This window comes from Rhamphochromis longiceps, linkage group LG8 (genome assembly GCF_057381845.1).
Source record: "Rhamphochromis longiceps isolate RC_006_pf linkage group LG8, R_longiceps_female_GT1.1, whole genome shotgun sequence".
Taxonomy (NCBI): Eukaryota; Metazoa; Chordata; class Actinopteri; order Cichliformes; family Cichlidae; genus Rhamphochromis; species Rhamphochromis longiceps.
This window is the reverse complement of record NC_140564.1, coordinates 2,181,448-2,253,536: the sequence shown is the minus strand read 5'-3', so window position 1 is coordinate 2,253,536 and position 72,089 is coordinate 2,181,448. Positions and strand designations below refer to the sequence as shown.

The following is a 72,089-nucleotide window of genomic DNA, read 5'->3' as shown; positions in this document are numbered from 1 at the left end:
CTCTGATTGCACACACATGTGATTATGCGCAGAGGTCCACCCTACCAGCCAACCTCAGATCTCCACGCAGGCACACATGAATGCACATACATTTGCACACATCCAGAGATAAACTCACCCCAAACAATCCACATTCCAAGAAATCCAGACGTGCCTCTGATTGCACACACATGTGATTATGCGCAGAGGTCCACCCTACCAGCCAACCTCAGATCTCCACGCAGGCACACATGAATGCACATACATTTGCACACATCCAGAGATAAACTCACCCCAAACAATCCACATTCCAAGAAATCCAGACGTGGCTCTGATTGCACACACATGTGATTATGCGCAGAGGTCCACCCTACCAGCCAACCTCAGATCTCCACGCAGGCACACATGAATGCACATACATTTGCACACATCCAGAGATAAACTCACCCCAAACAATCCACATTCCAAGAAATCCAGACGTGGCTCTGATTGCACACACATGTGATTATGCGCAGAGGTCCACCCTACCAGCCAACCTCAGATCTCCACGCAGGCACACATGAATGCACATACATTTGCACACATCCAGAGATAAACTCACCCCAAACAATCCACATTCCAAGAAATCCAGACGTGCCTCTGATTGCACACACATGTGATTATGCGCAGAGGTCCACCCTACCAGCCAACCTCAGATCTCCACGCAGGCACACATGAATGCACATACATTTGCACACATCCAGAGATAAACTCACCCCAAACAATCAACATTCCAAGAAATCCAGACGTGGCTCTGATTGCACACACATGTGATTATGCGCAGAGGTCCACCCTACCAGCCAACCTCAGATCTCCACGCAGGCACACATGAATGCACATACATTTGCACACATCCAGAGATAAACTCACCCCAAACAATCCACATTCCAAGAAATCCAGACGTGGCTCTGATTGCACACACATGTGATTATGCGCAGAGGTCCACCCTACCACCCAACCCCGGATCTCCACGCAGGCACACATGAATGCACATACATTTGCACACATCCAGAGATAAACTCACCCCAAACAATCCACATTCCAAGAAATCCAGACGTGCCTCTGATTGCACACACATGTGATTATGCGCAGAGGTCCACCCTACCAGCCAACCTCAGATCTCCACGCAGGCACACATGAATGCACATACATTTGCACACATCCAGAGATAAACTCACCCCAAACAATCCACATTCCAAGAAATCCAGACGTGCCTCTGATTGCACACACATGTGATTATGCGCAGAGGTCCACCCTACCAGCCAACCTCAGATCTCCACGCAGGCACACATGAATGCACATACATTTGCACACATCCAGAGATAAACTCACCCCAAACAATCCACATTCCAAGAAATCCAGACGTGGCTCTGATTGCACACACATGTGATTATGCGCAGAGGTCCACCCTACCAGCCAACCTCAGATCTCCACGCAGGCACACATGAATGCACATACATTTGCACACATCCAGAGATAAACTCACCCCAAACAATCCACATTCCAAGAAATCCAGACGTGCCTCTGATTGCACACACATGTGATTATGCGCAGAGGTCCACCCTACCAGCCAACCTCAGATCTCCACGCAGGCACACATGAATGCACATACATTTGCACACATCCAGAGATAAACTCACCCCAAACAATCCACATTCCAAGAAATCCAGACGTGGCTCTGATTGCACACACATGTGATTATGCGCAGAGGTCCACCCTACCACCCAACCCCGGATCTCCACGCAGGCACACATGAATGCACATACATTTGCACACATCCAGAGATAAACTCACCCCAAACAATCCACATTCCAAGAAATCCAGACGTGGCTCTGATTGCACACACATGTGATTATGCGCAGAGGTCCACCCTACCAGCCAACCTCAGATCTCCACGCAGGCACACATGAATGCACATACATTTGCACACATCCAGAGATAAACTCACCCCAAACAATCCACATTCCAAGAAATCCAGACGTGGCTCTGATTGCACACACATGTGATTATGCGCAGAGGTCCACCCTACCAGCCAACCTCAGATCTCCACGCAGGCACACATGAATGCACATACATTTGCACACATCCAGAGATAAACTCACCCCAAACAATCCACATTCCAAGAAATCCAGACGTGGCTCTGATTGCACACACATGTGATTATGCGCAGAGGTCCACCCTACCACCCAACCCCGGATCTCCACGCAGGCACACATGAATGCACATACATTTGCACACATCCAGAGATAAACTCACCCCAAACAATCCACATTCCAAGAAATCCAGACGTGGCTCTGATTGCACACACATGTGATTATGCGCAGAGGTCCACCCTACCAGCCAACCTCAGATCTCCACGCAGGCACACATGAATGCACATACATTTGCACACATCCAGAGATAAACTCACCCCAAACAATCCACATTCCAAGAAATCCAGACGTGGCTCTGATTGCACACACATGTGATTATGCGCAGAGGTCCACCCTACCAGCCAACCTCAGATCTCCACGCAGGCACACATGAATGCACATACATTTGCACACATCCAGAGATAAACTCACCCCAAACAATCCACATTCCAAGAAATCCAGACGTGCCTCTGATTGCACACACATGTGATTATGCGCAGAGGTCCACCCTACCAGCCAACCTCAGATCTCCACGCAGGCACACATGAATGCACATACATTTGCACACATCCAGAGATAAACTCACCACAAACAATCCACATTCCAAGAAATCCAGACGTGGCTCTGATTGCACACACATGTGATTATGCGCAGAGGTCCACCCTACCACCCAACCCCGGATCTCCACGCAGGCACACATGAATGCACATACATTTGCACACATCCAGAGATAAACTCACCCCAAACAATCCACATTCCAAGAAATCCAGACGTGGCTCTGATTGCACACACATGTGATTATGCGCAGAGGTCCACCCTACCAGCCAACCTCAGATCTCCACGCAGGCACACATGAATGCACATACATTTGCACACATCCAGAGATAAACTCACCCCAAACAATCCACATTCCAAGAAATCCAGACGTGGCTCTGATTGCACACACATGTGATTATGCGCAGAGGTCCACCCTACCAGCCAACCTCAGATCTCCACGCAGGCACACATGAATGCACATACATTTGCACACATCCAGAGATAAACTCACCCCAAACAATCCACATTCCAAGAAATCCAGACGTGGCTCTGATTGCACACACATGTGATTATGCGCAGAGGTCCACCCTACCACCCAACCCCGGATCTCCACGCAGGCACACATGAATGCACATACATTTGCACACATCCAGAGATAAACTCACCCCAAACAATCCACATTCCAAGAAATCCAGACGTGGCTCTGATTGCACACACATGTGATTATGCGCAGAGGTCCACCCTACCAGCCAACCTCAGATCTCCACGCAGGCACACATGAATGCACATACATTTGCACACATCCAGAGATAAACTCACCCCAAACAATCAACATTCCAAGAAATCCAGACGTGGCTCTGATTGCACACACATGTGATTATGCGCAGAGGTCCACCCTACCAGCCAACCTCAGATCTCCACGCAGGCACACATGAATGCACATACATTTGCACACATCCAGAGATAAACTCACCCCAAACAATCCACATTCCAAGAAATCCAGACGTGGCTCTGATTGCACACACATGTGATTATGCGCAGAGGTCCACCCTACCAGCCAACCTCAGATCTCCACGCAGGCACACATGAATGCACATACATTTGCACACATCCAGAGATAAACTCACCCCAAACAATCAACATTCCAAGAAATCCAGACGTGGCTCTGATTGCACACACATGTGATTATGCGCAGAGGTCCACCCTACCAGCCAACCTCAGATCTCCACGCAGGCACACATGAATGCACATACATTTGCACACATCCAGAGATAAACTCACCCCAAACAATCCACATTCCAAGAAATCCAGACGTGGCTCTGATTGCACACACATGTGATTATGCGCAGAGGTCCACCCTACCAGCCAACCTCAGATCTCCACGCAGGCACACATGAATGCACATACATTTGCACACATCCAGAGATAAACTCACCCCAAACAATCCACATTCCAAGAAATCCAGACGTGCCTCTGATTGCACACACATGTGATTATGCGCAGAGGTCCACCCTACCAGCCAACCTCAGATCTCCACGCAGGCACACATGAATGCACATACATTTGCACACATCCAGAGATAAACTCACCCCAAACAATCCACATTCCAAGAAATCCAGACGTGGCTCTGATTGCACACACATGTGATTATGCGCAGAGGTCCACCCTACCAGCCAACCTCAGATCTCCACGCAGGCACACATGAATGCACATACATTTGCACACATCCAGAGATAAACTCACCCCAAACAATCCACATTCCAAGAAATCCAGACGTGCCTCTGATTGCACACACATGTGATTATGCGCAGAGGTCCACCCTACCAGCCAACCTCAGATCTCCACGCAGGCACACATGAATGCACATACATTTGCACACATCCAGAGATAAACTCACCCCAAACAATCCACATTCCAAGAAATCCAGACGTGGCTCTGATTGCACACACATGTGATTATGCGCAGAGGTCCACCCTACCAGCCAACCTCAGATCTCCACGCAGGCACACATGAATGCACATACATTTGCACACATCCAGAGATAAACTCACCCCAAACAATCAACATTCCAAGAAATCCAGACGTGGCTCTGATTGCACACACATGTGATTATGCGCAGAGGTCCACCCTACCAGCCAACCTCAGATCTCCACGCAGGCACACATGAATGCACATACATTTGCACACATCCAGAGATAAACTCACCCCAAACAATCAACATTCCAAGAAATCCAGACGTGGCTCTGATTGCACACACATGTGATTATGCGCAGAGGTCCACCCTACCAGCCAACCTCAGATCTCCACGCAGGCACACATGAATGCACATACATTTGCACACATCCAGAGATAAACTCACCCCAAACAATCCACATTCCAAGAAATCCAGACGTGGCTCTGATTGCACACACATGTGATTATGCGCAGAGGTCCACCCTACCAGCCAACCTCAGATCTCCACGCAGGCACACATGAATGCACATACATTTGCACACATCCAGAGATAAACTCACCCCAAACAATCCACATTCCAAGAAATCCAGACGTGCCTCTGATTGCACACACATGTGATTATGCGCAGAGGTCCACCCTACCAGCCAACCTCAGATCTCCACGCAGGCACACATGAATGCACATACATTTGCACACATCCAGAGATAAACTCACCCCAAACAATCCACATTCCAAGAAATCCAGACGTGGCTCTGATTGCACACACATGTGATTATGCGCAGAGGTCCACCCTACCAGCCAACCTCAGATCTCCACGCAGGCACACATGAATGCACATACATTTGCACACATCCAGAGATAAACTCACCCCAAACAATCCACATTCCAAGAAATCCAGACGTGCCTCTGATTGCACACACATGTGATTATGCGCAGAGGTCCACCCTACCAGCCAACCTCAGATCTCCACGCAGGCACACATGAATGCACATACATTTGCACACATCCAGAGATAAACTCACCCCAAACAATCCACATTCCAAGAAATCCAGACGTGGCTCTGATTGCACACACATGTGATTATGCGCAGAGGTCCACCCTACCAGCCAACCTCAGATCTCCACGCAGGCACACATGAATGCACATACATTTGCACACATCCAGAGATAAACTCACCCCAAACAATCAACATTCCAAGAAATCCAGACGTGGCTCTGATTGCACACACATGTGATTATGCGCAGAGGTCCACCCTACCAGCCAACCTCAGATCTCCACGCAGGCACACATGAATGCACATACATTTGCACACATCCAGAGATAAACTCACCCCAAACAATCCACATTCCAAGAAATCCAGACGTGGCTCTGATTGCACACACATGTGATTATGCGCAGAGGTCCACCCTACCACCCAACCCCGGATCTCCACGCAGGCACACATGAATGCACATACATTTGCACACATCCAGAGATAAACTCACCCCAAACAATCCACATTCCAAGAAATCCAGACGTGCCTCTGATTGCACACACATGTGATTATGCGCAGAGGTCCACCCTACCAGCCAACCTCAGATCTCCACGCAGGCACACATGAATGCACATACATTTGCACACATCCAGAGATAAACTCACCCCAAACAATCCACATTCCAAGAAATCCAGACGTGGCTCTGATTGCACACACATGTGATTATGCGCAGAGGTCCACCCTACCAGCCAACCTCAGATCTCCACGCAGGCACACATGAATGCACATACATTTGCACACATCCAGAGATAAACTCACCCCAAACAATCCACATTCCAAGAAATCCAGACGTGGCTCTGATTGCACACACATGTGATTATGCGCAGAGGTCCACCCTACCAGCCAACCTCAGATCTCCACGCAGGCACACATGAATGCACATACATTTGCACACATCCAGAGATAAACTCACCCCAAACAATCCACATTCCAAGAAATCCAGACGTGCCTCTGATTGCACACACATGTGATTATGCGCAGAGGTCCACCCTACCAGCCAACCTCAGATCTCCACGCAGGCACACATGAATGCACATACATTTGCACACATCCAGAGATAAACTCACCCCAAACAATCCACATTCCAAGAAATCCAGACGTGGCTCTGATTGCACACACATGTGATTATGCGCAGAGGTCCACCCTACCACCCAACCCCGGATCTCCACGCAGGCACACATGAATGCACATACATTTGCACACATCCAGAGATAAACTCACCCCAAACAATCCACATTCCAAGAAATCCAGACGTGGCTCTGATTGCACACACATGTGATTATGCGCAGAGGTCCACCCTACCAGCCAACCTCAGATCTCCACGCAGGCACACATGAATGCACATACATTTGCACACATCCAGAGATAAACTCACCCCAAACAATCCACATTCCAAGAAATCCAGACGTGGCTCTGATTGCACACACATGTGATTATGCGCAGAGGTCCACCCTACCAGCCAACCTCAGATCTCCACGCAGGCACACATGAATGCACATACATTTGCACACATCCAGAGATAAACTGACCCCAAACAATCCACATTCCAAGAAATCCAGACGTGGCTCTGATTGCACACACATGTGATTATGCGCAGAGGTCCACCCTACCAGCCAACCTCAGATCTCCACGCAGGCACACATGAATGCACATACATTTGCACACATCCAGAGATAAACTCACCCCAAACAATCCACATTCCAAGAAATCCAGACGTGGCTCTGATTGCACACACATGTGATTATGCGCAGAGGTCCACCCTACCAGCCAACCTCAGATCTCCACGCAGGCACACATGAATGCACATACATTTGCACACATCCAGAGATAAACTCACCCCAAACAATCAACATTCCAAGAAATCCAGACGTGGCTCTGATTGCACACACATGTGATTATGCGCAGAGGTCCACCCTACCAGCCAACCTCAGATCTCCACGCAGGCACACATGAATGCACATACATTTGCACACATCCAGAGATAAACTCACCCCAAACAATCCACATTCCAAGAAATCCAGACGTGGCTCTGATTGCACACACATGTGATTATGCGCAGAGGTCCACCCTACCAGCCAACCTCAGATCTCCACGCAGGCACACATGAATGCACATACATTTGCACACATCCAGAGATAAACTCACCCCAAACAATCCACATTCCAAGAAATCCAGACGTGCCTCTGATTGCACACACATGTGATTATGCGCAGAGGTCCACCCTACCAGCCAACCTCAGATCTCCACGCAGGCACACATGAATGCACATACATTTGCACACATCCAGAGATAAACTCACCCCAAACAATCCACATTCCAAGAAATCCAGACGTGGCTCTGATTGCACACACATGTGATTATGCGCAGAGGTCCACCCTACCAGCCAACCTCAGATCTCCACGCAGGCACACATGAATGCACATACATTTGCACACATCCAGAGATAAACTCACCCCAAACAATCCACATTCCAAGAAATCCAGACGTGGCTCTGATTGCACACACATGTGATTATGCGCAGAGGTCCACCCTACCAGCCAACCTCAGATCTCCACGCAGGCACACATGAATGCACATACATTTGCACACATCCAGAGATAAACTCACCCCAAACAATCCACATTCCAAGAAATCCAGACGTGGCTCTGATTGCACACACATGTGATTATGCGCAGAGGTCCACCCTACCACCCAACCCCGGATCTCCACGCAGGCACACATGAATGCACATACATTTGCACACATCCAGAGATAAACTCACCCCAAACAATCCACATTCCAAGAAATCCAGACGTGCCTCTGATTGCACACACATGTGATTATGCGCAGAGGTCCACCCTACCAGCCAACCTCAGATCTCCACGCAGGCACACATGAATGCACATACATTTGCACACATCCAGAGATAAACTCACCCCAAACAATCCACATTCCAAGAAATCCAGACGTGCCTCTGATTGCACACACATGTGATTATGCGCAGAGGTCCACCCTACCAGCCAACCTCAGATCTCCACGCAGGCACACATGAATGCACATACATTTGCACACATCCAGAGATAAACTCACCCCAAACAATCCACATTCCAAGAAATCCAGACGTGGCTCTGATTGCACACACATGTGATTATGCGCAGAGGTCCACCCTACCACCCAACCCCGGATCTCCACGCAGGCACACATGAATGCACATACATTTGCACACATCCAGAGATAAACTCACCCCAAACAATCCACATTCCAAGAAATCCAGACGTGGCTCTGATTGCACACACATGTGATTATGCGCAGAGGTCCACCCTACCAGCCAACCTCAGATCTCCACGCAGGCACACATGAATGCACATACATTTGCACACATCCAGAGATAAACTCACCCCAAACAATCCACATTCCAAGAAATCCAGACGTGGCTCTGATTGCACACACATGTGATTATGCGCAGAGGTCCACCCTACCACCCAACCCCGGATCTCCACGCAGGCACACATGAATGCACATACATTTGCACACATCCAGAGATAAACTCACCCCAAACAATCCACATTCCAAGAAATCCAGACGTGCCTCTGATTGCACACACATGTGATTATGCGCAGAGGTCCACCCTACCAGCCAACCTCAGATCTCCACGCAGGCACACATGAATGCACATACATTTGCACACATCCAGAGATAAACTCACCCCAAACAATCCACATTCCAAGAAATCCAGACGTGCCTCTGATTGCACACACATGTGATTATGCGCAGAGGTCCACCCTACCAGCCAACCTCAGATCTCCACGCAGGCACACATGAATGCACATACATTTGCACACATCCAGAGATAAACTCACCCCAAACAATCCACATTCCAAGAAATCCAGACGTGGCTCTGATTGCACACACATGTGATTATGCGCAGAGGTCCACCCTACCACCCAACCCCGGATCTCCACGCAGGCACACATGAATGCACATACATTTGCACACATCCAGAGATAAACTCACCCCAAACAATCCACATTCCAAGAAATCCAGACGTGGCTCTGATTGCACACACATGTGATTATGCGCAGAGGTCCACCCTACCAGCCAACCTCAGATCTCCACGCAGGCACACATGAATGCACATACATTTGCACACATCCAGAGATAAACTCACCCCAAACAATCCACATTCCAAGAAATCCAGACGTGGCTCTGATTGCACACACATGTGATTATGCGCAGAGGTCCACCCTACCAGCCAACCTCAGATCTCCACGCAGGCACACATGAATGCACATACATTTGCACACATCCAGAGATAAACTCACCCCAAACAATCCACATTCCAAGAAATCCAGACGTGCCTCTGATTGCACACACATGTGATTATGCGCAGAGGTCCACCCTACCAGCCAACCTCAGATCTCCACGCAGGCACACATGAATGCACATACATTTGCACACATCCAGAGATAAACTCACCCCAAACAATCCACATTCCAAGAAATCCAGACGTGGCTCTGATTGCACACACATGTGATTATGCGCAGAGGTCCACCCTACCAGCCAACCCCGGATCTCCACGCAGGCACACATGAATGCACATACATTTGCACACATCCAGAGATAAACTCACCCCAAACAATCCACATTCCAAGAAATCCAGACGTGCCTCTGATTGCACACACATGTGATTATGCGCAGAGGTCCACCCTACCAGCCAACCTCAGATCTCCACGCAGGCACACATGAATGCACATACATTTGCACACATCCAGAGATAAACTCACCCCAAACAATCCACATTCCAAGAAATCCAGACGTGGCTCTGATTGCACACACATGTGATTATGCGCAGAGGTCCACCCTACCACCCAACCCCGGATCTCCACGCAGGCACACATGAATGCACATACATTTGCACACATCCAGAGATAAACTCACCCCAAACAATCCACATTCCAAGAAATCCAGACGTGGCTCTGATTGCACACACATGTGATTATGCGCAGAGGTCCACCCTACCAGCCAACCTCAGATCTCCACGCAGGCACACATGAATGCACATACATTTGCACACATCCAGAGATAAACTCACCCCAAACAATCCACATTCCAAGAAATCCAGACGTGGCTCTGATTGCACACACATGTGATTATGCGCAGAGGTCCACCCTACCAGCCAACCTCAGATCTCCACGCAGGCACACATGAATGCACATACATTTGCACACATCCAGAGATAAACTCACCCCAAACAATCCACATTCCAAGAAATCCAGACGTGGCTCTGATTGCACACACATGTGATTATGCGCAGAGGTCCACCCTACCAGCCAACCTCAGATCTCCACGCAGGCACACATGAATGCACATACATTTGCACACATCCAGAGATAAACTCACCCCAAACAATCAACATTCCAAGAAATCCAGACGTGGCTCTGATTGCACACACATGTGATTATGCGCAGAGGTCCACCCTACCAGCCAACCTCAGATCTCCACGCAGGCACACATGAATGCACATACATTTGCACACATCCAGAGATAAACTCACCCCAAACAATCAACATTCCAAGAAATCCAGACGTGGCTCTGATTGCACACACATGTGATTATGCGCAGAGGTCCACCCTACCAGCCAACCTCAGATCTCCACGCAGGCACACATGAATGCACATACATTTGCACACATCCAGAGATAAACTCACCCCAAACAATCCACATTTCAAGAAATCCAGACGTGCCTCTGATTGCACACACATGTGATTATGCGCAGAGGTCCACCCTACCAGCCAACCTCAGATCTCCACGCAGGCACACATGAATGCACATACATTTGCACACATCCAGAGATAAACTCACCCCAAACAATCCACATTCCAAGAAATCCAGACGTGGCTCTGATTGCACACACATGTGATTATGCGCAGAGGTCCACCCTACCAGCCAACCTCAGATCTCCACGCAGGCACACATGAATGCACATACATTTGCACACATCCAGAGATAAACTCACCCCAAACAATCCACATTCCAAGAAATCCAGACGTGGCTCTGATTGCACACACATGTGATTATGCGCAGAGGTCCACCCTACCAGCCAACCTCAGATCTCCACGCAGGCACACATGAATGCACATACATTTGCACACATCCAGAGATAAACTCACCCCAAACAATCAACATTCCAAGAAATCCAGACGTGGCTCTGATTGCACACACATGTGATTATGCGCAGAGGTCCACCCTACCAGCCAACCTCAGATCTCCACGCAGGCACACATGAATGCACATACATTTGCACACATCCAGAGATAAACTCACCCCAAACAATCAACATTCCAAGAAATCCAGACGTGGCTCTGATTGCACACACATGTGATTATGCGCAGAGGTCCACCCTACCAGCCAACCTCAGATCTCCACGCAGGCACACATGAATGCACATACATTTGCACACATCCAGAGATAAACTCACCCCAAACAATCCACATTCCAAGAAATCCAGACGTGCCTCTGATTGCACACACATGTGATTATGCGCAGAGGTCCACCCTACCAGCCAACCTCAGATCTCCACGCAGGCACACATGAATGCACATACATTTGCACACATCCAGAGATAAACTCACCCCAAACAATCCACATTCCAAGAAATCCAGACGTGGCTCTGATTGCACACACATGTGATTATGCGCAGAGGTCCACCCTACCAGCCAACCTCAGATCTCCACGCAGGCACACATGAATGCACATACATTTGCACACATCCAGAGATAAACTCACCCCAAACAATCCACATTCCAAGAAATCCAGACGTGCCTCTGATTGCACACACATGTGATTATGCGCAGAGGTCCACCCTACCAGCCAACCTCAGATCTCCACGCAGGCACACATGAATGCACATACATTTGCACACATCCAGAGATAAACTCACCCCAAACAATCCACATTCCAAGAAATCCAGACGTGGCTCTGATTGCACACACATGTGATTATGCGCAGAGGTCCACCCTACCAGCCAACCTCAGATCTCCACGCAGGCACACATGAATGCACATACATTTGCACACATCCAGAGATAAACTCACCCCAAACAATCCACATTCCAAGAAATCCAGACGTGCCTCTGATTGCACACACATGTGATTATGCGCAGAGGTCCACCCTACCAGCCAACCTCAGATCTCCACGCAGGCACACATGAATGCACATACATTTGCACACATCCAGAGATAAACTCACCCCAAACAATCCACATTCCAAGAAATCCAGACGTGGCTCTGATTGCACACACATGTGATTATGCGCAGAGGTCCACCCTACCACCCAACCCCGGATCTCCACGCAGGCACACATGAATGCACATACATTTGCACACATCCAGAGATAAACTCACCCCAAACAATCCACATTCCAAGAAATCCAGACGTGGCTCTGATTGCACACACATGTGATTATGCGCAGAGGTCCACCCTACCAGCCAACCTCAGATCTCCACGCAGGCACACATGAATGCACATACATTTGCACACATCCAGAGATAAACTCACCCCAAACAATCCACATTCCAAGAAATCCAGACGTGGCTCTGATTGCACACACATGTGATTATGCGCAGAGGTCCACCCTACCACCCAACCCCGGATCTCCACGCAGGCACACATGAATGCACATACATTTGCACACATCCAGAGATAAACTCACCCCAAACAATCCACATTCCAAGAAATCCAGACGTGCCTCTGATTGCACACACATGTGATTATGCGCAGAGGTCCACCCTACCAGCCAACCTCAGATCTCCACGCAGGCACACATGAATGCACATACATTTGCACACATCCAGAGATAAACTCACCCCAAACAATCCACATTCCAAGAAATCCAGACGTGCCTCTGATTGCACACACATGTGATTATGCGCAGAGGTCCACCCTACCAGCCAACCTCAGATCTCCACGCAGGCACACATGAATGCACATACATTTGCACACATCCAGAGATAAACTCACCCCAAACAATCCACATTCCAAGAAATCCAGACGTGGCTCTGATTGCACACACATGTGATTATGCGCAGAGGTCCACCCTACCACCCAACCCCGGATCTCCACGCAGGCACACATGAATGCACATACATTTGCACACATCCAGAGATAAACTCACCCCAAACAATCCACATTCCAAGAAATCCAGACGTGGCTCTGATTGCACACACATGTGATTATGCGCAGAGGTCCACCCTACCAGCCAACCTCAGATCTCCACGCAGGCACACATGAATGCACATACATTTGCACACATCCAGAGATAAACTCACCCCAAACAATCCACATTCCAAGAAATCCAGACGTGGCTCTGATTGCACACACATGTGATTATGCGCAGAGGTCCACCCTACCAGCCAACCTCAGATCTCCACGCAGGCACACATGAATGCACATACATTTGCACACATCCAGAGATAAACTCACCCCAAACAATCCACATTCCAAGAAATCCAGACGTGCCTCTGATTGCACACACATGTGATTATGCGCAGAGGTCCACCCTACCAGCCAACCTCAGATCTCCACGCAGGCACACATGAATGCACATACATTTGCACACATCCAGAGATAAACTCACCCCAAACAATCCACATTCCAAGAAATCCAGACGTGGCTCTGATTGCACACACATGTGATTATGCGCAGAGGTCCACCCTACCAGCCAACCCCGGATCTCCACGCAGGCACACATGAATGCACATACATTTGCACACATCCAGAGATAAACTCACCCCAAACAATCCACATTCCAAGAAATCCAGACGTGCCTCTGATTGCACACACATGTGATTATGCGCAGAGGTCCACCCTACCAGCCAACCTCAGATCTCCACGCAGGCACACATGAATGCACATACATTTGCACACATCCAGAGATAAACTCACCCCAAACAATCCACATTCCAAGAAATCCAGACGTGGCTCTGATTGCACACACATGTGATTATGCGCAGAGGTCCACCCTACCACCCAACCCCGGATCTCCACGCAGGCACACATGAATGCACATACATTTGCACACATCCAGAGATAAACTCACCCCAAACAATCCACATTCCAAGAAATCCAGACGTGGCTCTGATTGCACACACATGTGATTATGCGCAGAGGTCCACCCTACCAGCCAACCTCAGATCTCCACGCAGGCACACATGAATGCACATACATTTGCACACATCCAGAGATAAACTCACCCCAAACAATCCACATTCCAAGAAATCCAGACGTGGCTCTGATTGCACACACATGTGATTATGCGCAGAGGTCCACCCTACCAGCCAACCTCAGATCTCCACGCAGGCACACATGAATGCACATACATTTGCACACATCCAGAGATAAACTCACCCCAAACAATCCACATTCCAAGAAATCCAGACGTGGCTCTGATTGCACACACATGTGATTATGCGCAGAGGTCCACCCTACCAGCCAACCTCAGATCTCCACGCAGGCACACATGAATGCACATACATTTGCACACATCCAGAGATAAACTCACCCCAAACAATCAACATTCCAAGAAATCCAGACGTGGCTCTGATTGCACACACATGTGATTATGCGCAGAGGTCCACCCTACCAGCCAACCTCAGATCTCCACGCAGGCACACATGAATGCACATACATTTGCACACATCCAGAGATAAACTCACCCCAAACAATCAACATTCCAAGAAATCCAGACGTGGCTCTGATTGCACACACATGTGATTATGCGCAGAGGTCCACCCTACCAGCCAACCTCAGATCTCCACGCAGGCACACATGAATGCACATACATTTGCACACATCCAGAGATAAACTCACCCCAAACAATCCACATTTCAAGAAATCCAGACGTGCCTCTGATTGCACACACATGTGATTATGCGCAGAGGTCCACCCTACCAGCCAACCTCAGATCTCCACGCAGGCACACATGAATGCACATACATTTGCACACATCCAGAGATAAACTCACCCCAAACAATCCACATTCCAAGAAATCCAGACGTGGCTCTGATTGCACACACATGTGATTATGCGCAGAGGTCCACCCTACCAGCCAACCTCAGATCTCCACGCAGGCACACATGAATGCACATACATTTGCACACATCCAGAGATAAACTCACCCCAAACAATCCACATTCCAAGAAATCCAGACGTGGCTCTGATTGCACACACATGTGATTATGCGCAGAGGTCCACCCTACCAGCCAACCTCAGATCTCCACGCAGGCACACATGAATGCACATACATTTGCACACATCCAGAGATAAACTCACCCCAAACAATCAACATTCCAAGAAATCCAGACGTGGCTCTGATTGCACACACATGTGATTATGCGCAGAGGTCCACCCTACCAGCCAACCTCAGATCTCCACGCAGGCACACATGAATGCACATACATTTGCACACATCCAGAGATAAACTCACCCCAAACAATCAACATTCCAAGAAATCCAGACGTGGCTCTGATTGCACACACATGTGATTATGCGCAGAGGTCCACCCTACCAGCCAACCTCAGATCTCCACGCAGGCACACATGAATGCACATACATTTGCACACATCCAGAGATAAACTCACCCCAAACAATCCACATTCCAAGAAATCCAGACGTGCCTCTGATTGCACACACATGTGATTATGCGCAGAGGTCCACCCTACCAGCCAACCTCAGATCTCCACGCAGGCACACATGAATGCACATACATTTGCACACATCCAGAGATAAACTCACCCCAAACAATCCACATTCCAAGAAATCCAGACGTGGCTCTGATTGCACACACATGTGATTATGCGCAGAGGTCCACCCTACCAGCCAACCTCAGATCTCCACGCAGGCACACATGAATGCACATACATTTGCACACATCCAGAGATAAACTCACCCCAAACAATCCACATTCCAAGAAATCCAGACGTGCCTCTGATTGCACACACATGTGATTATGCGCAGAGGTCCACCCTACCAGCCAACCTCAGATCTCCACGCAGGCACACATGAATGCACATACATTTGCACACATCCAGAGATAAACTCACCCCAAACAATCCACATTCCAAGAAATCCAGACGTGGCTCTGATTGCACACACATGTGATTATGCGCAGAGGTCCACCCTACCAGCCAACCTCAGATCTCCACGCAGGCACACATGAATGCACATACATTTGCACACATCCAGAGATAAACTCACCCCAAACAATCCACATTCCAAGAAATCCAGACGTGCCTCTGATTGCACACACATGTGATTATGCGCAGAGGTCCACCCTACCAGCCAACCTCAGATCTCCACGCAGGCACACATGAATGCACATACATTTGCACACATCCAGAGATAAACTCACCCCAAACAATCCACATTCCAAGAAATCCAGACGTGGCTCTGATTGCACACACATGTGATTATGCGCAGAGGTCCACCCTACCACCCAACCCCGGATCTCCACGCAGGCACACATGAATGCACATACATTTGCACACATCCAGAGATAAACTCACCCCAAACAATCCACATTCCAAGAAATCCAGACGTGGCTCTGATTGCACACACATGTGATTATGCGCAGAGGTCCACCCTACCAGCCAACCTCAGATCTCCACGCAGGCACACATGAATGCACATACATTTGCACACATCCAGAGATAAACTCACCCCAAACAATCCACATTCCAAGAAATCCAGACGTGGCTCTGATTGCACACACATGTGATTATGCGCAGAGGTCCACCCTACCAGCCAACCTCAGATCTCCACGCAGGCACACATGAATGCACATACATTTGCACACATCCAGAGATAAACTCACCCCAAACAATCCACATTCCAAGAAATCCAGACGTGGCTCTGATTGCACACACATGTGATTATGCGCAGAGGTCCACCCTACCAGCCAACCTCAGATCTCCACGCAGGCACACATGAATGCACATACATTTGCACACATCCAGAGATAAACTCACCCCAAACAATCAACATTCCAAGAAATCCAGACGTGGCTCTGATTGCACACACATGTGATTATGCGCAGAGGTCCACCCTACCAGCCAACCTCAGATCTCCACGCAGGCACACATGAATGCACATACATTTGCACACATCCAGAGATAAACTCACCCCAAACAATCCACATTCCAAGAAATCCAGACGTGGCTCTGATTGCACACACATGTGATTATGCGCAGAGGTCCACCCTACCAGCCAACCTCAGATCTCCACGCAGGCACACATGAATGCACATACATTTGCACACATCCAGAGATAAACTCACCCCAAACAATCCACATTCCAAGAAATCCAGACGTGGCTCTGATTGCACACACATGTGATTATGCGCAGAGGTCCACCCTACCAGCCAACCTCAGATCTCCACGCAGGCACACATGAATGCACATACATTTGCACACATCCAGAGATAAACTCACCCCAAACAATCCACATTCCAAGAAATCCAGACGTGGCTCTGATTGCACACACATGTGATTATGCGCAGAGGTCCACCCTACCAGCCAACCTCAGATCTCCACGCAGGCACACATGAATGCACATACATTTGCACACATCCAGAGATAAACTCACCCCAAACAATCAACATTCCAAGAAATCCAGACGTGGCTCTGATTGCACACACATGTGATTATGCGCAGAGGTCCACCCTACCACCCAACCCCGGATCTCCACGCAGGCACACATGAATGCACATACATTTGCACACATCCAGAGATAAACTCACCCCAAACAATCCACATTCCAAGAAATCCAGACGTGGCTCTGATTGCACACACATGTGATTATGCGCAGAGGTCCACCCTACCAGCCAACCTCAGATCTCCACGCAGGCACACATGAATGCACATGCATTTGCACACATCCAGAGATAAACTCACCCCAAACAATCCACATTCCAAGAAATCCAGACGTGGCTCTGATTGCACACACATGTGATTATGCGCAGAGGTCCACCCTACCAGCCAACCTCAGATCTCCACGCAGGCACACATGAATGCACATACATTTGCACACATCCAGAGATAAACTCACCCCAAACAATCAACATTCCAAGAAATCCAGACGTGGCTCTGATTGCACACACATGTGATTATGCGCAGAGGTCCACCCTACCAGCCAACCTCAGATCTCCACGCAGGCACACATGAATGCACATACATTTGCACACATCCAGAGATAAACTCACCCCAAACAATCAACATTCCAAGAAATCCAGACGTGGCTCTGATTGCACACACATGTGATTATGCGCAGAGGTCCACCCTACCAGCCAACCTCAGATCTCCACGCAGGCACACATGAATGCACATACATTTGCACACATCCAGAGATAAACTCACCCCAAACAATCCACATTCCAAGAAATCCAGACGTGCCTCTGATTGCACACACATGTGATTATGCGCAGAGGTCCACCCTACCAGCCAACCTCAGATCTCCACGCAGGCACACATGAATGCACATACATTTGCACACATCCAGAGATAAACTCACCCCAAACAATCCACATTCCAAGAAATCCAGACGTGGCTCTGATTGCACACACATGTGATTATGCGCAGAGGTCCACCCTACCAGCCAACCTCAGATCTCCACGCAGGCACACATGAATGCACATACATTTGCACACATCCAGAGATAAACTCACCCCAAACAATCCACATTCCAAGAAATCCAGACGTGGCTCTGATTGCACACACATGTGATTATGCGCAGAGGTCCACCCTACCAGCCAACCTCAGATCTCCACGCAGGCACACATGAATGCACATACATTTGCACACATCCAGAGATAAACTCACCCCAAACAATCCACATTCCAAGAAATCCAGACGTGGCTCTGATTGCACACACATGTGATTATGCGCAGAGGTCCACCCTACCAGCCAACCTCAGATCTCCACGCAGGCACACATGAATGCACATACATTTGCACACATCCAGAGATAAACTCACCCCAAACAATCAACATTCCAAGAAATCCAGACGTGGCTCTGATTGCACACACATGTGATTATGCGCAGAGGTCCACCCTACCACCCAACCCCGGATCTCCACGCAGGCACACATGAATGCACATACATTTGCACACATCCAGAGATAAACTCACCCCAAACAATCCACATTCCAAGAAATCCAGACGTGCCTCTGATTGCACACACATGTGATTATGCGCAGAGGTCCACCCTACCAGCCAACCTCAGATCTCCACGCAGGCACACATGAATGCACATACATTTGCACACATCCAGAGATAAACTCACCCCAAACAATCCACATTCCAAGAAATCCAGACGTGGCTCTGATTGCACACACATGTGATTATGCGCAGAGGTCCACCCTACCAGCCAACCTCAGATCTCCACGCAGGCACACATGAATGCACATACATTTGCACACATCCAGAGATAAACTCACCCCAAACAATCCACATTCCAAGAAATCCAGACGTGCCTCTGATTGCACACACATGTGATTATGCGCAGAGGTCCACCCTACCAGCCAACCTCAGATCTCCACGCAGGCACACATGAATGCACATACATTTGCACACATCCAGAGATAAACTCACCCCAAACAATCCACATTCCAAGAAATCCAGACGTGGCTCTGATTGCACACACATGTGATTATGCGCAGAGGTCCACCCTACCAGCCAACCCCGGATCTCCACGCAGGCACACATGAATGCACATACATTTGCACACATCCAGAGATAAACTCACCCCAAACAATCCACATTCCAAGAAATCCAGACGTGCCTCTGATTGCACACACATGTGATTATGCGCAGAGGTCCACCCTACCAGCCAACCTCAGATCTCCACGCAGGCACACATGAATGCACATACATTTGCACACATCCAGAGATAAACTCACCCCAAACAATCCACATTCCAAGAAATCCAGACGTGGCTCTGATTGCACACACATGTGATTATGCGCAGAGGTCCACCCTACCACCCAACCCCGGATCTCCACGCAGGCACACATGAATGCACATACATTTGCACACATCCAGAGATAAACTCACCCCAAACAATCCACATTCCAAGAAATCCAGACGTGGCTCTGATTGCACACACATGTGATTATGCGCAGAGGTCCACCCTACCAGCCAACCTCAGATCTCCACGCAGGCACACATGAATGCACATACATTTGCACACATCCAGAGATAAACTCACCCCAAACAATCCACATTCCAAGAAATCCAGACGTGGCTCTGATTGCACACACATGTGATTATGCGCAGAGGTCCACCCTACCAGCCAACCTCAGATCTCCACGCAGGCACACATGAATGCACATACATTTGCACACATCCAGAGATAAACTCACCCCAAACAATCCACATTCCAAGAAATCCAGACGTGGCTCTGATTGCACACACATGTGATTATGCGCAGAGGTCCACCCTACCAGCCAACCTCAGATCTCCACGCAGGCACACATGAATGCACATACATTTGCACACATCCAGAGATAAACTCACCCCAAACAATCAACATTCCAAGAAATCCAGACGTGGCTCTGATTGCACACACATGTGATTATGCGCAGAGGTCCACCCTACCAGCCAACCTCAGATCTCCACGCAGGCACACATGAATGCACATACATTTGCACACATCCAGAGATAAACTCACCCCAAACAATCAACATTCCAAGAAATCCAGACGTGGCTCTGATTGCACACACATGTGATTATGCGCAGAGGTCCACCCTACCAGCCAACCTCAGATCTCCACGCAGGCACACATGAATGCACATACATTTGCACACATCCAGAGATAAACTCACCCCAAACAATCCACATTCCAAGAAATCCAGACGTGCCTCTGATTGCACACACATGTGATTATGCGCAGAGGTCCACCCTACCAGCCAACCTCAGATCTCCACGCAGGCACACATGAATGCACATACATTTGCACACATCCAGAGATAAACTCACCCCAAACAATCCACATTCCAAGAAATCCAGACGTGGCTCTGATTGCACACACATGTGATTATGCGCAGAGGTCCACCCTACCAGCCAACCTCAGATCTCCACGCAGGCACACATGAATGCACATACATTTGCACACATCCAGAGATAAACTCACCCCAAACAATCCACATTCCAAGAAATCCAGACGTGGCTCTGATTGCACACACATGTGATTATGCGCAGAGGTCCACCCTACCAGCCAACCTCAGATCTCCACGCAGGCACACATGAATGCACATACATTTGCACACATCCAGAGATAAACTCACCCCAAACAATCAACATTCCAAGAAATCCAGACGTGGCTCTGATTGCACACACATGTGATTATGCGCAGAGGTCCACCCTACCAGCCAACCTCAGATCTCCACGCAGGCACACATGAATGCACATACATTTGCACACATCCAGAGATAAACTCACCCCAAACAATCAACATTCCAAGAAATCCAGACGTGGCTCTGATTGCACACACATGTGATTATGCGCAGAGGTCCACCCTACCAGCCAACCTCAGATCTCCACGCAGGCACACATGAATGCACATACATTTGCACACATCCAGAGATAAACTCACCCCAAACAATCCACATTCCAAGAAATCCAGACGTGCCTCTGATTGCACACACATGTGATTATGCGCAGAGGTCCACCCTACCAGCCAACCTCAGATCTCCACGCAGGCACACATGAATGCACATACATTTGCACACATCCAGAGATAAACTCACCCCAAACAATCCACATTCCAAGAAATCCAGACGTGGCTCTGATTGCACACACATGTGATTATGCGCAGAGGTCCACCCTACCAGCCAACCTCAGATCTCCACGCAGGCACACATGAATGCACATACATTTGCACACATCCAGAGATAAACTCACCCCAAACAATCCACATTCCAAGAAATCCAGACGTGGCTCTGATTGCACACACATGTGATTATGCGCAGAGGTCCACCCTACCAGCCAACCTCAGATCTCCACGCAGGCACACATGAATGCACATACATTTGCACACATCCAGAGATAAACTCACCCCAAACAATCCACATTCCAAGAAATCCAGACGTGGCTCTGATTGCACACACATGTGATTATGCGCAGAGGTCCACCCTACCAGCCAACCTCAGATCTCCACGCAGGCACACATGAATGCACATACATTTGCACACATCCAGAGATAAACTCACCCCAAACAATCCACATTCCAAGAAATCCAGACGTGCCTCTGATTGCACACACATGTGATTATGCGCAGAGGTCCACCCTACCAGCCAACCTCAGATCTCCACGCAGGCACACATGAATGCACATACATTTGCACACATCCAGAGATAAACTCACCCCAAACAATCCACATTCCAAGAAATCCAGACGTGGCTCTGATTGCACACACATGTGATTATGCGCAGAGGTCCACCCTACCACCCAACCCCGGATCTCCACGCAGGCACACATGAATGCACATACATTTGCACACATCCAGAGATAAACTCACCCCAAACAATCCACATTCCAAGAAATCCAGACGTGGCTCTGATTGCACACACATGTGATTATGCGCAGAGGTCCACCCTACCAGCCAACCTCAGATCTCCACGCAGGCACACATGAATGCACATACATTTGCACACATCCAGAGATAAACTCACCCCAAACAATCCACATTCCAAGAAATCCAGACGTGGCTCTGATTGCACACACATGTGATTATGCGCAGAGGTCCACCCTACCAGCCAACCTCAGATCTCCACGCAGGCACACATGAATGCACATACATTTGCACACATCCAGAGATAAACTCACCCCAAACAATCCACATTCCAAGAAATCCAGACGTGGCTCTGATTGCACACACATGTGATTATGCGCAGAGGTCCACCCTACCAGCCAACCTCAGATCTCCACGCAGGCACACATGAATGCACATACATTTGCACACATCCAGAGATAAACTCACCCCAAACAATCCACATTCCAAGAAATCCAGACGTGGCTCTGATTGCACACACATGTGATTATGCGCAGAGGTCCACCCTACCAGCCAACCTCAGATCTCCACGCAGGCACACATGAATGCACATACATTTGCACACATCCAGAGATAAACTCACCCCAAACAATCCACATTCCAAGAAATCCAGACGTGGCTCTGATTGCACACACATGTGATTATGCGCAGAGGTCCACCCTACCAGCCAACCTCAGATCTCCACGCAGGCACACATGAATGCACATACATTTGCACACATCCAGAGATAAACTCACCCCAAACAATCCACATTCCAAGAAATCCAGACGTGGCTCTGATTGCACACACATGTGATTATGCGCAGAGGTCCACCCTACCAGCCAACCTCAGATCTCCACGCAGGCACACATGAATGCACATACATTTGCACACATCCAGAGATAAACTCACCCCAAACAATCAACATTCCAAGAAATCCAGACGTGGCTCTGATTGCACACACATGTGATTATGCGCAGAGGTCCACCCTACCACCCAACCCCGGATCTCCACGCAGGCACACATGAATGCACATACATTTGCACACATCCAGAGATAAACTCACCCCAAACAATCCACATTCCAAGAAATCCAGACGTGGCTCTGATTGCACACACATGTGATTATGCGCAGAGGTCCACCCTACCAGCCAACCTCAGATCTCCACGCAGGCACACATGAATGCACATGCATTTGCACACATCCAGAGATAAACTCACCCCAAACAATCCACATTCCAAGAAATCCAGACGTGGCTCTGATTGCACACACATGTGATTATGCGCAGAGGTCCACCCTACCAGCCAACCTCAGATCTCCACGCAGGCACACATGAATGCACATACATTTGCACACATCCAGAGATAAACTCACCCCAAACAATCCACATTCCAAGAAATCCAGACGTGCCTCTGATTGCACACACATGTGATTATGCGCAGAGGTCCACCCTACCAGCCAACCTCAGATCTCCACGCAGGCACACATGAATGCACATACATTTGCACACATCCAGAGATAAACTCACCCCAAACAATCCACATTCCAAGAAATCCAGACGTGGCTCTGATTGCACACACATGTGATTATGCGCAGAGGTCCACCCTACCAGCCAACCTCAGATCTCCACGCAGGCACACATGAATGCACATACATTTGCACACATCCAGAGATAAACTCACCCCAAACAATCAACATTCCAAGAAATCCAGACGTGGCTCTGATTGCACACACATGTGATTATGCGCAGAGGTCCACCCTACCAGCCAACCTCAGATCTCCACGCAGGCACACATGAATGCACATACATTTGCACACATCCAGAGATAAACTCACCCCAAACAATCAACATTCCAAGAAATCCAGACGTGGCTCTGATTGCACACACATGTGATTATGCGCAGAGGTCCACCCTACCAGCCAACCTCAGATCTCCACGCAGGCACACATGAATGCACATACATTTGCACACATCCAGAGATAAACTCACCCCAAACAATCCACATTCCAAGAAATCCAGACGTGCCTCTGATTGCACACACATGTGATTATGCGCAGAGGTCCACCCTACCAGCCAACCTCAGATCTCCACGCAGGCACACATGAATGCACATACATTTGCACACATCCAGAGATAAACTCACCCCAAACAATCCACATTCCAAGAAATCCAGACGTGGCTCTGATTGCACACACATGTGATTATGCGCAGAGGTCCACCCTACCAGCCAACCTCAGATCTCCACGCAGGCACACATGAATGCACATACATTTGCACACATCCAGAGATAAACTCACCCCAAACAATCCACATTCCAAGAAATCCAGACGTGGCTCTGATTGCACACACATGTGATTATGCGCAGAGGTCCACCCTACCAGCCAACCTCAGATCTCCACGCAGGCACACATGAATGCACATACATTTGCACACATCCAGAGATAAACTCACCCCAAACAATCCACATTCCAAGAAATCCAGACGTGGCTCTGATTGCACACACATGTGATTATGCGCAGAGGTCCACCCTACCAGCCAACCTCAGATCTCCACGCAGGCACACATGAATGCACATACATTTGCACACATCCAGAGATAAACTCACCCCAAACAATCCACATTCCAAGAAATCCAGACGTGGCTCTGATTGCACACACATGTGATTATGCGCAGAGGTCCACCCTACCAGCCAACCTCAGATCTCCACGCAGGCACACATGAATGCACATACATTTGCACACATCCAGAGATAAACTCACCCCAAACAATCCACATTCCAAGAAATCCAGACGTGCCTCTGATTGCACACACATGTGATTATGCGCAGAGGTCCACCCTACCAGCCAACCTCAGATCTCCACGCAGGCACACATGAATGCACATACATTTGCACACATCCAGAGATAAACTCACCCCAAACAATCCACATTCCAAGAAATCCAGACGTGGCTCTGATTGCACACACATGTGATAATGCGCAGAGGTCCACCCTACCAGCCAACCTCAGATCTCCACGCAGGCACACATGAATGCACATACATTTGCACACATCCAGAGATAAACTCACCCCAAACAATCAACATTCCAAGAAATCCAGACGTGGCTCTGATTGCACACACATGTGATTATGCGCAGAGGTCCACCCTACCACCCAACCCCGGATCTCCACGCAGGCACACATGAATGCACATACATTTGCACACATCCAGAGATAAACTCACCCCAAACAATCCACATTCCAAGAAATCCAGACGTGCCTCTGATTGCACACACATGTGATTATGCGCAGAGGTCCACCCTACCAGCCAACCTCAGATCTCCACGCAGGCACACATGAATGCACATACATTTGCACACATCCAGAGATAAACTCACCCCAAACAATCCACATTCCAAGAAATCCAGACGTGCCTCTGATTGCACACACATGTGATTATGCGCAGAGGTCCACCCTACCAGCCAACCTCAGATCTCCACGCAGGCACACATGAATGCACATACATTTGCACACATCCAGAGATAAACTCACCCCAAACAATCCACATTCCAAGAAATCCAGACGTGGCTCTGATTGCACACACATGTGATTATGCGCAGAGGTCCACCCTACCAGCCAACCTCAGATCTCCACGCAGGCACACATGAATGCACATACATTTGCACACATCCAGAGATAAACTCACGCCAAACAATCAACATTCCAAGAAATCCAGACGTGGCTCTGATTGCACACACATGTGATTATGCGCAGAGGTCCACCCTACCAGCCAACCTCAGATCTCCACGCAGGCACACATGAATGCACATACATTTGCACACATCCAGAGATAAACTCACCCCAAACAATCCACATTCCAAGAAATCCAGACGTGGCTCTGATTGCACACACATGTGATTATGCGCAGAGGTCCACCCTACCACCCAACCCCGGATCTCCACGCAGGCACACATGAATGCACATACATTTGCACACATCCAGAGATAAACTCACCCCAAACAATCCACATTCCAAGAAATCCAGACGTGCCTCTGATTGCACACACATGTGATTATGCGCAGAGGTCCACCCTACCAGCCAACCTCAGATCTCCACGCAGGCACACATGAATGCACATACATTTGCACACATCCAGAGATAAACTCACCCCAAACAATCCACATTCCAAGAAATCCAGACGTGCCTCTGATTGCACACACATGTGATTATGCGCAGAGGTCCACCCTACCAGCCAACCTCAGATCTCCACGCAGGCACACATGAATGCACATACATTTGCACACATCCAGAGATAAACTCACCCCAAACAATCCACATTCCAAGAAATCCAGACGTGGCTCTGATTGCACACACATGTGATTATGCGCAGAGGTCCACCCTACCACCCAACCCCGGATCTCCACGCAGGCACACATGAATGCACATACATTTGCACACATCCAGAGATAAACTCACCCCAAACAATCCACATTCCAAGAAATCCAGACGTGGCTCTGATTGCACACACATGTGATTATGCGCAGAGGTCCACCCTACCAGCCAACCTCAGATCTCCACGCAGGCACACATGAATGCACATACATTTGCACACATCCAGAGATAAACTCACCCCAAACAATCCACATTCCAAGAAATCCAGACGTGCCTCTGATTGCACACACATGTGATTATGCGCAGAGGTCCACCCTACCAGCCAACCTCAGATCTCCACGCAGGCACACATGAATGCACATACATTTGCACACATCCAGAGATAAACTCACCCCAAACAATCCACATTCCAAGAAATCCAGACGTGCCTCTGATTGCACACACATGTGATTATGCGCAGAGGTCCACCCTACCAGCCAACCTCAGATCTCCACGCAGGCACACATGAATGCACATACATTTGCACACATCCAGAGATAAACTCACCCCAAACAATCCACATTCCAAGAAATCCAGACGTGGCTCTGATTGCACACACATGTGATTATGCGCAGAGGTCCACCCTACCACCCAACCCCGGATCTCCACGCAGGCACACATGAATGCACATACATTTGCACACATCCAGAGATAAACTCACCCCAAACAATCCACATTCCAAGAAATCCAGACGTGCCTCTGATTGCACACACATGTGATTATGCGCAGAGGTCCACCCTACCAGCCAACCTCAGATCTCCACGCAGGCACACATGAATGCACATACATTTGCACACATCCAGAGATAAACTCACCCCAAACAATCCACATTCCAAGAAATCCAGACGTGGCTCTGATTGCACACACATGTGATTATGCGCAGAGGTCCACCCTACCAGCCAACCTCAGATCTCCACGCAGGCACACATGAATGCACATACATTTGCACACATCCAGAGATAAACTCACCCCAAACAATCCACATTCCAAGAAATCCAGACGTGGCTCTGATTGCACACACATGTGATTATGCGCAGAGGTCCACCCTACCAGCCAACCTCAGATCTCCACGCAGGCACACATGAATGCACATACATTTGCACACATCCAGAGATAAACTCCCCAACAGAAACCAAATTCCAAGAAATCCAGATGTGACAATGCTTGCACACACATGTGGTTATGCGCAGAGGTCCACCCTGTTATGGTAAGGACTAATTCAATGGTTCATGCAGCACCCTCTGGTGGTTGTGCCGTGTGTATTTGTTTTTGCAATTTGGCAATAAACGGAGTCGCCACGTTAAGACAGAGCTGTCCCAGCGAAGAAGAACGTCACGAAAACGGAAGCTTTCTCACCGGAGAGAACTCGCCCTCCAAGTTTGCATTAACAGCCACAGTAAGAGCTAAGCTAACAAATTAGAAAACACTAACTAGCATCTCGTGACTAGCAGCATGGCAGCCGCGCCAGCAGCCTTCCAAGTATCACCGCCGCCGAAGTTCGACTTTTCAAAGCCAGAAGAGTGGCCAAAATGGATCCGACGCTTTGAGAGGTTCAGGATAGCATCCGGACTCGAGCTACAATCGGACGAAAACCAGTTTAACACTCTGATATATACAATGGTCGATGAAGCTGAAGACGTGATCACCTCGTTGAACCTGACCGAAGAGGAGGCGAGTGAGTACCACACTCTCAAAGACAAACTCGAGACACACTTTGTAGTCAGAAGAAATGTTATCTTTGAACGTGCAAAGTTCAACCAAAGGCAGCAAGAAGCAGGACAGACTGCAGACTGGTTTATTACATCCCTATATGCCTTGGCTGAGCATTGCGGCTACGGGGCGCTGCACAGTGAAATATTAGAGACAGACTCGTTGTCGGAATAAGAGACATTAGGCTCTCAGAGCAACTGCAAATGGACGCAGAGCTCACGTTAGAAAAAGCAGTGATACGGATTCGCCAAAGTGAGCTTGTTAAGAAGCAGCAGGATCTTCTTAAAAACAACTTCAAGCAGGAAAATCTTTGTAACGTGGACATCATTAAAGGAAAAATAAAACACTTTAAACCAAGAAAGACTGTGCCACAAACCACAGAGAGGAATGTGAAAAGCCAATGCAACCGATGTGGAAAGACACCCTTTCACAGCAAGAACCTGTGCCCAGCCAAAGAGGTACTCTGCAATCAGTGTAAAAAGAAAGGTCACTATGCAAGAGTGTGCAGATCTGGGGCAGTGGGAGAAATACGTGCAGCAGGTGGTGACAGTGAAGAAAGGGAGGTAGCATTTTTGGGAACAGTAGCTTCAGAGAGAACTGAGGATGCGTGGTTGACTAAAATAAAAGTTAACAATGTAGACTGCTGGCTCAAAATTGACACAGGAGCGGACGTAACCGTCTTGCCTGAAAAAGAGTACAATGCTCTAGCACAAAAACCACAGCTGCAACCCACAGATCTGAAACTGTATGGGGCGGGACTGTCTCCACTAGCAGTTAGAGGGACATTTACTGCTAACCTGAGCACTCTGAGCAAAACTACAGTACAGCCTGTGTATGTAGTAGCAGACCTGACGCAAGGGTTACTTAGCCGCTTAGCAAGTGTAGCACTTGGGCTAGTGGCCAGAGTAGAAGCAGTGTCACTCACTTCGGTAGAGGCAGTAAAGCAGCAGTTTCCAAAACTATTCAGTGGGTTAGGCTGAATGGAGGGGGAATACAAAATCGAGCTTAAAGCAGACGCTAAACCATTCGCCCTGTCAACCCCAAGAAGGGTCCCGCTTCCCCTGTTGCCCAAAGTCAAAAGAGAGCTCGCTCGTATGGAAGAGTTAGGTGTAATCTCCAGAGTAGAGCAGCCTACTGACTGGTGTGCAGGAATGGTTCCAGTACCTAAACCAAACAGAGATGAAGTGCGTGTGTGCGTGGACTTGACCAAACTAAATACTTCTGTGAAAAGGGAAAGACACATGTTGCCATCAGTTGAGCACACCCTAGGACAGCTAGAGGGCGCAAAGTTGTTCTCAAAACTCGATGCTAACTCAGGGTTTTGGCAAATACCTTTGTCCAAGCAGTCAGCTCTTCTCACAACCTTCATCACACCATTCGGAAGGTACTGTTTCAATAGACTCTGTTTTGGCATATCCTCAGCCCCTGAGCATTTTCAAAAACGAATGTCTCAGCTTTTGGAGGGGCTGGATGGAGTTGTCTGCCAGATGGATGACATTCTGGTTTATGCTGACACACAGACCCAGCACGACAAGAGGCTGGTTGCAGTCCTCGAACGGCTCACAAATAAACTCCCCTAAAGAAACTCCCCTGACACTGGCAACAGTGACGCCAGTATGTTACGTGGCGATGAAAAGTCTAACGGTGCAGATTCACGGAGTAATCAGAAAAGTTTAGCATGAATCTGGATATTAGATTCAAGATTTAAGTTTTAAGCTTATCAGATATCACTTGTTAGAAGAGATTTCTTTCTAAGGATACCGTTTGAAAAAATCTCTTCTCAATCTGCTGTCCTTTTCTGCTTGCATCTTTTTTTTTTTTTCATCTAACACTGACGTTATTCCATGTTAATTATTTTTTCTCCGTGAAAAACACAGCAAATCATCTTATCCCGGTACCAACTCATCTTATCCCGGTATCCACGGTACCCATCCCTAGTTGTCACATGACATTTGTGGACCCCGCTATTTTTTTAGTTGGACAATTTATCAGTAAAGTTTCAATCTCTGTTATTACCCCTAGACTAGACCGGCTGCACCACACAGACACTGCAAACCTCATCTCTGAAGAAAAACCACAAGAACAACATCCAAAAGAAAGAAAACATACCTTAGAAACATGCCGGGTTAGAGGAGACGGCAGCACTGCAGAGGTGAGGACAGGCATCTGTTTGAAATAGACAAAACAGTAAACATAGTCATACAGACTCAGAGACGCTTTCCATCCAATCTGTCTAAGTTTGAGCTGTTTTACAGTGAAGAATGGGCAAATAATTCAGTCTCTAGATGTGCAAAGCTGGTAGAGACGTACTCCAAAAGACCTGCAGGTGTAACTGGAGCAAAATGTGGCTCTATGAAGAGCAGGGGGTGAATAGAAAAGAATGACACACTTTTCCAAATTTCATTTGCTTAGAATTTTGACAACCATGTATTATTTTCATGCCACTTCACAATTATGTGCTACTTTGTGTTAATCTACCATTGAAACTGTCAATAAAAACATCTTTTGTTTGTGGTTGTAAGGTGACAAAATGTGCACAAGTTCAAGGACTATGAATGCTATTTCAAGGGACTGTAATGTTAAATCACCCCCCATGCACACATCAGTGCACATGCATGTACACATATGCAGAGTTACATTATCAAAGAAGCTAAAAAAACAAGCTCTGCTTTAACTTTTAACTAAAAAAAAGACTGCAAACTTTAGGAACAATATGGAATGAGTGATAATGTCATCATTCCATGAATTGAAAAAATTTGTTTCACCTTAAATCTATTTTTCTTTTCTTAATTGCAAAAACTGTAAATTTGGCTCAAGGGGACCTGAAAGCCAGGAGACAATTTATTGACTTTGCCCACAATCTTATGGAGGAAAAGATTTCCATTAAATATTAATAGAGCAAAATCTCTCTCTCTTAAGTATTTGCACCTAACCACGTCCTAACCTAGCAGTCATATACAGCTATTAATTAATCCTGCATTTTTTTTGTCAAAGACATTTCTCACCATGAAATTACCCGATTCAAAACATGAACACTGTTAGCCTTTGCAGTAATTTCCATAGCTTAGTACTGCAAAATCAACAGTAAAAAACTCTAAAGGATGTTAGCAGTTTAGTACTGTAATTTGCATGTAATTGTGGGAAAATTCCATGAGATTACACTATTTTTACGGTAACTCACCGTACTCATGGAAACAGCTGTAAAATACAGCAAATGTAACAATTGGTGATGTTACTGAGATTATACTATTACACCATCCGGATTTCTGTTGTTTTCTACTGTAGATCTAAGAGTAATTACTTAAATCCTCATTCAGTTGTTTTTATTTGTTTGCTTCTTTTTTCTTGCTTTGTTGGGTTTTTTCCTTCCTGGTCTGAGGGATAGGGGTTCTAAGTGTTGTGGGTAGGGGATAAACTGCTGGAAGCAACTATAAGACATGTGAGTGTGTCATTAATCTGTATTCTGATATTTCAGTTTTAACAGTCACTGTGAAACTTGCTTGTTTGGCGTTTGACAATTCTGCGTGTATTTGCTTTTCTTTGTTGCTTCAACTCAATAAAAATATCTTTGAGAAAAAAAAATCCTCATTCAGAGTGTATTACTATAAAATGTGATTCACTGTGAAAGCAGTATAACATATAAACTACAATATACAGCATAATTTTTAACTTAAGGAGTAAGTTGCAGCCACACTAAAATTTAATTCCTTGAACTGAATGGAACCTCATATATTAATAAATGCATTTGTTTAGTCAAACAATGTGAAACATTAGTAATACTATTAATTAATAGTATACTTGTAAGGTTAGTATTGTGATAGAGTCGAGTATATTTAATTATACTCTTGTAGACATTATGACATTATGCTAGTACAATTATGGTGAACAAAAAGTACATCTAAAAGTTAATTTCAAGAATACTGTTATGTACTAAAACGGGGGCCAATATAGTCCCAAGAAGCATTATTAGTATACGTACTAGGTAAGATATACTTGGGAAATATAATTGAAGTATACTTATTTTTGTATGGCCAGCAACAAAAACTAATGGCTACATTTAGAGTAATGTTTAAAAATGACTTCATTTAGCAGGATGTTGCTTTTTTTCTCTTCTTATTCTTTCTTATACTGGACCTTCATTTGTTTTGTATAAGGTGGTACTTTTTAAGACACCTCTGCCTAACTACAGTGAACTGACCTAATAATATGCTCTGGTCGTCATTTTACACAAGGTGTCACATCCATGAAACCTACACCACTAACCAGCATCAGTCCTACAACTTCACTCTCAAAATTAATAAATTCTGGGACAAGCAGAAACTGTATTTTTAGCGGTGCATTTTGTTGCAGGCCAGACTGCTATTAAATGCTCTCCTAAAGAAATAATTCCTTTGTAGCACCACTTCGTCTTGGTTCAGAAGAGATGTCCTGATATACGTGATTGTTAGGTATTTTAGTACCATGGGAGCATTTACTGGATATTGTTTTATAGTGACATTATGCAGGAAAACTCTGTCATTCAATAAGGCCCCTTTGTTTTAGTTATTTTTCTCTTTGACCCAAGAATTGATGTGTGAGAATCACAGGCTGGTACAAGGTTGAAATACCACAGAGATCACTCCCTCAGCTACATTAGTTTCTTAATCTTTTAGGAGACGCCTGTTGAAGGCCAGATGGTTTGTTTCAGAATTCACTAATGAAAGAACTCTTTATTTCGTGCCTTGAAAATATGTCGCTGAGATAATCACAATTGTAGCTGAACTGATACACTATACAAAGGATGCTTCTTCACCCAAGGGCAGAAAGACGCTCCCTTATCTTGGTCTGTACTGGTTTAAACTGAGAATCTGCTGACTCATGAATTTGTCCCTCTATATAAACTGTTGTACTTGTGAATAAAGTTGAGTCAATTTGGGAAGACAACCTGAAGCAGTCTCTGTTTTCTTGTTCTCCCAAGCTGCTCCCGAGCTCGTACTAACACGCTGAATGGCATGCTTGAATATTACTTGAGAATATATTTGACTGTGTTACAGACTAAGGTACATTCTCTGCTGATAGACGTCCACGCCTCGGAGGAAGCCGATCCACGGATTAGGCCCTGGAAGCCGTTTCCTTCAATTTTGGTGTCAGAAGTGGGATCCTGACGAAGGTAGGCACTCGTCTTTTATTTTATAAGACTGTGTTATGCCTTTCTCAGTGATCCACATAGAAACGGGATACGCTGACGAGGCCTTCTTCAGTGGCCCACATAGTAACAAGTGGGATACGCTGAGGAGCCTTCTTTAGTGGCCCACATAGAAACACAGGAAGTTGCCTGTTGTTTTGTAAATTAAAGCAGAAAGGACACAGGAAGTTGCCTGTTGTCATAAACTAAGAAGTTGCTCACCAGCAGAAAGGACACAGGAAGTTGCCTGGGGTCATAAAACGAGAAGTTGCTCGTTAAAAAGTGAGAAGTTGCTCACTAAAAAGATAAAATTGCTAGCAAAAAATCAAGTAACCTCAGGTGTGCCACAGCAAAATAAAAACTAACTTAAATCCTTCAAGCGTCTAAACCCCTCTGGAAATCACTGACCATGGGTCAGAATAATTCAAAGACCTTAGACGGGTCCGATAAAAAATCAAAATTAACTGTAAAACCAGATACCACCACTTGGGTGGGCCTGATTATAGATATATATTATGTCAACGAATTCCAGGTGTGACTGAATCTCAGCTTATTGAAGAAGTAGAGGAACTAGACCCTAAAGATGACCAAGCAGCCAACACCACCTCGTTTTTGTGGATAAACGATGACAAAATCACAGCCTTTTTTCAAAATCTAAAGAAATTTCTGCTCACAATGTCTAGAGATAAAATCAAACGTTTCACACACTGCTGGACTAATGAGGCATGCATGCCTGAAGGAGGAAATGATCAGATTTTCATAACAACATTCTTAAACAATATTCATCCAGAATGTTCACAACTATTGAAGCTGACTGCCACTGATAATCTCTATGACATGAAGATAAAGAACTTTATCACACTTGTCAAAACAAAAGCTGGTGCAGATCTTTTCCCCAACAGCACGAAGGCTAAAAGTGTTAAGATGATGTTGAATTTTGATGTTGAAGGCTCAGAGGAAAGTGAAAAAATGATGTATGCAGGGGCCCCGCCCCCTCAACAAGCGCAGCAGGGAGATTTCAGAAGGAGAGATAGGAGTGGAGACGCATGTTTTTATTGTGGAAAAATAGGACACTGGAGGAGGGAATGCAAATCAGCAGCACGTAGGTCTCAACCACAAAACACAGGACCAGCTCCTGCCACTAGGCGTCAGCAGAGCTCTTCCAGACAAGGTAACTGGCAACGCAGACAGGAATCACATCAAAATAATGGCCCTTTTGCACTTAGGCAGCAACCTTATAATCCACATTTTAATCCCCACCCATATGATAACGAAAGACTGGACCGACAATAGGGAGGCCCAGGTGAAGACGAGGGACAGTGTGAAGCACTACACACGATGCTGCATTTGCAATTGTCCCGTAACACAGAAAGCTTGCCCACGTTAGATATAGAAATAGGTGAAAAGATTTATTCCTTTTTAGTTGACAGTGGAGCCACTAAAAGTTCACTGTCTGGAAAATTCTATAGTGGGCCTGTTTCCTCTGTGTGCATCAACACCATGGGAATAAACGGAACTCTAGTGCAATGCCCCAAAACTCATTCTCTAAAAACACGCTGGGGCCCAAAACCAGACGAAATTACATATCATCCATTCATAATTATTCCAAACTCGCCTGTGAATCTATTAGGCAGAGATTTAATGGCAAAAATGAACTTGTGTATTTCATTTAACACAAAGGGTGAAATGTTTGCAGACACTGATAACAGCTATGTTTTCTCTGCCCTATGCACCGACACCATGGAGAAGGAACAGCCTCTGTGTCAGCTGGACGCCTCAGCGGAGAATGAACTCAATATCCATCTGACTGGTATCCCACGTCACACACTGTGCCAAACACGTGTACAGACACCACTACCAGGTAACCCCATGCCTGGAAGCCACATATTTGTTTCTCTCACACTGTTCAACAACATGATAACTGCTCACACCAGTGAAGGCCAAACAGTGGTTTTGTCGCATAACTCAGACATAGGCTATGACATTACTGCACCATGTCGACACATAGATCTAACCTACCCCATACACTGTACTATCTTTGCTGTCACATTGCCAGCTGAATATCAAAACATGACATTATGGTCAAGAGGTGAGAATGATGTAGGATTTATCGACTGTACACCTTATCATGCTCAGCTGAAAAACAACAAGCCGGTATATGTCAAGCAATATCCCATTTCCGCTGAAAAAGCCGCAGCCTTAGACATCATCATAGGAGATTTATTGACAGCTGGAGTAATAAAGCCCACAGTATCTCCATATAACACTCCTGTCAATCCTGTGCCAAAGCCTAACAAACCTGGCGTATGGCGTTTCACACAAGACTTAAGGCAAATTAATGCAGTCATTATGCCTCTGCCACCTCTTGTCCCAGATGTTCCCAGCATACTGACATCTATTCCAGCAACAGCCACACATTTTACTGTGGTGGATTTGTGCTCCGCCTTTTTCTCAGTACCTGTGCATGAGGACACACAGCCGCTATTTGCTTTTACACATAGAGATAAGCAGTACACATGGACTCGCTTACCCCAAGGCATGGTAGACAGCCCTGCGGCTTTCTCAATGGTGGTACGTGCTACCCTGGACGGCTTCATTCCTCCAGAGGGCTGTACCTTGATCCAGTACGTGGATGATCTCCTCCTCTGTGCTGAAAGTGAAAAACTATGTCAAACTGCCACACATATGCTACTCCAGCACCTCCAACAGACTGGCCACAAAGCATCAGCAAAGAAAATGCAGTACTGTCAGACTTCTGTTCAATATTTGGGATTTACACTGTCTCACGGACAACGTTCCATGACTACAGACAGGGTCAAAGCTGTGACCTCTGTCCCTAAGCCCACTACACAGAAGGAAATGCTGTCTTTCCTAGGCATGGTGAACTATTGCAGACAGTGGATACCAGACTGTTCTTTTCATGACCACATTCTGCGTGAATGCTGCAAAAAAGACAAGCCTCCTCGAATACTGTGGTCAACAGAAATGACTGCCTCTTTCAATGCATTACAGGGAGCGCTGACCTCTGCCCCTTGTTTGGGTCTGCCTGACTACCACTTACCGTTCCACCTGTACGTCACAGAGAACGGCACAACCTGTGCAGGCGTATTGGCCCAAGAGCATGGCTGTGGCTACTGTCCAGTAGCCTTCTACTCAAAGGTGCTGCCAGCAGTAGTTCAGGGGATGCCGGCCTGCCTGAGAGCAGTAGCAGCTTGCTCTATCATGATAAGGGACTGCGAGAAGCTCACACTCTCACATGACACTATTCTACACACCAATCACCAGGTCACGACCATTCTAGCAAACATAACTACACAACATATGACCGCACAACGTCGCTCAGGTTATGAAGCTACACTGACTTCAACAGCAAATCTCACTATAAAAGCAAACAGCACACCCAATTCGCCAGCACACTTACTCATTCGTATGCTGTGTTCCTCTGACCGACAGGATGGTTCAGACGACCCTGACGATCATGATTGTATGACACGTATACAGGAATCCACAGCACCACGCCCAGACTTAGAGCAGACACCAATACCAGACTCAGTCATTGTTTATGTGGACGGGTCCTGTTCAAAACCAAATGACAACTCATTTCTTTGTGGCTATTCGGTGGTGACATTGCCTGACATCATACTAGAGGCTCACTCATTACCATTTCACTCAGCACAAAAAGCAGAGCTCATGGCTTTAATACGCACCTGTGAGTTACATGTGGATAAGCGGGTAACAATTTACACTGATAGCCGTTATGCATTCGGTGTGGTGCATGACTTTGGCACATTGTGGAGACAGAGAGGCTTCACATCTGCTGATGGAAAATCGATCGCTAATTCTGATCTTGTTCAAAGACTTTTGCAGGCTATACAGCTGCCATCGGCAATTGCAGTTGTTAAAACGAAGGGGCACAGCACGGCTGACACAGACGAAGCAGTGGGAAATGCTCTTGCAGACGTAACCGCGAAAGCAGCTGCTGCCTCACAGCAACCACCCAGAAAGGAAGTATTATCTTTGCCTTTACAGCTGCCACTTGTCGCACTCCCAGACTATTTAGAAACAAATGTTGACCTAAAATTCATACAAGAGCAAGCCTCTGCCTTAGATTACACTTACTGGGAAAGTAATGATTGTACCTTAGATAACAGAGACGGCTTATACAAAAACCTTGAGGGTTTGATTGCCCTCCCATCTTCACTACTGCCAATCCTTGTCCGCCATTTTCACGGTGTGAGTCATGTCGGACAAAGAGGGGTAATAGGAGCAATAAAATCAAGATTTGTAATCGAGAAAACATCACACGCAGTAAAACGCATATTAGCAACCTGTCTAACATGTGCACGAACTAATGTAGGTAGCTCAAAAGCAAAACATCAGCATTTACCACAACCAGATTTCCCATTTCATACATTACAAATTGATTTTACACACATGCCAGCACAAGGAAGCATCAAGTACTTACTGGTAATAGTGGACCAATTTAGTAAATGGGTAGAAGCTTATCCAACATCAAAAGAAACTGCAGAAGTAGTCTGTCAAAAGTTGTGCAATGAAATAATACCCAGATTTGGAATACCTCACCAAATTAACAGTGATAGAGGACCTTCATTCACATCAGAAGTAATTCAAAAGTGTGCTAAAACTCTAGGAATAGACTGGAAATATCATGTGCCATACCATCCTCAGAGTTCAGGAGTTGTAGAAAGAATGAATAGGACCATAAAAAATCGCCTGACTAAAGCAATGATAGAAACAGGAATGACCTGGATCAAACTACTTCCTCAAATCCTCTGCGAGATTAGAATGACTCCATCCGCAGCAACCAAATTATCTCCATTTGAAATAATCATGGGAAGACCGTTTCCAACACCATGGTCAGCCTCCAGAGGGGCACCGCTATTGGAAGGGGACATAGACACTGCATTGTCTGACTATGTTCATAACCTGGTAGAAACACTGAATAATAACTATCAGAAAGTTTGTCTCTCTCAGCCTCTCCCTTCCACAGATCCAACCCATCCGTGGAAACCAGGAGATGCGGTGTTGGTGAAGTCGCTAAAACCAAGGGCACTCAGGGAGGCCGCGTGTTCCAGCCCCCAGACTGTACTTGCAGTGACGAGAACCAGCATCCTAACAGACGGACAACCTCAGTGGATTCATGCCAGCAGGGTTAAGACCAGCCCCACCAAACCACCTAAGGCGTCGGATCAAGTAGATGACGACTCAGGCGAGCCAGCGCCCGGATTCAATACACCTACACACGCACAATCGCTGATTAACACACAACGCCTGAAAGAGCCAAGACTCAGAAAGCCCTTTGATCCCCCACCTGAACAACAACAAGGTACTCGAACATCCAGCAGGAACAGAAAGCCTAGAGTACCACACAATGTCTAACCTGATAAAGATAGACTCGTTTCATCCTGATAATGGAAAAAATGAAATGCCCATTGTCATCACACGACGCTTAGGTCTCTCGAACCTGGGACCAGGCCAGGAGACGACTGAAGAACTGTGTTTTTTTATATATTTAGATTATTAATCATATCTACTGCATTAACCTTAGGATTTTTATTTACTATTTTGTATTGTAAACTGCAACCCTGTTCACATTTCTACAAGCCACATTTTGCTGACAATACCTCATGCTCCACTTGGCAAGACACCCACCTAGTACAGCTACTTCAATGTATTTGCAATTAGCACAAATTGATCCTGAGGATGTGCCAGATGTTACCAATGATGATCCTGGTGTGTATATTGAACATTAGGCTGTGAACTATTACATTTTATGATTTGCTTTTTATATTATGTTATTACATTTGTGATTTTTCCTTTCTATTTGAGTTATTATTTTAAAAAAATAATAAAAGAGGGGAACTGTTAGGTATTTTAGTACCATGGGAGCATTTACTGGATATTGTTTTATAGTGACATTATGCAGGAAAACTCTGTCATTCAATAAGGCCCCTTTGTTTTAGTTATTTTTCTCTTTGACCCAAGAATTGATGTGTGAGAATCACAGGCTGGTACAAGGTTGAAATACCACAGAGATCACTCCCTCAGCTACATTAGTTTCTTAATCTTTTAGGAGACGCCTGTTGAAGGCCAGATGGTTTGTTTCAGAATTCACTAATGAAAGAACTCTTTATTTCGTGCCTTGAAAATATGTCGCTGAGATAATCACAATTGTAGCTGAACTGATACACTATACAAAGGATGCTTCTTCACCCAAGGGCAGAAAGACGCTCCCTTATCTTGGTCTGTACTGGTTTAAACTGAGAATCTGCTGACTCATGAATTTGTCCCTCTATATAAACTGTTGTACTTGTGAATAAAGTTGAGTCAATTTGGGAAGACAACCTGAAGCAGTCTCTGTTTTCTTGTTCTCCCAAGCTGCTCCCGAGCTCGTACTAACACGCTGAATGGCATGCTTGAATATTACTTGAGAATATATTTGACTGTGTTACAGACTAAGGTACATTCTCTGCTGATAGACGTCCACGCCTCGGAGGAAGCCGATCCACGGATTAGGCCCTGGAAGCCGTTTCCTTCAATTTTGGTGTCAGAAGTGGGATCCTGACGAAGGTAGGCACTCGTCTTTTATTTTATAAGACTGTGTTATGCCTTTCTCAGTGATCCACATAGAAACGGGATACGCTGACGAGGCCTTCTTCAGTGGCCCACATAGTAACAAGTGGGATACGCTGAGGAGCCTTCTTTAGTGGCCCACATAGAAACACAGGAAGTTGCCTGTTGTTTTGTAAATTAAAGCAGAAAGGACACAGGAAGTTGCCTGTTGTCATAAACTAAGAAGTTGCTCACCAGCAGAAAGGACACAGGAAGTTGCCTGGGGTCATAAAACGAGAAGTTGCTCGTTAAAAAGTGAGAAGTTGCTCACTAAAAAGATAAAATTGCTAGCAAAAAATCAAGTAACCTCAGGTGTGCCACAGCAAAATAAAAACTAACTTAAATCCTTCAAGCGTCTAAACCCCTCTGGAAATCACTGACCATGGGTCAGAATAATTCAAAGACCTTAGACGGGTCCGATAAAAAATCAAAATTAACTGTAAAACCAGATACCACCACTTGGGTGGGCCTGATTATAGATATATATTATGTCAACGAATTCCAGGTGTGACTGAATCTCAGCTTATTGAAGAAGTAGAGGAACTAGACCCTAAAGATGACCAAGCAGCCAACACCACCTCGTTTTTGTGGATAAACGATGACAAAATCACAGCCTTTTTTCAAAATCTAAAGAAATTTCTGCTCACAATGTCTAGAGATAAAATCAAACGTTTCACACACTGCTGGACTAATGAGGCATGCATGCCTGAAGGAGGAAATGATCAGATTTTCATAACAACATTCTTAAACAATATTCATCCAGAATGTTCACAACTATTGAAGCTGACTGCCACTGATAATCTCTATGACATGAAGATAAAGAACTTTATCACACTTGTCAAAACAAAAGCTGGTGCAGATCTTTTCCCCAACAGCACGAAGGCTAAAAGTGTTAAGATGATGTTGAATTTTGATGTTGAAGGCTCAGAGGAAAGTGAAAAAATGATGTATGCAGGGGCCCCGCCCCCTCAACAAGCGCAGCAGGGAGATTTCAGAAGGAGAGATAGGAGTGGAGACGCATGTTTTTATTGTGGAAAAATAGGACACTGGAGGAGGGAATGCAAATCAGCAGCACGTAGGTCTCAACCACAAAACACAGGACCAGCTCCTGCCACTAGGCGTCAGCAGAGCTCTTCCAGACAAGGTAACTGGCAACGCAGACAGGAATCACATCAAAATAATGGCCCTTTTGCACTTAGGCAGCAACCTTATAATCCACATTTTAATCCCCACCCATATGATAACGAAAGACTGGACCGACAATAGGGAGGCCCAGGTGAAGACGAGGGACAGTGTGAAGCACTACACACGATGCTGCATTTGCAATTGTCCCGTAACACAGAAAGCTTGCCCACGTTAGATATAGAAATAGGTGAAAAGATTTATTCCTTTTTAGTTGACAGTGGAGCCACTAAAAGTTCACTGTCTGGAAAATTCTATAGTGGGCCTGTTTCCTCTGTGTGCATCAACACCATGGGAATAAACGGAACTCTAGTGCAATGCCCCAAAACTCATTCTCTAAAAACACGCTGGGGCCCAAAACCAGACGAAATTACATATCATCCATTCATAATTATTCCAAACTCGCCTGTGAATCTATTAGGCAGAGATTTAATGGCAAAAATGAACTTGTGTATTTCATTTAACACAAAGGGTGAAATGTTTGCAGACACTGATAACAGCTATGTTTTCTCTGCCCTATGCACCGACACCATGGAGAAGGAACAGCCTCTGTGTCAGCTGGACGCCTCAGCGGAGAATGAACTCAATATCCATCTGACTGGTATCCCACGTCACACACTGTGCCAAACACGTGTACAGACACCACTACCAGGTAACCCCATGCCTGGAAGCCACATATTTGTTTCTCTCACACTGTTCAACAACATGATAACTGCTCACACCAGTGAAGGCCAAACAGTGGTTTTGTCGCATAACTCAGACATAGGCTATGACATTACTGCACCATGTCGACACATAGATCTAACCTACCCCATACACTGTACTATCTTTGCTGTCACATTGCCAGCTGAATATCAAAACATGACATTATGGTCAAGAGGTGAGAATGATGTAGGATTTATCGACTGTACACCTTATCATGCTCAGCTGAAAAACAACAAGCCGGTATATGTCAAGCAATATCCCATTTCCGCTGAAAAAGCCGCAGCCTTAGACATCATCATAGGAGATTTATTGACAGCTGGAGTAATAAAGCCCACAGTATCTCCATATAACACTCCTGTCAATCCTGTGCCAAAGCCTAACAAACCTGGCGTATGGCGTTTCACACAAGACTTAAGGCAAATTAATGCAGTCATTATGCCTCTGCCACCTCTTGTCCCAGATGTTCCCAGCATACTGACATCTATTCCAGCAACAGCCACACATTTTACTGTGGTGGATTTGTGCTCCGCCTTTTTCTCAGTACCTGTGCATGAGGACACACAGCCGCTATTTGCTTTTACACATAGAGATAAGCAGTACACATGGACTCGCTTACCCCAAGGCATGGTAGACAGCCCTGCGGCTTTCTCAATGGTGGTACGTGCTACCCTGGACGGCTTCATTCCTCCAGAGGGCTGTACCTTGATCCAGTACGTGGATGATCTCCTCCTCTGTGCTGAAAGTGAAAAACTATGTCAAACTGCCACACATATGCTACTCCAGCACCTCCAACAGACTGGCCACAAAGCATCAGCAAAGAAAATGCAGTACTGTCAGACTTCTGTTCAATATTTGGGATTTACACTGTCTCACGGACAACGTTCCATGACTACAGACAGGGTCAAAGCTGTGACCTCTGTCCCTAAGCCCACTACACAGAAGGAAATGCTGTCTTTCCTAGGCATGGTGAACTATTGCAGACAGTGGATACCAGACTGTTCTTTTCATGACCACATTCTGCGTGAATGCTGCAAAAAAGACAAGCCTCCTCGAATACTGTGGTCAACAGAAATGACTGCCTCTTTCAATGCATTACAGGGAGCGCTGACCTCTGCCCCTTGTTTGGGTCTGCCTGACTACCACTTACCGTTCCACCTGTACGTCACAGAGAACGGCACAACCTGTGCAGGCGTATTGGCCCAAGAGCATGGCTGTGGCTACTGTCCAGTAGCCTTCTACTCAAAGGTGCTGCCAGCAGTAGTTCAGGGGATGCCGGCCTGCCTGAGAGCAGTAGCAGCTTGCTCTATCATGATAAGGGACTGCGAGAAGCTCACACTCTCACATGACACTATTCTACACACCAATCACCAGGTCACGACCATTCTAGCAAACATAACTACACAACATATGACCGCACAACGTCGCTCAGGTTATGAAGCTACACTGACTTCAACAGCAAATCTCACTATAAAAGCAAACAGCACACCCAATTCGCCAGCACACTTACTCATTCGTATGCTGTGTTCCTCTGACCGACAGGATGGTTCAGACGACCCTGACGATCATGATTGTATGACACGTATACAGGAATCCACAGCACCACGCCCAGACTTAGAGCAGACACCAATACCAGACTCAGTCATTGTTTATGTGGACGGGTCCTGTTCAAAACCAAATGACAACTCATTTCTTTGTGGCTATTCGGTGGTGACATTGCCTGACATCATACTAGAGGCTCACTCATTACCATTTCACTCAGCACAAAAAGCAGAGCTCATGGCTTTAATACGCACCTGTGAGTTACATGTGGATAAGCGGGTAACAATTTACACTGATAGCCGTTATGCATTCGGTGTGGTGCATGACTTTGGCACATTGTGGAGACAGAGAGGCTTCACATCTGCTGATGGAAAATCGATCGCTAATTCTGATCTTGTTCAAAGACTTTTGCAGGCTATACAGCTGCCATCGGCAATTGCAGTTGTTAAAACGAAGGGGCACAGCACGGCTGACACAGACGAAGCAGTGGGAAATGCTCTTGCAGACGTAACCGCGAAAGCAGCTGCTGCCTCACAGCAACCACCCAGAAAGGAAGTATTATCTTTGCCTTTACAGCTGCCACTTGTCGCACTCCCAGACTATTTAGAAACAAATGTTGACCTAAAATTCATACAAGAGCAAGCCTCTGCCTTAGATTACACTTACTGGGAAAGTAATGATTGTACCTTAGATAACAGAGACGGCTTATACAAAAACCTTGAGGGTTTGATTGCCCTCCCATCTTCACTACTGCCAATCCTTGTCCGCCATTTTCACGGTGTGAGTCATGTCGGACAAAGAGGGGTAATAGGAGCAATAAAATCAAGATTTGTAATCGAGAAAACATCACACGCAGTAAAACGCATATTAGCAACCTGTCTAACATGTGCACGAACTAATGTAGGTAGCTCAAAAGCAAAACATCAGCATTTACCACAACCAGATTTCCCATTTCATACATTACAAATTGATTTTACACACATGCCAGCACAAGGAAGCATCAAGTACTTACTGGTAATAGTGGACCAATTTAGTAAATGGGTAGAAGCTTATCCAACATCAAAAGAAACTGCAGAAGTAGTCTGTCAAAAGTTGTGCAATGAAATAATACCCAGATTTGGAATACCTCACCAAATTAACAGTGATAGAGGACCTTCATTCACATCAGAAGTAATTCAAAAGTGTGCTAAAACTCTAGGAATAGACTGGAAATATCATGTGCCATACCATCCTCAGAGTTCAGGAGTTGTAGAAAGAATGAATAGGACCATAAAAAATCGCCTGACTAAAGCAATGATAGAAACAGGAATGACCTGGATCAAACTACTTCCTCAAATCCTCTGCGAGATTAGAATGACTCCATCCGCAGCAACCAAATTATCTCCATTTGAAATAATCATGGGAAGACCGTTTCCAACACCATGGTCAGCCTCCAGAGGGGCACCGCTATTGGAAGGGGACATAGACACTGCATTGTCTGACTATGTTCATAACCTGGTAGAAACACTGAATAATAACTATCAGAAAGTTTGTCTCTCTCAGCCTCTCCCTTCCACAGATCCAACCCATCCGTGGAAACCAGGAGATGCGGTGTTGGTGAAGTCGCTAAAACCAAGGGCACTCAGGGAGGCCGCGTGTTCCAGCCCCCAGACTGTACTTGCAGTGACGAGAACCAGCATCCTAACAGACGGACAACCTCAGTGGATTCATGCCAGCAGGGTTAAGACCAGCCCCACCAAACCACCTAAGGCGTCGGATCAAGTAGATGACGACTCAGGCGAGCCAGCGCCCGGATTCAATACACCTACACACGCACAATCGCTGATTAACACACAACGCCTGAAAGAGCCAAGACTCAGAAAGCCCTTTGATCCCCCACCTGAACAACAACAAGGTACTCGAACATCCAGCAGGAACAGAAAGCCTAGAGTACCACACAATGTCTAACCTGATAAAGATAGACTCGTTTCATCCTGATAATGGAAAAAATGAAATGCCCATTGTCATCACACGACGCTTAGGTCTCTCGAACCTGGGACCAGGCCAGGAGACGACTGAAGAACTGTGTTTTTTTATATATTTAGATTATTAATCATATCTACTGCATTAACCTTAGGATTTTTATTTACTATTTTGTATTGTAAACTGCAACCCTGTTCACATTTCTACAAGCCACATTTTGCTGACAATACCTCATGCTCCACTTGGCAAGACACCCACCTAGTACAGCTACTTCAATGTATTTGCAATTAGCACAAATTGATCCTGAGGATGTGCCAGATGTTACCAATGATGATCCTGGTGTGTATATTGAACATTAGGCTGTGAACTATTACATTTTATGATTTGCTTTTTATATTATGTTATTACATTTGTGATTTTTCCTTTCTATTTGAGTTATTATTTTAAAAAAATAATAAAAGAGGGGAACTGTTAGGTATTTTAGTACCATGGGAGCATTTACTGGATATTGTTTTATAGTGACATTATGCAGGAAAACTCTGTCATTCAATAAGGCCCCTTTGTTTTAGTTATTTTTCTCTTTGACCCAAGAATTGATGTGTGAGAATCACAGGCTGGTACAAGGTTGAAATACCACAGAGATCACTCCCTCAGCTACATTAGTTTCTTAATCTTTTAGGAGACGCCTGTTGAAGGCCAGATGGTTTGTTTCAGAATTCACTAATGAAAGAACTCTTTATTTCGTGCCTTGAAAATATGTCGCTGAGATAATCACAATTGTAGCTGAACTGATACACTATACAAAGGATGCTTCTTCACCCAAGGGCAGAAAGACGCTCCCTTATCTTGGTCTGTACTGGTTTAAACTGAGAATCTGCTGACTCATGAATTTGTCCCTCTATATAAACTGTTGTACTTGTGAATAAAGTTGAGTCAATTTGGGAAGACAACCTGAAGCAGTCTCTGTTTTCTTGTTCTCCCAAGCTGCTCCCGAGCTCGTACTAACACGCTGAATGGCATGCTTGAATATTACTTGAGAATATATTTGACTGTGTTACAGACTAAGGTACATTCTCTGCTGATAGACGTCCACGCCTCGGAGGAAGCCGATCCACGGATTAGGCCCTGGAAGCCGTTTCCTTCAATTTTGGTGTCAGAAGTGGGATCCTGACGAAGGTAGGCACTCGTCTTTTATTTTATAAGACTGTGTTATGCCTTTCTCAGTGATCCACATAGAAACGGGATACGCTGACGAGGCCTTCTTCAGTGGCCCACATAGTAACAAGTGGGATACGCTGAGGAGCCTTCTTTAGTGGCCCACATAGAAACACAGGAAGTTGCCTGTTGTTTTGTAAATTAAAGCAGAAAGGACACAGGAAGTTGCCTGTTGTCATAAACTAAGAAGTTGCTCACCAGCAGAAAGGACACAGGAAGTTGCCTGGGGTCATAAAACGAGAAGTTGCTCGTTAAAAAGTGAGAAGTTGCTCACTAAAAAGATAAAATTGCTAGCAAAAAATCAAGTAACCTCAGGTGTGCCACAGCAAAATAAAAACTAACTTAAATCCTTCAAGCGTCTAAACCCCTCTGGAAATCACTGACCATGGGTCAGAATAATTCAAAGACCTTAGACGGGTCCGATAAAAAATCAAAATTAACTGTAAAACCAGATACCACCACTTGGGTGGGCCTGATTATAGATATATATTATGTCAACGAATTCCAGGTGTGACTGAATCTCAGCTTATTGAAGAAGTAGAGGAACTAGACCCTAAAGATGACCAAGCAGCCAACACCACCTCGTTTTTGTGGATAAACGATGACAAAATCACAGCCTTTTTTCAAAATCTAAAGAAATTTCTGCTCACAATGTCTAGAGATAAAATCAAACGTTTCACACACTGCTGGACTAATGAGGCATGCATGCCTGAAGGAGGAAATGATCAGATTTTCATAACAACATTCTTAAACAATATTCATCCAGAATGTTCACAACTATTGAAGCTGACTGCCACTGATAATCTCTATGACATGAAGATAAAGAACTTTATCACACTTGTCAAAACAAAAGCTGGTGCAGATCTTTTCCCCAACAGCACGAAGGCTAAAAGTGTTAAGATGATGTTGAATTTTGATGTTGAAGGCTCAGAGGAAAGTGAAAAAATGATGTATGCAGGGGCCCCGCCCCCTCAACAAGCGCAGCAGGGAGATTTCAGAAGGAGAGATAGGAGTGGAGACGCATGTTTTTATTGTGGAAAAATAGGACACTGGAGGAGGGAATGCAAATCAGCAGCACGTAGGTCTCAACCACAAAACACAGGACCAGCTCCTGCCACTAGGCGTCAGCAGAGCTCTTCCAGACAAGGTAACTGGCAACGCAGACAGGAATCACATCAAAATAATGGCCCTTTTGCACTTAGGCAGCAACCTTATAATCCACATTTTAATCCCCACCCATATGATAACGAAAGACTGGACCGACAATAGGGAGGCCCAGGTGAAGACGAGGGACAGTGTGAAGCACTACACACGATGCTGCATTTGCAATTGTCCCGTAACACAGAAAGCTTGCCCACGTTAGATATAGAAATAGGTGAAAAGATTTATTCCTTTTTAGTTGACAGTGGAGCCACTAAAAGTTCACTGTCTGGAAAATTCTATAGTGGGCCTGTTTCCTCTGTGTGCATCAACACCATGGGAATAAACGGAACTCTAGTGCAATGCCCCAAAACTCATTCTCTAAAAACACGCTGGGGCCCAAAACCAGACGAAATTACATATCATCCATTCATAATTATTCCAAACTCGCCTGTGAATCTATTAGGCAGAGATTTAATGGCAAAAATGAACTTGTGTATTTCATTTAACACAAAGGGTGAAATGTTTGCAGACACTGATAACAGCTATGTTTTCTCTGCCCTATGCACCGACACCATGGAGAAGGAACAGCCTCTGTGTCAGCTGGACGCCTCAGCGGAGAATGAACTCAATATCCATCTGACTGGTATCCCACGTCACACACTGTGCCAAACACGTGTACAGACACCACTACCAGGTAACCCCATGCCTGGAAGCCACATATTTGTTTCTCTCACACTGTTCAACAACATGATAACTGCTCACACCAGTGAAGGCCAAACAGTGGTTTTGTCGCATAACTCAGACATAGGCTATGACATTACTGCACCATGTCGACACATAGATCTAACCTACCCCATACACTGTACTATCTTTGCTGTCACATTGCCAGCTGAATATCAAAACATGACATTATGGTCAAGAGGTGAGAATGATGTAGGATTTATCGACTGTACACCTTATCATGCTCAGCTGAAAAACAACAAGCCGGTATATGTCAAGCAATATCCCATTTCCGCTGAAAAAGCCGCAGCCTTAGACATCATCATAGGAGATTTATTGACAGCTGGAGTAATAAAGCCCACAGTATCTCCATATAACACTCCTGTCAATCCTGTGCCAAAGCCTAACAAACCTGGCGTATGGCGTTTCACACAAGACTTAAGGCAAATTAATGCAGTCATTATGCCTCTGCCACCTCTTGTCCCAGATGTTCCCAGCATACTGACATCTATTCCAGCAACAGCCACACATTTTACTGTGGTGGATTTGTGCTCCGCCTTTTTCTCAGTACCTGTGCATGAGGACACACAGCCGCTATTTGCTTTTACACATAGAGATAAGCAGTACACATGGACTCGCTTACCCCAAGGCATGGTAGACAGCCCTGCGGCTTTCTCAATGGTGGTACGTGCTACCCTGGACGGCTTCATTCCTCCAGAGGGCTGTACCTTGATCCAGTACGTGGATGATCTCCTCCTCTGTGCTGAAAGTGAAAAACTATGTCAAACTGCCACACATATGCTACTCCAGCACCTCCAACAGACTGGCCACAAAGCATCAGCAAAGAAAATGCAGTACTGTCAGACTTCTGTTCAATATTTGGGATTTACACTGTCTCACGGACAACGTTCCATGACTACAGACAGGGTCAAAGCTGTGACCTCTGTCCCTAAGCCCACTACACAGAAGGAAATGCTGTCTTTCCTAGGCATGGTGAACTATTGCAGACAGTGGATACCAGACTGTTCTTTTCATGACCACATTCTGCGTGAATGCTGCAAAAAAGACAAGCCTCCTCGAATACTGTGGTCAACAGAAATGACTGCCTCTTTCAATGCATTACAGGGAGCGCTGACCTCTGCCCCTTGTTTGGGTCTGCCTGACTACCACTTACCGTTCCACCTGTACGTCACAGAGAACGGCACAACCTGTGCAGGCGTATTGGCCCAAGAGCATGGCTGTGGCTACTGTCCAGTAGCCTTCTACTCAAAGGTGCTGCCAGCAGTAGTTCAGGGGATGCCGGCCTGCCTGAGAGCAGTAGCAGCTTGCTCTATCATGATAAGGGACTGCGAGAAGCTCACACTCTCACATGACACTATTCTACACACCAATCACCAGGTCACGACCATTCTAGCAAACATAACTACACAACATATGACCGCACAACGTCGCTCAGGTTATGAAGCTACACTGACTTCAACAGCAAATCTCACTATAAAAGCAAACAGCACACCCAATTCGCCAGCACACTTACTCATTCGTATGCTGTGTTCCTCTGACCGACAGGATGGTTCAGACGACCCTGACGATCATGATTGTATGACACGTATACAGGAATCCACAGCACCACGCCCAGACTTAGAGCAGACACCAATACCAGACTCAGTCATTGTTTATGTGGACGGGTCCTGTTCAAAACCAAATGACAACTCATTTCTTTGTGGCTATTCGGTGGTGACATTGCCTGACATCATACTAGAGGCTCACTCATTACCATTTCACTCAGCACAAAAAGCAGAGCTCATGGCTTTAATACGCACCTGTGAGTTACATGTGGATAAGCGGGTAACAATTTACACTGATAGCCGTTATGCATTCGGTGTGGTGCATGACTTTGGCACATTGTGGAGACAGAGAGGCTTCACATCTGCTGATGGAAAATCGATCGCTAATTCTGATCTTGTTCAAAGACTTTTGCAGGCTATACAGCTGCCATCGGCAATTGCAGTTGTTAAAACGAAGGGGCACAGCACGGCTGACACAGACGAAGCAGTGGGAAATGCTCTTGCAGACGTAACCGCGAAAGCAGCTGCTGCCTCACAGCAACCACCCAGAAAGGAAGTATTATCTTTGCCTTTACAGCTGCCACTTGTCGCACTCCCAGACTATTTAGAAACAAATGTTGACCTAAAATTCATACAAGAGCAAGCCTCTGCCTTAGATTACACTTACTGGGAAAGTAATGATTGTACCTTAGATAACAGAGACGGCTTATACAAAAACCTTGAGGGTTTGATTGCCCTCCCATCTTCACTACTGCCAATCCTTGTCCGCCATTTTCACGGTGTGAGTCATGTCGGACAAAGAGGGGTAATAGGAGCAATAAAATCAAGATTTGTAATCGAGAAAACATCACACGCAGTAAAACGCATATTAGCAACCTGTCTAACATGTGCACGAACTAATGTAGGTAGCTCAAAAGCAAAACATCAGCATTTACCACAACCAGATTTCCCATTTCATACATTACAAATTGATTTTACACACATGCCAGCACAAGGAAGCATCAAGTACTTACTGGTAATAGTGGACCAATTTAGTAAATGGGTAGAAGCTTATCCAACATCAAAAGAAACTGCAGAAGTAGTCTGTCAAAAGTTGTGCAATGAAATAATACCCAGATTTGGAATACCTCACCAAATTAACAGTGATAGAGGACCTTCATTCACATCAGAAGTAATTCAAAAGTGTGCTAAAACTCTAGGAATAGACTGGAAATATCATGTGCCATACCATCCTCAGAGTTCAGGAGTTGTAGAAAGAATGAATAGGACCATAAAAAATCGCCTGACTAAAGCAATGATAGAAACAGGAATGACCTGGATCAAACTACTTCCTCAAATCCTCTGCGAGATTAGAATGACTCCATCCGCAGCAACCAAATTATCTCCATTTGAAATAATCATGGGAAGACCGTTTCCAACACCATGGTCAGCCTCCAGAGGGGCACCGCTATTGGAAGGGGACATAGACACTGCATTGTCTGACTATGTTCATAACCTGGTAGAAACACTGAATAATAACTATCAGAAAGTTTGTCTCTCTCAGCCTCTCCCTTCCACAGATCCAACCCATCCGTGGAAACCAGGAGATGCGGTGTTGGTGAAGTCGCTAAAACCAAGGGCACTCAGGGAGGCCGCGTGTTCCAGCCCCCAGACTGTACTTGCAGTGACGAGAACCAGCATCCTAACAGACGGACAACCTCAGTGGATTCATGCCAGCAGGGTTAAGACCAGCCCCACCAAACCACCTAAGGCGTCGGATCAAGTAGATGACGACTCAGGCGAGCCAGCGCCCGGATTCAATACACCTACACACGCACAATCGCTGATTAACACACAACGCCTGAAAGAGCCAAGACTCAGAAAGCCCTTTGATCCCCCACCTGAACAACAACAAGGTACTCGAACATCCAGCAGGAACAGAAAGCCTAGAGTACCACACAATGTCTAACCTGATAAAGATAGACTCGTTTCATCCTGATAATGGAAAAAATGAAATGCCCATTGTCATCACACGACGCTTAGGTCTCTCGAACCTGGGACCAGGCCAGGAGACGACTGAAGAACTGTGTTTTTTTATATATTTAGATTATTAATCATATCTACTGCATTAACCTTAGGATTTTTATTTACTATTTTGTATTGTAAACTGCAACCCTGTTCACATTTCTACAAGCCACATTTTGCTGACAATACCTCATGCTCCACTTGGCAAGACACCCACCTAGTACAGCTACTTCAATGTATTTGCAATTAGCACAAATTGATCCTGAGGATGTGCCAGATGTTACCAATGATGATCCTGGTGTGTATATTGAACATTAGGCTGTGAACTATTACATTTTATGATTTGCTTTTTATATTATGTTATTACATTTGTGATTTTTCCTTTCTATTTGAGTTATTATTTTAAAAAAATAATAAAAGAGGGGAACTGTTAGGTATTTTAGTACCATGGGAGCATTTACTGGATATTGTTTTATAGTGACATTATGCAGGAAAACTCTGTCATTCAATAAGGCCCCTTTGTTTTAGTTATTTTTCTCTTTGACCCAAGAATTGATGTGTGAGAATCACAGGCTGGTACAAGGTTGAAATACCACAGAGATCACTCCCTCAGCTACATTAGTTTCTTAATCTTTTAGGAGACGCCTGTTGAAGGCCAGATGGTTTGTTTCAGAATTCACTAATGAAAGAACTCTTTATTTCGTGCCTTGAAAATATGTCGCTGAGATAATCACAATTGTAGCTGAACTGATACACTATACAAAGGATGCTTCTTCACCCAAGGGCAGAAAGACGCTCCCTTATCTTGGTCTGTACTGGTTTAAACTGAGAATCTGCTGACTCATGAATTTGTCCCTCTATATAAACTGTTGTACTTGTGAATAAAGTTGAGTCAATTTGGGAAGACAACCTGAAGCAGTCTCTGTTTTCTTGTTCTCCCAAGCTGCTCCCGAGCTCGTACTAACACGCTGAATGGCATGCTTGAATATTACTTGAGAATATATTTGACTGTGTTACAGACTAAGGTACATTCTCTGCTGATAGACGTCCACGCCTCGGAGGAAGCCGATCCACGGATTAGGCCCTGGAAGCCGTTTCCTTCAGTGATAATGTAACACATTATCACAGTTTAGCGCGTTGGGTTGTGTTGGATTGTTACGTTTTTAAAGCTTTGTAATGCGACAGGTGCGATAGCCGACACCACACCTTCACCTGACGTACAACGTGACGTATGACGCACACGTTGGGTATTCACTTTCAAAACAACACTGGGGATAGAAAATAGTGCTCGAGGTGGTTAATGCTCCTTTCGCTGGTTGCCAACCACCATTAAATAACAACAAGAAGAAAATATTGATCTGCTTCTCTTAGTTTTGCACGTTTAAGCCGCAATTCAGACTCAAAAAAAGCTGCAAAGCAGGAGAACGACATGGCCATCAAATATTCTGTGCCACAGATACAGTTCGCTGCAGCACAGAGTGATGATGAGACCGTTAACATGTGCAACTTAGAAGTAGTCAGAGGTAACTGGATGTTCAATCGGGTTAAATGCAAGGTTGATTGGATTATATCTGAAGATCGTATGCTATTCGTGGTAACTCTGCTAGACTCCAAATTGCTGCTCGTCCATGCGGGAGTATCTCAAAATTAAATGAAACCACTTAACACTTTTTCCCTAAAACGGACTGACATGGGACACATTAAAGTTGGATCGGAACCTGCTAATCAGTCTGAAGGTAAGTGTTTTTTTCACTTATTCGAGAGAAGTCCGAAATGCGTTCTTAGTACTGTTTGTTTTGACTTTTAAGCTACCCTACCAGGATATTTTCATTTAAAGACAAATTGTCAATATCTCTGAATGTGGAGACTCAAAAGACTAGTTAGGTAATTTGCCGATGGATTTATGAGACTTGATAGAAACTTGGACGTTTGCAACAGGTGAATCGGTGAACTACCGAGGTTGCGCCCAAATGCTTAAAGCTGTTAGCTGGTCAGTGTTTTCAGGTGTGCTTGTACTACCTGTACGGTGCGGAGTGCTGACTAAGTCATGTTAAACCCATTAAAGCGTCGAGCTCAAATATCTTTTCATTTTTGTGCACTGTTCTCTTGTTGGCACACATTTTCTGTTTATTGAAGCCTTTTGTGAATAATTTTGATCATGTAAAAACTGGGAATTGGTCCCTATTGACAATACTCTTATTTTTTGCATTGAATATGTCATTCAGGAAAGGTAATTGGTCACTGAAGTTTTTGCAACTGTGTATTTCTAAATTTTGTGGCTTCAGTGCACACAAATTTATATTGTTCAGTTTGCATGTTAAAAGCCTGCCAAGCACCCCAAGGCTGATTATGCTTGGTAAGAAGTCATTTATGACATAGAGCTGATTAGACCATATTAAAATTTCTGTTTGGCACAGGAGCTTTTCGTGGACACAGGTATCCAGTCTCTGTTTTGTTAGCTCAAATTTCTGTAATTTCCTTTATAAACCAAGGTTGTTGGACATGTGTCTCAGTGAATCCAGCAAAGTAACAATATCAAATTTCACATTACATATTACTGATCAACAGTAGTCTAGCTACACCAACAGCAGAAATACTGAAGTCAATACTGTAAAGTTTAACAGCAGCACAAACTATAAACTCCAAAATAACCATACAGTTGATTCACCTCCGGTACTTTAACTGGGCTGACTCTTTGTTAGGTGTGTTTAATGTGCAGAATAATTCCCAATTATATACAATTATAATATGTTAAAATGGACTTATGTACACAAGGCCATTAATAATTAACTGTACGTAGGTATTTGCTTTATGACTATCTAGACAGTGTGAAGAAGTGAAGTATTGAAATTATTTTATGTTGCATAATGACAACATGTTGCCCCTATACATTTAAGGACAAAGTTCAATGACCGCCACCTGCTGGATGGTGAGTGCAGAGGGGCGTGTAATTGTTGAGCTGGACAAAGAGAACACCTGTGCTGATGCAATGTCAGTCTTCTTTGGTTCATTCTATGTATTGAACCTGGAATACCAGGAGTCAGCGGGTGCAAGGTTTTTTGTAAGGATAAACCCTGAAGAGGGAACAAAATGTACCTCCAAGGTTGGGACAAGCAGGAAGACTGGGACCACTGTGAAGCGAAAGGTTGTTCACATTAACCCTCATGTCACAACTTTCCTCCAGTGGCTTACTGAATTTGAGTGGAGAACTTCAAATTAGGGAAATTAGTAAATTTCTTGTATAATTTAAGTGACCAATGTGTTGTTACCCATGTCTCCACAGATGATCCATGGCCCATGCTTTCTGGACATTTACACAAGACGAGCAACAATGAAGACAAGCTCTCTCGCCATCTTGCAAGACGCTGTCTCTGTCCAATAGGTTTTTTTGAGTGCAACAGTTTTGATTTTTTTCCCTTCTTTTACCCATCCATCCATCCATTCACTTCCGCTTATCCTTTTTCAGGGTCGCGGGGGGCGCCGGAGCCTATCCCAGCTGTCATAGGGCGAAAGGCGGGGTACACCCTGGACAGGTCGCCAGTCTGTCGCAGGGCCAACACACAGGGACAGACAACCATTCACACTCACATTCACTCGCACATTCACACCTAGTGGCAATTTGTATTATCCAATTAACCTATCCCCACAAGCTGCATGTCTTTGGACGGTGGGAGGAAGCCGGAGTACCCGGAGAGAACCCACGCAAACACGGGGAGAACATGCAAACTCCACACAGAAAGACCTGATGGTGGAATTGAACTCAGGACCTTCTTGCTGTGTGGCAACAGTGCTAACCTTCTTTTACCCGTTTGTTAAAAATTATTTCAGCTACTTACACTTTAATTGTCACATGTATTGGCTCACCCTACAAATCAATGAACTCAGTCCACAAAGCAAGATCAGGGTTCAGTGCAGGTCAGTCAAGTTCCTTCACACCACACACGCTCATCCATGTCCTTGTGGACCCTGTTTTGTGCAATGATTTGGTCGTGTGAGCCAGTATTTTGGACAAAGTGTATATAAAGGGAGACGTGTGGGGCTTGATATTATATCCATTACAATTCAGTTTGTTTGTATGGTGCCAACAAAATGAATGCCAAGGCACTTCACATTGTAGGTTTGAGACCCTACAAAATATAAGTAAGGAAACCCAACACTTGAGCATGTGTTGTCTGCCATGATATGGATATGACATAATATCGTTATTGTTTGTACAACCATCTGAGAAAATAATGGATTACATGGTTTAGTAAAAACAAGTGCTTCCTCAATGAAAATATGTTTTCAGTTCTTTTCAGTTTTTGATTTTGGAAATGTGCATTTCAGCAGGGAAGAGTCAGAATTGAAATAAAGTGGTGTAAAGCACATGAATTATATTTTGTGTGTGTGTGTGTGTGTGTGTGTGTGTGTGTGTGTGTGTGTGTGTGTGTGTGTGTGTGTATCCATCCATCCAACTTTTTTGGAACCCTCCAGTCTCTTACAGTATGTTACTGTTAACTGAAATTACGGTAAATTACGACCTGTTAAAAGAGTAAATGACCGCCTGTTAGGACACGGTGTCCTCTAGCAGAGATGAATATTTTTGGTACTGATGATGCGTGATAACGGTAAGTTACTGGTTAATATATTGCAGTTTATTACCTTGCAGCGGGCTTACAGTGACATACCGTGAATAAACGGTAGTATACCAATTTATTAATCACAGTATGATGTTACTTTGTTGACGTAATTTACGACATAACGACATAACGGTATCTCACTGACATAACTGTCGCCAGTGAGATACCGTAAAAAAGGCTACGGTGCGTTACCATAATTTGTCCAAGAGTATTATACCACACCAGCAAAAAACGGTATCATCCTGCAGAAAGGTAAGCTACCGTAACACGGCGTCACGATATGACGCTGGCAGCAGTGACGCCAGTATGTTACCGTAAAGTGGCGATGAAAAGTCTAACGGTGCAGATACACGGAGTAATCAGAAAAGTTTAGCATGAATCTGGACATTAGATTTAAGATTTAAGTTTTAAGCTTATCAGATATCACTTGTTAGAAGCTCCTTACCGTTTGAAGAAATCTCTTCTCAATCTGCTGTCCTCTTCTGCTTGCATCTTTTTTTTTTCATCTAACACTGACGTTATTTTTTCTCCGTGAAAAACACAGCAACTCATCTTATCCCGGGGTGCCAGGAAGTCGAGCTGCGGATCTCAGCAGAAAACTTTTCAAACTGATTGCAGGTTGATCCAGGTATACATTTGAAACAGGTTCTCCTCGGTGACGTGACAGTCGGAATGCATCTGCGTAACCATGGTTACAGGGGGACGCTTTGGAGCTCTGCTGTTCAGCAGCAAAATATTTCAGATCAATATGTAAATACTCCAACTCTAAAACCAAGTAATATAAATATGCTGCATATGTGTATAGTGCGTTCATGTGTGTGTGCGCTGCGTGGTGACGTAGGCGCGTGCATGTGTGCCCCGGTCACAGCTCCTTTCAGCATGGCCGGAGGTAAGTCACTGCCACGTTGCTCTCAGCTAATTAAAGTTTGTTCAGATCCCAAGCTGCAATGTGAATACAGCCAAACCGCCGCGTTTTTATTTGTCATTAAGAGACTCATTCGGGATAAGTTTTGTGGAGGGCGGAGTTCACTAATATACGCTTATGAGTTTTAGCCGAGAACGCAGCTAAAATGCTAGCATGCTAAGTTAGCCTGATTGCTAGCGGCTACTCGCGGCAGTCTTTTTTTAACAGCATGCACTCTTTTCCTTCGTCAGGAGAGGTGTACTGGCAGTCGCGTGACACACACAGATCAGACACATATTTCTGTGTTGCAGGTATGGAGATGTTCTTATGTTTTGGAGATGCTGTCTTTCAGTCATTGTTTTTATAAGTACAGTGTTGTACTGCCTGTTAGATGGCGGTTATTAATATAATTGTACTGAAGTATAATGTTTGAACTATAAGTACCAGAATATTGGGTCCTGGTTATTGAATTGTATTTATCTGACTGTTTATTTGTTTTTGAATTATTTTGTTTATTGTTCTTATAAGTTGTTTTTGATGTTTTTTCAGTGACATATTATTTATTTTGTGCTTTTTGTTTTTGAGAGCTTAAGTTAATGTTTTAAAACAATTTGTTGTATTTGATTCATTATATTATTGTAGTGTTAATGAAGCTGCAGACACAGCTGCTTTCAGCATGGCCGGAGGAGAGGTGTACTGGCAGTCGCGTGACACACACAGATCAGACACATGTTTCTGTGTTGCAGATGTGCAGTAAAGAGCCAAAGACCCAGTACTGTCTCCTGCCTCCTACTTTCACGCCAGAACACAACGCAAGAACAACAGGCGTAACACATGAACGGGTTACACATACTGAGGTGAGTTGTTGAGGATATGTCGAGCTGTTGATAAGCACGGCTGTTTCTGTGCTCTTATATACTGTTAGCCTGTTTTGCTGGCGTTAGTGAAGCTGTTTTCAACTGGATGTAACATTGTTGAACTCTGATGATTAATGAATAAACTCTCGATGTGACGATGTGAGCATGTAATTGTAACCCTGTGTTCATTTAGTCGTTTGATACCGTTTAATATCCAGCACATCTATTGGGTGTTTTATAACATGCCCTGGAATCATTTTAAGTTTTACAATGCCGGTGATTTACGACTCTTTCGCGACAGTCAACTGTGGCGTAAACTCTGGCGGGTCTCAGAGCTAGCTTATGTGAGCCAGCAGTGACATCTATACATGCAGTAGCCTTAAAATACTGATTATTTATTCTCCTGCTAGGTAAGAATTTGTGTTTTATACCTTTATTGTCACATTGTGCGCCATGTTATTGTTTCGGTGAAATGAATTTCTACAATGGCGGACTTAGACAAAATAGTGTTACTGTTAATTTGACTCTCTGCAGTGTTTAAATGCTTACACATACACACACAGTTACTGTCCCTCCACACGTATCAGTTCTGCTTCTATGCCCCATCTTTGTTTACTCTTTCCCACCCAACAAGTGCATAAATAAGATGTTAAAAACGTCATCATCATATCAAACATGATCGATTTGGGGGGAGTTTGTTTGGCACATGCTGACTGCATCCTAATTATAACCAGAAGAGGAGGCGAGAGCAGAGAACGAGAGTGCAGCAGTTTGGTCAAAGGAACAGGTGAAGAAGAGGTGAGCATCCAAGAGACGAGCAAGAGGACAGTTTCAAAGCAGACATTATGGCACAATAAAAGCTGTAAGAGCAGAGATTCATTCATATCTTTACTATTTTTCTTTAGCTTCTACTCCCGCTGCTTACAATAAATCTGAGATAAAGAACAAACAAGAACAACTCACATGGCATTGATTGTTTAGTTCAGTGTCACTCTGTGATTGTTTGACATTTCATATAAATGTGACTCTAAAATATAGCCAATAATATTAAAAAGCTGCTGTTACTGAGTGAAACTTGAAGGATTATGATAAACTTCAGTTCTTACTGAATCTGTAACATTGCTTTTTTTAAAATTGTTAAATGACTTTTGTGTCACTGTGCACAGTGAAAAGCTCACTTGATGTAGTGGTGAGGCCATGTTCACCACTAGATGGAGACAACCTGGCACAGGTATTTTCTATACACTAAATTTCACACTGAAAAGCCTTGGTGGGAATTTTTGTTTCATAGAAAGTAAAGGAAAACGCTCATACTCTCTCCCGCACTCGATATATGATCCATTGTTGATCTGCACGCAGCTGTTGTCACAAATGTGGCACTCGCTTACGTCACTGTCATGAGACATTCTCGCAAAAAAAAATCACGGTTTTAGTAACGCAGTAACGCAGCGTTCCTACGGGAAAGTAACAGTAATCTAATTACCGTTTTTGCAATAGTAATCCCTTACTTTACTCGTTATTTGAAAAAAAGTAATCGGATTACAGTAACGCGTTACTGCCCATCTCTGGACGTCATCATCCCGTAAGCCAATTAGGTTGTCACTAGGGATGGGTATCGTTTAGGTTAGGTTAGCAGTGCTTAAACAATGGAAAAAACACAAACTTTGTCCAAAAACCTCTCATGTTCAGCTGTTTTCCACTTTTTCTTTTGTCATTTTAGCTTTTTTGGCCAGGATGAAGGGAGCATCTGCCATCAAACAAGAAGACAGCTGCATGTAACTACGACGGTGTTTGCTACTTCACCTTACATGCATTAATGTAATAACGTGGTTAGCCTACTCAACGTAAATTACACACGAACAACATTAAGCTCCTCGCCCAGAGAAGAACGGCTGCTGCTGCATCATCATCCGTCATCATTTCCGCTACACTGGCAGGGCTAGGGGCCAGGACTCTCGTCTTCGGGTTCTTGGGGGATGTTGCTAACTCCGGGTCTGATAACAGGCACCACAGCCGCAGTAGATGTGCTTGGTGTGAGGTCTTGCAGCAAGCTATCAAATATGGTGCATTTCTCGGCTTTTAAAAAAACGCTATGCGTCGCCAGGTTCGTCGTCAGATTCGAGGTGTTACCTCCTTTGCACAGTATCACCTTAAAGCACTTGTTGCTGCTGAGTTTGCATCTTTTGCTGTGAAATACAGCCAGACTTTGACCGCTTCGCCTTGGGCATTTTTAATCTGTAGCTCTGCTCTAAAAGAACGTACGTACCTGGGCCCGCCTACTATCCTCGGAAAGGTAAAATGATTGGCTAGAATCCAAAGTGTATGATATCTCAGGGGAAAAAAAGCACCGAAATAAAGCACCGAAATGTGCGCTGCTTTTCGGTCTGTTTACTACCGTTTATGTCAGAACCGGTACCATAACGGCACCGGATACCGGTACCCATCCCTAGTTGTCACATGACATTTGTGGACCCCGCTATTTTTTTAGTTGGACAATTTATCAGTAAAGTTTCAATCTCTGTTATTACCCCTAGACTAGACCGGCTGCACCACACAGACACTGCAAACCTCATCTCTGAAGAAAAACCACAAGAACAACATCCAAAAGAAAGAAAACATACCTTAGAAACATGCCGGGTTAGAGGAGACGGCAGCACTGCAGAGGTGAGGACAGGCATCTGTTTGAAATAGACAAAACAGTAAACATAGTCATACAGACTCAGAGACGCTTTCCATCCAATCTGTCTAAGTTTGAGCTGTTTTACAGTGAAGAATGGGCAAATAATTCAGTCTCTAGATGTGCAAAGCTGGTAGAGACGTACTCCAAAAGACCTGCAGGTGTAACTGGAGCAAAATGTGGCTCTATGAAGAGCAGGGGGTGAATAGAAAAGAATGACACACTTTTCCAAATTTCATTTGCTTAGAATTTTGACAACCATGTATTATTTTCATGCCACTTCACAATTATGTGCTACTTTGTGTTAATCTACCATTGAAACTGTCAATAAAAACATCTTTTGTTTGTGGTTGTAAGGTGACAAAATGTGCACAAGTTCAAGGACTATGAATGCTATTTCAAGGGACTGTAATGTTAAATCACCCCCCATGCACACATCAGTGCACATGCATGTACACATATGCAGAGTTACATTATCAAAGAAGCTAAAAAAAACAAGCTCTGCTTTAACTTTTAACTAAAAAAAAGACTGCAAACTTTAGGAACAATATGGAATGAGTGATAATGTCATCATTCCATGAATTGAAAAAATTTGTTTCACCTTAAATCTATTTTTCTTTTCTTAATTGCAAAAACTGTAAATTTGGCTCAAGGGGACCTGAAAGCCAGGAGACAATTTATTGACTTTGCCCACAATCTTATGGAGGAAAAGATTTCCATTAAATATTAATAGAGCAAAATCTCTCTCTCTTAAGTATTTGCACCTAACCACGTCCTAACCTAGCAGTCATATACAGCTATTAATTAATCCTGCATTTTTTTTGTCAAAGACATTTCTCACCATGAAATTACCCGATTCAAAACATGAACACTGTTAGCCTTTGCAGTAATTTCCATAGCTTAGTACTGCAAAATCAACAGTAAAAAACTCTAAAGGATGTTAGCAGTTTAGTACTGTAATTTGCATGTAATTGTGGGAAAATTCCATGAGATTACACTATTTTTACGGTAACTCACCGTACTCATGGAAACAGCTGTAAAATACAGCAAATGTAACAATTGGTGATGTTACTGAGATTATACTATTACACCATCCGGATTTCTGTTGTTTTCTACTGTAGATCTAAGAGTAATTACTTAAATCCTCATTCAGTTGTTTTTATTTGTTTGCTTCTTTTTTCTTGCTTTGTTGGGTTTTTTCCTTCCTGGTCTGAGGGATAGGGGTTCTAAGTGTTGTGGGTAGGGGATAAACTGCTGGAAGCAACTATAAGACATGTGAGTGTGTCATTAATCTGTATTCTGATATTTCAGTTTTAACAGTCACTGTGAAACTTGCTTGTTTGGCGTTTGACAATTCTGCGTGTATTTGCTTTTCTTTGTTGCTTCAACTCAATAAAAATATCTTTGAGAAAAAAAAATCCTCATTCAGAGTGTATTACTATAAAATGTGATTCACTGTGAAAGCAGTATAACATATAAACTACAATATACAGCATAATTTTTAACTTAAGGAGTAAGTTGCAGCCACACTAAAATTTAATTCCTTGAACTGAATGGAACCTCATATATTAATAAATGCATTTGTTTAGTCAAACAATGTGAAACATTAGTAATACTATTAATTAATAGTATACTTGTAAGGTTAGTATTGTGATAGAGTCGAGTATATTTAATTATACTCTTGTAGACATTATGACATTATGCTAGTACAATTATGGTGAACAAAAAGTACATCTAAAAGTTAATTTCAAGAATACTGTTATGTACTAAAACGGGGGCCAATATAGTCCCAAGAAGCATTATTAGTATACGTACTAGGTAAGATATACTTGGGAAATATAATTGAAGTATACTTATTTTTGTATGGCCAGCAACAAAAACTAATGGCTACATTTAGAGTAATGTTTAAAAATGACTTCATTTAGCAGGATGTTGCTTTTTTTCTCTTCTTATTCTTTCTTATACTGGACCTTCATTTGTTTTGTATAAGGTGGTACTTTTTAAGACACCTCTGCCTAACTACAGTGAACTGACCTAATAATATGCTCTGGTCGTCATTTTACACAAGGTGTCACATCCATGAAACCTACACCACTAACCAGCATCAGTCCTACAACTTCACTCTCAAAATTAATAAATTCTGGGACAAGCAGAAACTGTATTTTTAGCGGTGCATTTTGTTGCAGGCCAGACTGCTATTAAATGCTCTCCTAAAGAAATAATTCCTTTGTAGCACCACTTCGTCTTGGTTCAGAAGAGATGTCCTGATATACGTGATTGTTAGGTATTTTAGTACCATGGGAGCATTTACTGGATATTGTTTTATAGTGACATTATGCAGGAAAACTCTGTCATTCAATAAGGCCCCTTTGTTTTAGTTATTTTTCTCTTTGACCCAAGAATTGATGTGTGAGAATCACAGGCTGGTACAAGGTTGAAATACCACAGAGATCACTCCCTCAGCTACATTAGTTTCTTAATCTTTTAGGAGACGCCTGTTGAAGGCCAGATGGTTTGTTTCAGAATTCACTAATGAAAGAACTCTTTATTTCGTGCCTTGAAAATATGTCGCTGAGATAATCACAATTGTAGCTGAACTGATACACTATACAAAGGATGCTTCTTCACCCAAGGGCAGAAAGACGCTCCCTTATCTTGGTCTGTACTGGTTTAAACTGAGAATCTGCTGACTCATGAATTTGTCCCTCTATATAAACTGTTGTACTTGTGAATAAAGTTGAGTCAATTTGGGAAGACAACCTGAAGCAGTCTCTGTTTTCTTGTTCTCCCAAGCTGCTCCCGAGCTCGTACTAACACGCTGAATGGCATGCTTGAATATTACTTGAGAATATATTTGACTGTGTTACAGACTAAGGTACATTCTCTGCTGATAGACGTCCACGCCTCGGAGGAAGCCGATCCACGGATTAGGCCCTGGAAGCCGTTTCCTTCAATTTTGGTGTCAGAAGTGGGATCCTGACGAAGGTAGGCACTCGTCTTTTATTTTATAAGACTGTGTTATGCCTTTCTCAGTGATCCACATAGAAACGGGATACGCTGACGAGGCCTTCTTCAGTGGCCCACATAGTAACAAGTGGGATACGCTGAGGAGCCTTCTTTAGTGGCCCACATAGAAACACAGGAAGTTGCCTGTTGTTTTGTAAATTAAAGCAGAAAGGACACAGGAAGTTGCCTGTTGTCATAAACTAAGAAGTTGCTCACCAGCAGAAAGGACACAGGAAGTTGCCTGGGGTCATAAAACGAGAAGTTGCTCGTTAAAAAGTGAGAAGTTGCTCACTAAAAAGATAAAATTGCTAGCAAAAAATCAAGTAACCTCAGGTGTGCCACAGCAAAATAAAAACTAACTTAAATCCTTCAAGCGTCTAAACCCCTCTGGAAATCACTGACCATGGGTCAGAATAATTCAAAGACCTTAGACGGGTCCGATAAAAAATCAAAATTAACTGTAAAACCAGATACCACCACTTGGGTGGGCCTGATTATAGATATATATTATGTCAACGAATTCCAGGTGTGACTGAATCTCAGCTTATTGAAGAAGTAGAGGAACTAGACCCTAAAGATGACCAAGCAGCCAACACCACCTCGTTTTTGTGGATAAACGATGACAAAATCACAGCCTTTTTTCAAAATCTAAAGAAATTTCTGCTCACAATGTCTAGAGATAAAATCAAACGTTTCACACACTGCTGGACTAATGAGGCATGCATGCCTGAAGGAGGAAATGATCAGATTTTCATAACAACATTCTTAAACAATATTCATCCAGAATGTTCACAACTATTGAAGCTGACTGCCACTGATAATCTCTATGACATGAAGATAAAGAACTTTATCACACTTGTCAAAACAAAAGCTGGTGCAGATCTTTTCCCCAACAGCACGAAGGCTAAAAGTGTTAAGATGATGTTGAATTTTGATGTTGAAGGCTCAGAGGAAAGTGAAAAAATGATGTATGCAGGGGCCCCGCCCCCTCAACAAGCGCAGCAGGGAGATTTCAGAAGGAGAGATAGGAGTGGAGACGCATGTTTTTATTGTGGAAAAATAGGACACTGGAGGAGGGAATGCAAATCAGCAGCACGTAGGTCTCAACCACAAAACACAGGACCAGCTCCTGCCACTAGGCGTCAGCAGAGCTCTTCCAGACAAGGTAACTGGCAACGCAGACAGGAATCACATCAAAATAATGGCCCTTTTGCACTTAGGCAGCAACCTTATAATCCACATTTTAATCCCCACCCATATGATAACGAAAGACTGGACCGACAATAGGGAGGCCCAGGTGAAGACGAGGGACAGTGTGAAGCACTACACACGATGCTGCATTTGCAATTGTCCCGTAACACAGAAAGCTTGCCCACGTTAGATATAGAAATAGGTGAAAAGATTTATTCCTTTTTAGTTGACAGTGGAGCCACTAAAAGTTCACTGTCTGGAAAATTCTATAGTGGGCCTGTTTCCTCTGTGTGCATCAACACCATGGGAATAAACGGAACTCTAGTGCAATGCCCCAAAACTCATTCTCTAAAAACACGCTGGGGCCCAAAACCAGACGAAATTACATATCATCCATTCATAATTATTCCAAACTCGCCTGTGAATCTATTAGGCAGAGATTTAATGGCAAAAATGAACTTGTGTATTTCATTTAACACAAAGGGTGAAATGTTTGCAGACACTGATAACAGCTATGTTTTCTCTGCCCTATGCACCGACACCATGGAGAAGGAACAGCCTCTGTGTCAGCTGGACGCCTCAGCGGAGAATGAACTCAATATCCATCTGACTGGTATCCCACGTCACACACTGTGCCAAACACGTGTACAGACACCACTACCAGGTAACCCCATGCCTGGAAGCCACATATTTGTTTCTCTCACACTGTTCAACAACATGATAACTGCTCACACCAGTGAAGGCCAAACAGTGGTTTTGTCGCATAACTCAGACATAGGCTATGACATTACTGCACCATGTCGACACATAGATCTAACCTACCCCATACACTGTACTATCTTTGCTGTCACATTGCCAGCTGAATATCAAAACATGACATTATGGTCAAGAGGTGAGAATGATGTAGGATTTATCGACTGTACACCTTATCATGCTCAGCTGAAAAACAACAAGCCGGTATATGTCAAGCAATATCCCATTTCCGCTGAAAAAGCCGCAGCCTTAGACATCATCATAGGAGATTTATTGACAGCTGGAGTAATAAAGCCCACAGTATCTCCATATAACACTCCTGTCAATCCTGTGCCAAAGCCTAACAAACCTGGCGTATGGCGTTTCACACAAGACTTAAGGCAAATTAATGCAGTCATTATGCCTCTGCCACCTCTTGTCCCAGATGTTCCCAGCATACTGACATCTATTCCAGCAACAGCCACACATTTTACTGTGGTGGATTTGTGCTCCGCCTTTTTCTCAGTACCTGTGCATGAGGACACACAGCCGCTATTTGCTTTTACACATAGAGATAAGCAGTACACATGGACTCGCTTACCCCAAGGCATGGTAGACAGCCCTGCGGCTTTCTCAATGGTGGTACGTGCTACCCTGGACGGCTTCATTCCTCCAGAGGGCTGTACCTTGATCCAGTACGTGGATGATCTCCTCCTCTGTGCTGAAAGTGAAAAACTATGTCAAACTGCCACACATATGCTACTCCAGCACCTCCAACAGACTGGCCACAAAGCATCAGCAAAGAAAATGCAGTACTGTCAGACTTCTGTTCAATATTTGGGATTCACACTGTCTCACGGACAACGTTCCATGACTACAGACAGGGTCAAAGCTGTGACCTCTGTCCCTAAGCCCACTACACAGAAGGAAATGCTGTCTTTCCTAGGCATGGTGAACTATTGCAGACAGTGGATACCAGACTGTTCTTTTCATGACCACATTCTGCGTGAATGCTGCAAAAAAGACAAGCCTCCTCGAATACTGTGGTCAACAGAAATGACTGCCTCTTTCAATGCATTACAGGGAGCGCTGACCTCTGCCCCTTGTTTGGGTCTGCCTGACTACCACTTACCGTTCCACCTGTACGTCACAGAGAACGGCACAACCTGTGCAGGCGTATTGGCCCAAGAGCATGGCTGTGGCTACTGTCCAGTAGCCTTCTACTCAAAGGTGCTGCCAGCAGTAGTTCAGGGGATGCCGGCCTGCCTGAGAGCAGTAGCAGCTTGCTCTATCATGATAAGGGACTGCGAGAAGCTCACACTCTCACATGACACTATTCTACACACCAATCACCAGGTCACGACCATTCTAGCAAACATAACTACACAACATATGACCGCACAACGTCGCTCAGGTTATGAAGCTACACTGACTTCAACAGCAAATCTCACTATAAAAGCAAACAGCACACCCAATTCGCCAGCACACTTACTCATTCGTATGCTGTGTTCCTCTGACCGACAGGATGGTTCAGACGACCCTGACGATCATGATTGTATGACACGTATACAGGAATCCACAGCACCACGCCCAGACTTAGAGCAGACACCAATACCAGACTCAGTCATTGTTTATGTGGACGGGTCCTGTTCAAAACCAAATGACAACTCATTTCTTTGTGGCTATTCGGTGGTGACATTGCCTGACATCATACTAGAGGCTCACTCATTACCATTTCACTCAGCACAAAAAGCAGAGCTCATGGCTTTAATACGCACCTGTGAGTTACATGTGGATAAGCGGGTAACAATTTACACTGATAGCCGTTATGCATTCGGTGTGGTGCATGACTTTGGCACATTGTGGAGACAGAGAGGCTTCACATCTGCTGATGGAAAATCGATCGCTAATTCTGATCTTGTTCAAAGACTTTTGCAGGCTATACAGCTGCCATCGGCAATTGCAGTTGTTAAAACGAAGGGGCACAGCACGGCTGACACAGACGAAGCAGTGGGAAATGCTCTTGCAGACGTAACCGCGAAAGCAGCTGCTGCCTCACAGCAACCACCCAGAAAGGAAGTATTATCTTTGCCTTTACAGCTGCCACTTGTCGCACTCCCAGACTATTTAGAAACAAATGTTGACCTAAAATTCATACAAGAGCAAGCCTCTGCCTTAGATTACACTTACTGGGAAAGTAATGATTGTACCTTAGATAACAGAGACGGCTTATACAAAAACCTTGAGGGTTTGATTGCCCTCCCATCTTCACTACTGCCAATCCTTGTCCGCCATTTTCACGGTGTGAGTCATGTCGGACAAAGAGGGGTAATAGGAGCAATAAAATCAAGATTTGTAATCGAGAAAACATCACACGCAGTAAAACGCATATTAGCAACCTGTCTAACATGTGCACGAACTAATGTAGGTAGCTCAAAAGCAAAACATCAGCATTTACCACAACCAGATTTCCCATTTCATACATTACAAATTGATTTTACACACATGCCAGCACAAGGAAGCATCAAGTACTTACTGGTAATAGTGGACCAATTTAGTAAATGGGTAGAAGCTTATCCAACATCAAAAGAAACTGCAGAAGTAGTCTGTCAAAAGTTGTGCAATGAAATAATACCCAGATTTGGAATACCTCACCAAATTAACAGTGATAGAGGACCTTCATTCACATCAGAAGTAATTCAAAAGTGTGCTAAAACTCTAGGAATAGACTGGAAATATCATGTGCCATACCATCCTCAGAGTTCAGGAGTTGTAGAAAGAATGAATAGGACCATAAAAAATCGCCTGACTAAAGCAATGATAGAAACAGGAATGACCTGGATCAAACTACTTCCTCAAATCCTCTGCGAGATTAGAATGACTCCATCCGCAGCAACCAAATTATCTCCATTTGAAATAATCATGGGAAGACCGTTTCCAACACCATGGTCAGCCTCCAGAGGGGCACCGCTATTGGAAGGGGACATAGACACTGCATTGTCTGACTATGTTCATAACCTGGTAGAAACACTGAATAATAACTATCAGAAAGTTTGTCTCTCTCAGCCTCTCCCTTCCACAGATCCAACCCATCCGTGGAAACCAGGAGATGCGGTGTTGGTGAAGTCGCTAAAACCAAGGGCACTCAGGGAGGCCGCGTGTTCCAGCCCCCAGACTGTACTTGCAGTGACGAGAACCAGCATCCTAACAGACGGACAACCTCAGTGGATTCATGCCAGCAGGGTTAAGACCAGCCCCACCAAACCACCTAAGGCGTCGGATCAAGTAGATGACGACTCAGGCGAGCCAGCGCCCGGATTCAATACACCTACACACGCACAATCGCTGATTAACACACAACGCCTGAAAGAGCCAAGACTCAGAAAGCCCTTTGATCCCCCACCTGAACAACAACAAGGTACTCGAACATCCAGCAGGAACAGAAAGCCTAGAGTACCACACAATGTCTAACCTGATAAAGATAGACTCGTTTCATCCTGATAATGGAAAAAATGAAATGCCCATTGTCATCACACGACGCTTAGGTCTCTCGAACCTGGGACCAGGCCAGGAGACGACTGAAGAACTGTGTTTTTTTATATATTTAGATTATTAATCATATCTACTGCATTAACCTTAGGATTTTTATTTACTATTTTGTATTGTAAACTGCAACCCTGTTCACATTTCTACAAGCCACATTTTGCTGACAATACCTCATGCTCCACTTGGCAAGACACCCACCTAGTACAGCTACTTCAATGTATTTGCAATTAGCACAAATTGATCCTGAGGATGTGCCAGATGTTACCAATGATGATCCTGGTGTGTATATTGAACATTAGGCTGTGAACTATTACATTTTATGATTTGCTTTTTATATTATGTTATTACATTTGTGATTTTTCCTTTCTATTTGAGTTATTATTTTAAAAAAATAATAAAAGAGGGGAACTGTTAGGTATTTTAGTACCATGGGAGCATTTACTGGATATTGTTTTATAGTGACATTATGCAGGAAAACTCTGTCATTCAATAAGGCCCCTTTGTTTTAGTTATTTTTCTCTTTGACCCAAGAATTGATGTGTGAGAATCACAGGCTGGTACAAGGTTGAAATACCACAGAGATCACTCCCTCAGCTACATTAGTTTCTTAATCTTTTAGGAGACGCCTGTTGAAGGCCAGATGGTTTGTTTCAGAATTCACTAATGAAAGAACTCTTTATTTCGTGCCTTGAAAATATGTCGCTGAGATAATCACAATTGTAGCTGAACTGATACACTATACAAAGGATGCTTCTTCACCCAAGGGCAGAAAGACGCTCCCTTATCTTGGTCTGTACTGGTTTAAACTGAGAATCTGCTGACTCATGAATTTGTCCCTCTATATAAACTGTTGTACTTGTGAATAAAGTTGAGTCAATTTGGGAAGACAACCTGAAGCAGTCTCTGTTTTCTTGTTCTCCCAAGCTGCTCCCGAGCTCGTACTAACACGCTGAATGGCATGCTTGAATATTACTTGAGAATATATTTGACTGTGTTACAGACTAAGGTACATTCTCTGCTGATAGACGTCCACGCCTCGGAGGAAGCCGATCCACGGATTAGGCCCTGGAAGCCGTTTCCTTCAGTGATAATGTAACACATTATCACAGTTTAGCGCGTTGGGTTGTGTTGGATTGTTACGTTTTTAAAGCTTTGTAATGCGACAGGTGCGATAGCCGACACCACACCTTCACCTGACGTACAACGTGACGTATGACGCACACGTTGGGTATTCACTTTCAAAACAACACTGGGGATAGAAAATAGTGCTCGAGGTGGTTAATGCTCCTTTCGCTGGTTGCCAACCACCATTAAATAACAACAAGAAGAAAATATTGATCTGCTTCTCTTAGTTTTGCACGTTTAAGCCGCAATTC

The 72,089-nt window shown here is 44.8% G+C and overlaps 5 long non-coding RNA genes across 5 annotated transcripts; all 5 read left to right on the top strand.

The window, feature by feature from the left end:
• The first annotated feature begins 34,470 nt into the window (after window positions 1–34,470).
• Window positions 34,471–40,386, top strand: LOC146662878 (uncharacterized). Its single transcript, XR_014912952.1, has 2 exons — window positions 34,471–36,374; window positions 38,371–40,386. It is a non-coding gene; the product is annotated as an uncharacterized LOC146662878 (long non-coding RNA).
• Window positions 40,387–41,076: 690 nt separating this feature from the next.
• Window positions 41,077–46,992, top strand: LOC146662877 (uncharacterized). Its single transcript, XR_014912951.1, has 2 exons — window positions 41,077–42,980; window positions 44,977–46,992. It is a non-coding gene; the product is annotated as an uncharacterized LOC146662877 (long non-coding RNA).
• Window positions 46,993–47,682: 690 nt separating this feature from the next.
• Window positions 47,683–53,598, top strand: LOC146662876 (uncharacterized). The gene is made up of 2 exons (XR_014912950.1): window positions 47,683–49,586; window positions 51,583–53,598. It is a non-coding gene; the product is annotated as an uncharacterized LOC146662876 (long non-coding RNA).
• Window positions 53,599–58,971: 5,373 nt separating this feature from the next.
• Window positions 58,972–71,111, top strand: LOC146662874 (uncharacterized). Its single transcript, XR_014912949.1, has 4 exons — window positions 58,972–59,561; window positions 65,108–65,223; window positions 66,985–67,099; window positions 69,096–71,111. It is a non-coding gene; the product is annotated as an uncharacterized LOC146662874 (long non-coding RNA).
• LOC146662875 (uncharacterized) lies at window positions 59,572–63,423 on the top strand. The gene is made up of 3 exons (XR_014912948.1): window positions 59,572–60,423; window positions 60,728–60,792; window positions 61,282–63,423. It is a non-coding gene; the product is annotated as an uncharacterized LOC146662875 (long non-coding RNA).
• Window positions 71,112–72,089: the final 978 nt, after the last annotated feature.